Source organism: Rhinoraja longicauda, chromosome 7 (genome assembly GCF_053455715.1).
Source record: "Rhinoraja longicauda isolate Sanriku21f chromosome 7, sRhiLon1.1, whole genome shotgun sequence".
NCBI lineage: Eukaryota > Metazoa > Chordata > Chondrichthyes > Rajiformes > Arhynchobatidae > Rhinoraja > Rhinoraja longicauda.
Window position 1 is genome coordinate 32,345,076 of NC_135959.1, and position 72,089 is coordinate 32,417,164.

A 72,089-nucleotide genomic window follows, 5' to 3' on the forward strand; every position below is an offset into this window, starting at 1 on the left:
GTAGTTCATTTTGGTGGAAGTCTTTGATAGAAAATCAGATGTCTCAACCAAAATTTTCTTTCTTCTTTCAACAGCACATAAACCAATAATCTGGGCAATCACATTGCCATTTCCAGAGCAGATTGCGCACTAATTAACTGCTGTTTTTTCTATTTTACAGAGAAGTTTCATTGGAACATCCAAAAGTTGTGAAAAACACCAGATAAACACAGATCTTTCTGTCTGCCAGCATTCATATTGCCTAAATGGAGTTGGCCATGTGCAGGGAGCAAGCCCAATGAGGCAAGCAAAATTTCTGTGCTGCATGTTGAAATTAAAAAAAATAAGCAGACATAAAGACAAAGCAATACATTTGGGGATAAATATTTATTTTGGCCTTTGCCTAGCTTAAAATTGAACAGCATGTTCATTGGTCAATAGGGAAGTGGGAAAAGAATAATTGCCTGGCACATATAATGTGAAAGAAAGGCCACAAAAGAGTTGAATCTTTATTTGTCATATGCACTGATATAAACCAGAACAGTGCTGCATCTTTATAGCTAATTAGAGTCAACAACAATAACAACAATAAATATACAATAAATGACCACGATTTTCCTCAGTAAATCATACCATGAAACTGCAAAAAACCAATGTAGTGTGAAGTAAAAAAATATCCATCCATGTTAATACTTGGTGTAGCACCAATAGCACAACTAACTATGTCAAAAGCATGCGTGTAGGAAAATTAGTTTGGCACTTCCCTCACGCTATTCAGAAGACGATTCCCACAACAAAAACAGCAGACTGTGGTGTCGCGGGGCAGACCGTGGTGCTGCACTGATCCCCCTGGCAATAGGCCTGGCTCACCCACCATGGAGCCTGGAAACCTATCCTCAAGAGACAAACCAGCAAGCCCTGCCCAGCTCATCCCCAAGGGTCGGAGAGGTGAAGAAATTCAAGATGGTGGCAGTGGACACAAAGAACAAAGTGGACCAGTAAGTGGACCAGCTGCAGGAGGCAGTGCAGTGCACCTCAATGGTAGAGTAGGCTGCTTGCAACAGCCTGGAGGTTGGATCAGACACCGCTCCATGAGGCCGAGCGCGAGGACAGGCATGACCTGCACTGGCATAGAGCAGTGGAGCAGTAGTGCAGCAGCAGTGGAGGACACCAACAGCTATGCTCTGCTTGGCCATGTCGACATTGCAACAACACCAGGACAACAGGGCCCTGCAAAACCACCAGGTTAAGAACTCTGCACTTATAATAACTTAGACTTGAAAATAACGCCAAACCTGGCGACCTTTATATACTGTCTCAGTGTACTATTCCTATACACTTGTAGTGAATCTAAGATGTGGTTATGCATAGTAATGCATTTACTGAAATGTATCCACAAAATAATTTATCTATACCTCGGTAAACATGACAATAAAGTACCATTGAACTAATGAAGAAGAAATTAGACTTAGCTCAGTGGACAAGTCAAGGAAACAGGTGGACCAGCCAGAATACATAATAATTCTGGCAAGGATACTGTGTTGCCTCGGTATTAAGTGACTGAAAAATGTCAATAAAAAAACTCCCATTCCAATTGCATGAATTGTGCCAAGATCTCGTAAACATACACTTTTCTTTTGCACCCCTTTCTGTGGCATTCTTGCAGGATGAAATGTTGAATCAAAAACGTTTGCCATAACAGGTCTGACCCATTACATAGTCAGTGACTGCAAACCTGTAAAACACACAGGTTGCTGACATTTCTGCTATTGTTCATTTACTCCTTCAACTTTCAACCTTTTCTGCTGTGTAACAAGATCCTATTTTGTTGCTAGTTTACACTATAACAATGGGTATTTGGCAGCAGTGAATTCAGTTTACTTTTCCGGAGTACCTAACATTATTACATAATGCCCAATTCTCTGTAACAAAATGCCTTGCCTTCTTATACCAGCCAGTACATTATGACAATGTAAAAATTCATTTTCAGAATACCACTTTATCCACAATATGGTACTTAAACCTTTGAAACCTTTATACATATCCTGTAGGAGATAGAATTATTCAAAATAAAATATAAATTTTAGTTCACATTTTATTTTTAATCTGTAGATAAAGCAAGAAACTCAATAACATCCAGGTTTTCATTCCAAACAAAATAATAAAACTGCTTTATGTAGTGATGAGGAAAGATATTAATCTGCCGAAGCAGTATGTGTCCATCTAAAAGCCAGAACTGAAAGCTCTCAACTGTCTCAAATCATCTGGGAAATAACAAATGTGACACAGTGAATACATCAAGTCAGGATTCCAGGAAATAAATAGTAATGCAACACCAACTAATTGCACCATCATACAAATGCAACCTGTTCTGGCCACAGAATTAGCTGGAGTAGTTGTGAATTTCAGGAAAAAAATGGAAATTTTCCACCATGCTTGCTGTTAATTAGACTCAAAATCAGGGTACAACTGGAAAAAACAGAAATAAATAACACTCTTGTGTAAAGCAAATATAACAGTTGATGTACGTTGAACCAACAGAAATCGTTAACAGTTACCCAAATATATATTGTTCATTTGAGCGGTGGGTTGTTGAAATGATTTTCAAATAATAATATCTGTGAGTCACTCCTTCTGTTCTCATGCTCCTGGCATGAGAGTAAGCCTTCATGTCATTTTGTGAATTGGAGAATCTCTCGTCAATATTTGTTGGGGGGAAAAAATCGTTCAAAGATCACGAATGAGAACCAACTCTTTCACCACTACATCCTGAAAATGGTCAGACCTCTGTCAGGGGTAACAACTTTTTGATTAATGAACTCTTTTCCTGAATATCTTTTCATTGCAATAAAAAAAAATGTGCAATGTGTATAAATAATAAAGGAAACAAAAATGTGTTCATAAAAGAGTGGTCAAATTCTCATATGGTCCCAAAGCTTTTTCAGTCATTGTAATATTTTAGAAAAAAGGAATGGGTGACGTTTCGGGTCGACCCCTACTTCAGATGAAGGATCTTGACCCGAAACGTCATCCATTCCTTCTCTCCAGAGATACTGCCAGTCCAGCTGAGTTACTCCAGCTTTTTTGTCTATTGTCAGTTTAAAAGAACATCTGCAGTTCGTTCCTACACATTGGAATATTTTAGAAAAGTAGGCAATGCTAGAATGTAAGAAACATAGCATCCAGTTTTACACAGAACAAGATCCGCACAACAGCAATGTGATAAGGAGCAGATAATCTGCTTTACATTCCTTATGATATTCATTACAAGATAAATAGTTGCAGGGCACAGGAGATAATTTCTCTGAACTTTTTTTAATGATATAACACCAGAGGGCTTTTTACACCCACTCAAGGCTATATTGAGGGAAAGGCAGACGAAATGGCACGTAAAGTTAAAACTATTTAAGAGAGTGTTAGATAGACCTCTGGGGGCTAGTGGAATCAGGGGATATGGGGAGATGTTGGGCACAGGTTACTGATTGTGGATGATCAGCCATGATCACAATGAATGGTGGTGCTGGCTTGGAGGGCCGAATGGCCTCCTCCTGCACCTATTTCCTATGTTTCTATGTTTCTATTTATTGGAAAAAAAGAAAGGCATATAATTTTGTCAGCGGCATCCTGGATTACCCATTTTACAAGTTAAGCTTGTTCAAATATCCTCCCACTCACCCAAGCCTAAAATGTGTGCAAATAATTAACTATTTTTAAAAAAAATTGTCAGCTTCTACCACATCTGCTCTGAAGATAAGGCCTTCTGAGGTTCTGAAATGTCCTAAGACAGACACAAAATGCTGGGGTAACTCACCGGGACAGGTAGCATCTCTGGATAGAAGGAATGTGTGACGTTTTGTGTTGAGACCATTCTTCAGACTGAATCAGGGGAGAGGGAGATACAGAGATAAGGAAATATAAGGTGTGAAAACGAGACAAAGGAGATGGAGAATCAAGGAAAATGTTGAATAGATTATTGTTAGCTAAGAGAAGGTAACAGCAAAGCAAACAGAGATAAAATGTAAATGAAGGCAGTCAGACTAATCAGAGAACTGGGAAGGGGAAGGGATGGAGAGAGAGCGAAAGCAGGGGTTACTTGAATTTAGAGAAGTCAATATTCATACTGCTGGGGTTTCTGGCCAAGCAAAATATGAGGTGTTGTTCCTCCAATTTGCATTGGGCCTCACTCTGACCATGGAGGAGGCCCAGGGCAGAAAGATCAGTATGGGGATGGGAGGGGTAGTTAAAGTGTTTAGCAACTGGGAGATCAGGTAGGTGTAGATGGACTGAGCGGAGGTGTTCAGCGAAACGCTCGCCGAGCCTCCATCTTATGAAACGTCCTCCTTGTTCCTAAAATGTGGCTTCCCCTAATGATGCCATCATATGCATTTCCTCTCATTTTCGCATGTCTTTTCCCACCCCCTTCCCTCCTGCCCAGACAGAACAACAATAGAATTCCTTTGGCTCTCACTTCTCACCTCATCAGCCTCTGCATCTTCCATGTCCACCAGCTCTACCACTCGTCCACCAGTTCCACCACTGGTCGCATCTTCTCCACTTTCTGCATTCCACAGGAACCGCTCTCTTCATAATGAAAGAGGTCAGGCACATCAAGAGTGCTTATTTGTCATATGCTCTGATAAGAACTGGAACAATTAATTCTTACTTGCTGCAGCTTTAATGCGCATCAGATATAACACCTACAAAAATAAATATACAGTAATCTAAGTAATCGATTATCATGATAGATTATACAGACCATGCACAGCAACCATCATAGTTCACTGACCAGGTGGATTGGTGCCGAGGTAGGGTTGAAGTCTGAAGAAGGTTTGTGATCTGAAATGTCACCTATTCCTTTCTTCGAGAGATGCTGCCAGACCCGCTCAGTTACTCTAGCATTTTGCGTCTATCTTGGTGTTAGGGCTGTGCAGTGTGGTTGAAAAGTCTGATGGATGATGGGAAGTAGTTGTTTTTTTGAACCTGGGGATCACAGTTTTTAGGTTCCTGTACTTTCGTTCCAAAGGAAGCAGAGAGAAGTAAGCATGGCGTGGTTAGCATGGGCGTTTGATATTAGCTGCTGTCTTGAGGTAGCACTCCCTGTAGGTTAATGATGGGGAGGTCAGCACCCATCATGGAGAGGGCAATGCCCATTACTTTCTGCATTCTCCTTCAGACTAGCAAGCAGGGAGAAGGTAAACTGGGATGGAGGAGACAAAAAGTTACAAGGTGCAGCACCTGAGCAAGTTGAAGAGTGCATTCCTATCATGTCTGATGGGACAGGGCAGGACAGGGGTTGAGCTGAGAGCCACAATCCCATTCTTGCAATTAAAAGAAAATTTCAGTTGCAGTAGTAACTGCTTAATCAATTAAACATTAACACAATTTACAGGTAATGTCCCTTTAATTTACAGAGATTTCACTACTTTTGGCATGATGTACTGCTTGTGGATGTGTGCGCTAACACAGAAGAGAAATTTTGGTCTTTTGATTCCATTTTTTGTGGTTAAGCAAATAAAAAACTTTGAGCAACACGATGACTTCATTACCAGCATAACATGCAGCAAAAAATGACATTATGTTCGGCTGAGTCATGTCAGAAATGCTTGATCAATTTACTGAAGCCAGGATTCCACCAGATATATAAGCAAACACTGCAAAAACATGTCCCAAATGATGTGCTATGCATAATTAATGCCCCAAACCCTGTGTCATGCATAATTAATGTATTTAAAAAGCCATAAATGGATTTTCTATAATTTGGTTCCTAAGCAATTGACAAGAGAACAAGATGGGAGGTGAAAATAGTTTCATACAGTGGGTTGTTATGATCTAAATGCACAACTTGAAAGTTGGAGGCGCATTTTACATTGTCTTTCAAATGGAATTGAAAATAAAACAATTGCAAAGTTATACAGGAAAAGCAAAAGCAATCAAATGAACAACTCTTTTAAAGAGTCAACATCAGCAGAATGGGATAAATAACTTTCTTCTGTGCTGTTAGCCAATTCAGCACTGACCCTGGTTCAGAACTGGAATACCCCTGCTCCACAGCACTTAGCTATTAATTGGATAAAATTATTAAATCCTCAAAGGATCAGAAAGGATCAATTTTTAATTTAGCTAACAGTGAAATAGAAGGGTGATGTTCAGTCGTGGTAAAGCGTGCCTCTAACTTTCCGTTCACAGTGGTTAGACTGGTAGGTAACAAATATTAGAGTGGTTCTCACACAATGCTTTGGGTCTCTTCCACTGCAACATGGGAAAGGCAGGGATACAGCACAATGGCCTGGCTCACAGTTGCCTTTGTTGCGTGTTGCAGGGAGAGAGCAGTATGGGAGATAAATTATTCTTTGTACCATATACATTGGTGAAACTACACTGAAGAATAAACAAATTCATCATATTTGTGTCACTTTATTTGGTTTTCAAATTTCTATTTCATTTTTAAGAATTAATAATATTAATAATATACAGTAAGTGTCAGTGAGGGCCAATGTCTTAAAAAATATTTTTCTTGCTGAATAGCAGAATGTCATGAAGCAATTCGAGCTGTCAATACCGGCAGATATCACAGGTAAAGAGGTCGTATTTCACAGTATTATGAAACAGTGTCTATTGAAAATGTGATAGATATTGTTCAGGGGCAGCAGAATATACTTTCTGAGGTATTCACAAAATGCTGGAGTAACTCAGCAGGGGGGAGAGAGAGAGAGAGAGAGAGAGAGAGAGAGAGAGAGAGAGAGAGAGAGAGAGAGGAGAGAGAGAGAGAGAGAGAGAGAGAGAGAGAGAGAGAGAGAGAGGAGGGGGAGGGGGAGGGAGAGAGAGAGGGGGAGGGAGGGGGAGGGAGAGGGAGGGAGAGAGAGAGGGGGAGAGAGGGGGGAGAGAGGGGGGAGAGAGGGGGAGGGAGAGGGAGAGAGAGGGGGAGAGAGGGGGAGAGAGGGGGGAGAGAGGGGGGGGAGGGAGGGAGGGGGGGAGGGAGGGGGGGGAGGGAGGGGGGGAGAGAGGGGGGGAGAGAGTGGGGGAGAGAGAGGGGGGGAGGAGAGAGGGGGGGAGAGAGAGGGGGGGGAGAGAGAGGGGGGAGAGAGAGAGGGGGAGAGAGAGAGGGAGAGAGAGAGGGGGAGAGAGAGGGGGAGAGAGAGGGGAGAGAGAGGGGAGAGAGAGGGGGAGAGAGAGGGGGGAGAGAGAGGGGGAGAGAGAGGGGGAGAGAGAGGAGGAGAGAGAGGGGGAGAGAGATGGGGAGAGAGCAAGTGACCTCCTTATGTGAATTACTGAGGAGAAAATGACAGAGTTCCATTTAAAACAATCTATTTATACATGAAAATGTTTGTCCCTTAAAATAGAACTCTAATGCTATATAATCACTTCTCCTTGAACATGACAGTCTGATCGTGTCAGAATTGCCATTTATCTCTTTTACCTCTTGAACTCTTTCTGCAGCCTCTCAGCTTCCTTTAACTCTATCTGTTCCACTTGAAATATAAAGGCACATATCTACTTCACCAGTTGAGAAACATTATTTACAGAACAATATTAAATATGGTGCATTGTTATTTACAGCTCTATTCTATTTAACTGAATTTACACAAAGATTGGGCACTTTAGCTTGTGTGAAGATATATATTGTAATGGACAAGGGGCTTAATCTGTAGAAAACATGTAAAGGGGTGAAAACCTGACAAATATGCACACTGTGTTGCACAACGTGAAGGACAATGTCTGGGGAGTGAGGTTTAAACATGAAAATTACTTATTTAGTTTGAGTTTAATAGCTGAATATTAACTAAACATAGGCATGTGATGATCTCACTGAGCTCTGCCAACTCAGCAATGGAATTCTATTTAAAGCAGGGTGGCATTGCTAAAGGTTTGCAGAATTTCCAACCAAATGTGACAGCAGACACTCTATGATCGCAACTGCAGTCTTGAGTAAAAGCTTTTTTCACTTGAAACGCATTAAAAATTCACTAGTAAATTTTGGAAAATGTTTTCAGAGATTTGAATAAACTTTTATCAACGTTGTTATTCATTTTTGATGCAATTAGATCTGTTTATTTTTTTACTGCAGTTAATAGGACCAACCAAAATAATGGTCGGACTAAATAATGTTGGACCTATGGGAGAAGACAACAACATGGATCAGCATATTATGAGATACGTGTGGCTGAGATACTCTTGGTTAATGACAATTTGATTTTGGAGCCCATGAGGACCCTCCTACAGATTGTTTCCACCCCCATACCCACTCCAAACAACTCTGCTGCAGGGTCAGACATAGGGAAATTCTGAAGCAAGCAAGAATGTGATTAAGCAGGGTGGGAAGTTAAGATTTAGTCTTTAGACTTGAGACATTAGAGATACAGTGTGGAAATAGGCCTTTCAACCCACCAAATCCACGCTGACCAGCGATAACCCCTTACTCTAGCACTATCCTACACACTAGGGACAAATTACAATTAACAGAAGCTAATTAACCTACGAACCTGTATGTCTTTGGAGTGTGGGAGGAAACCGTAGCACCCGAAGGAAACCCACGCAGTCACAGGGAGAACGTACAAACCCACGCAGTCACAGGGAGAACGTACATACAGATAGCACCCATAATCAGGATCAAACCTGGGTATCTGGCATTGTAAGTCAGCACCTCTACTGCTGCATTGCTGCGCGGGTGTGCAAATGTGCAAAGGAAACAGGCGAGAAGGGATAGTATTGAACAGATCCCTTTCTATATTATGTCACAAAAAGCTGGAGTAACACTATCCCTTTCTATATTCCTTGTTACCATCTTCTTTCTCATGGAGCTGCCATACCTTCCTACCTGTAAAGAGTAAGAAATGAGCCGGTCAGGCTGATGGACCAAGACTAGGATATAGTTCCAGTTGTAAAAATTGCATTCTGTAAATACATGTTTGTACTCTCTGGATTGCTATGTTACATGTTCTATTCAGCTACCTAGTACTTATGAAAAGAAAAATATATTATTGCAAAGGCCTATTACATTATGTTTCTTCTATCCAAAACAGACTCTTTCAATTTGTTTGCAAAAGATTACGATGAAGCTTTGACATTAGTCAGCATCTCATATATCCTTTGCTGCTTCCCCAGTGGTATTCTGTAGTTTATAACATGCCCCAGGAAATCAGCTCCTGCGCCTAGCTGGGCAAGTCTTGCAGCCTCCACCAAAAATTTGCCACCATCAGTTTAGGTTCATGGCAACTATGTTGTATTCCAAGTAAGAACTCACCTATCTGTTTTACCATTGCACATATGTCTAAGTAACTCTGTTGGTAGGAGGTAGGAAGGAGACAGAAGCAATGGATCTAGAGAGTCTCCTTCTCTTACCCAGTTGTCTTCATTCTTGTTCCATACCATTAGAATAAAGGATGGGAGGAAGGAAGAGGGGTGATAAAAGACAACAATTAGAACTTTATCAGTGAAGGTTTTCAAAATTTTCATTATATACCTGTATATAATACATAGAAAAGTACAGCATAGGAACATGCACTTCTGCCCAGAATAATTCCTTCTAAATCAATGCCAAGATAAACTGTTCTCATCTATGTCCCTAAAATGTCCCTCAATTCTCAGCATATCCATTTGGCTATCTAAACACCGCTTAACTGCCACTATCATATCCACATCCACCACTACTCCTGGCAGCATGTTCCAGGCACCACTACCATCAGATGAACAAAGCCAACCTCACACATCTCTTTAACTTTGCCCCTCTTGTCTTCAAGCTATGCAGTCTAGTCTTTGACATTTCCACTTTGGAAAAAGAAATTCTGACTGTCTTCTCTATCTATACCTTTCACTATTTTATATACTCTATCAGGTTTCCCTGCAAACTCTGGTGTTCCAAAGAAAACAATCCAAGTCTTTCCAATCACTCCTTATAGTTAATACCCTGTAATCTATGCAACATTCTAGTATTCCTTTCCTGCACCCTCTCCAAATACCACACATTCTTCTTGTAATGGGGCAACCAGAATTGTATGCAATACTCCAAATGCAGCCTAAACAAATTCCAATAAAGCTGCATCATGATTTCCTGTCTCTGATACTCAAGTACCACTATATTATATATTGTTTGTCACTTGCAGCAGGATTTTGACCAGTTGGGCAGGTGGGTGGAGGAACAGTTAATGGAGTTTAATACAAATCAGTGCGAGGTGTTGCATTTTGGGAAATCAAGCAAGGGCAGAATCTTGCACGGTGAATGGTAGGACTCTGGCTTGTGTTGTGGAGCCTAGAAAAGAGTGTCACAGGTAGATAGTGTGGTCAAGAAGGCTTTTGGCACATTGGCCTTCATTAGTCAGAGTATAGAAGTTGGGATATTATGTTACAGCTGTACAAGACATTGGCAAAGCCACATTTTGACTACTGTGTCCAGTTTTGGTCACCCTGCTATAGGAAAGATGTTATTAAGTGGAAAGGGTGCAGAAAATATTTACTAGGATGTGGCCAGGACTCGAGGGCCTGAGCTATAGGAAACGGTTGAGCTGGCAAGGATTTTGTTCCTTGGAGAGCAGAAGGATGAGGGGTAATTTTGAGAGGTGTATAAGATCATGGGAGGAATAGATAGGGTAAATAGGCTGTATCACAGAGGAGGTAGTTGAGGCAGGTACCATCACAATGTTTAAGAAACATTTAGTCAGGTACATGTCGAAGGTATCACAAAATGCTGGAATACCTGAGCGGGTCAGGCAGCTTCTCTGGAGAGAAGGAATGGATGATGTTTCAGGTCAAGACCCTTCCTCAGATTGATATCGGGGGGGGGGGGGTGGGACAAAGAAAGGATATAGGTGGAGACAGGAAGACAGTGGGAGAACTGGGAAGGGGGAGGGGAAGAGCGGGACAGAGGAACTATCTAAAGTTAGAGAAGTCAATGTTCATACCGCTGGGCTGTAAGCTGCCCAAGCAAAATATGAGGTGCTGTTCCTCCAATTTGCAGTGGGCCTCACTATGACACTGGAGGAGGCCCAAAACAGAAAGGTCAGACTGGGAGTGGGAGGGGGAGTTGAAGTGCTGAGCCACCGGGAGATCAGGTTGCTTAAGGCGGACTGAGCGAAGGTGTTGAGCGAAACGATCGCCGAGCCTGCGTTTGGTCTCACCGATGTAGAGAGGTTGACATCTGGAATAGCGGATACAATAGATAAGGTTGGAGGAGCTGCAGGTGAACCTCTGCCTCACCTGGACAGACTGTTTGGGTCCTTTAGGATAGTTTTAGAGGGATATGCACCAAAAGCAGGCCGGTGGGAATAGTTTAGATGGAGCATGTTGGTCTGTGTGGGCAAGTTGACATCATGACTCTATGACTTGATGCCCTGTTTCCTTTCCTAGTTTGCAGTGCAAATTAAATCAAATGTAATGCCTGACATGTGCCTTTAAGGGCCCAAACTGAACCAGTTGTGTGCTTCATCTGTGCAAATGCTCTGCCTAATTATCATATCATATCATATCATATATCTACAGCCGGAAACAGGCCTTTTCGGCCCTCCAAGTCCGTGCCGCCCAGTGATCCCCGTACATTAACACTATCCTACACCCACTAGGGACAATTTTTACATTTACCCAGCCAATTAACCTACATACCTGTACGTCTTTGGAGTGTGGGAGGAAACCGAAGATCTCGGAGAAAACCCACGCAGGTCACGGGGAGAACGTACAAACTCCTTACAGTGCAGCACCCGTAGTCAGGATCGAACCTGTGTCTCCGGCGCTGCATTCGCTGTAAAGCAGCAACTCTACCGCTGCGCTACCGTGCTATGAATTAATATGCTAATTGAACAACTAAGTTATAATTCCTTCTAAATAAGGGAAGTCATCTCTCTGTGTATGCACTTTGTGCAGATTCAATGCCTATGTGTATTTGGTTTAAAAAAGGATTTTCTGACTGCAGTACATAAACATCAGTTTCTCTGTTTGAATTTACTTAATTACGTTTCCCCCTTCTGCAGTTAAAATCAACTCAACTTCTGAAAAACAAACATCATGGAAGTGTAGAAACATCTTTAATTATACGTATACATAATTTTTGTTTCATATAATAAAAGATTAACTGTTGTACAGCACTGTATTTAAAACCGTCAACACCAAAATCTTCCCTGTTCCTTGCAAGTAATTCAAGATACAATCAAAATCATATCTTCTCAGCCAGATCTCTTCACAGAAGGAACAAATATGAAAAAAAGTCTCCTGATATTTGTTTGTAAATGCAATTAATACAATCCAATAATCATGTGGTCAATATGAAAATTATTTTTACAGAACACACTCAAAGGGCCTGTTTGCATGTTATTTAATTCTATGACAAGATATGGGACACACTCAGATGAGAGCACAGGTTGATTTCAGAGATGGGAGTTGTTTATTTCCTATGCTTTAGAAATTGGATTAGAAATAAACCTTGTTTGTTTCTGCCTCAAGTGTAAGTCATGTATAAAATATTTTGGTCCTCTGTTTTGATCTGCCATTGAGATCATAAGTCCTCCATGGTACAGCATCTGATAAGTACTGTAATGTCCCCATCTGCAAAAGGACAATCCCTGCAATTCATTATTGGGGAAATAAGTGAAAATGAAATCAATGTGCCAGTGAGGAACATTAAAACATGAAAGGCATAGATAGAGTGGATGCGGAAAGGATGTTTCCACTGGTGGGTCTAGGATCAGAGGTCATAGCCTCAGAATTAAAGGGCGTTCTTTTAGAAAGGAGATAAGGAGGAACTTCTTTAGTCAAATGGTAGTTAATCTGTGGAACTCTGCCACAAGGGGCTGGGGAGGCCAAGTCAGTGGATATTTTTAAGGCAGAGATAGACAAATTTTTGATTAGAACGGGTGTCAAGAGTCATGGGGAGAAGGCAGGAAAATGGGATTAGTAGGCAGAGATCAGCTGTGATTGAATGACGGAGTGGACTCGATGGGCCAAATGGCCTAATTCTACTCCTATAACTTGTGAACTTGCGAACTTGTGAAACACATAACATCTCTGACTTGATCATCCGGACCATGCCCTCTTGTTGCTGCTACCATCGGGCAGGAAGCTACAGAAGCTTGGTATCTCACACACCAGGTTCAGGAACAGCTACTTTCCTATAACTATCAGGTGCTTGAATTGATCTGCACATTGCTAATCCTACCTTGGCAATGGAACAATACAGACCATCTCTTGTATTATGAAGGTAGACACAAAATGCTGGAGTAACTTAGCGGGTCAGGCAGCATCTCTGGAGTGAAGGAATGGGTGACATTTTTGTTTTCGAATTGTGTATTTTTGCACTAATGTCACTTTTTTGTTTCTTTTTACTACCTTTGATAATTCATGTTTTTGTGTGTTGTCTGAGTCTATGCGCCTGTGCTGCTGCTGCAAGCAAGAATTTCATTGTACCCTTAGGTCACTGTACTTGTGCATATATCAATAAACACAACTTGCATGTGTTTTGAAAGCCTTGTACCTTCTCTTGAGAAAGTTCTGCCTGTTAGGAATTTGCCAACCATTATATCAGTGGTTCACACAAAAGCAATTTAATTTGCTTGTTGTAATTTATGCATGGGATTATGTCCATAAAGCTACTTACTTAGCAACATAAATTAGATCAAGCAACCTTTACCTTTTGACTTACAGTAAGTTCAAAATCAAACCACGCAGCAAGCTGAAAATGGTCTGTCTTTTAAGGCTCCCCACTGGCACATTAATATTATTTTCATTGATTTCCCCAATATGGATTTACTGGGGTTGACCTTTTGCAGAGAGACAACTGATAAAAACCACAGTACCTATTAGATACTTTACCATGTGGCACTCATGATCTTAGTGGCTGTGACATGATCATAGCACAAGGCCCAACTGGGCTATCTCATTTATTGTATTGTATTACTGCGGTGAACAACTCCTCTTGTGCCCTTAATGCCTGCTCTCTACCTGGTTGCCTCCCTGGTGATTTCTTCCCCCAATTTTCCCCTTCCCTTTCTGTTCCCAATCATTCTGTTTCTCAGCCTTTGCATCATTGGCTCGCCCTCTCAAATATCTTTGGGCAGCACATGAATGAAATGGCAGCTGCAAGCTCAGGCTGTGGTTGCTGGTTGAGAGCTGTTAGGCTGATCCTGAGGAAAACAAAGGGAATGATATTGTTAAACAAGGTAGACACAAAATGCTGGAGTAACTCAGTGGGTCGGGCAGCATCTCGGGAGAGAAGGAATGGGTGACGTTTCGGGTCGAGACCCTTCTTCAGACTGATGTGAGGGGAGGGGGAGGGACAAAGATAGGATGTAGTAGGAGACAGGAAGACTAGTGAGAGAACTGGGAAGTGGGAGGGGAAAGAAAGGGACAGAGGAACTATCTGGTTATAGAAGTCAATGTTCATTCTGCTGGGGTGCAAACTGCCCAAGCAAAATATGAGATGCTGTTCCTCCAATTTGTGCTGGGCCTCACTATGGCAATGGAGGAGGCGCAGGACAGAATGGTCAGATTGTTCGACCCCATGCGGGTGCCCATAGCTATGCCTCGGAATTCGAGGAAGTGGGAGGAGTCAAAGGAGAAGTTGCTGAATGTAAGAACCAGCTCCGCTAGGTGGAGGAGAGTATTGGTAGATAGAGATTGGCTGGTTCTGTGGTCAAGGAAGAAACGGAGGACTTCAAGACCATCCTGATGGGGGATTGAAGTGTAGAGTGACGGGGCATCCATAGTAATGATGAGGGAGTGGGGGCCTGGAAACCGGAAATTATTGAGGAGACGGAGAGCATGTGAGGTGTCTTGGACAAAGATAGGGAGGGATTGGACCGGGGGGGATAGGATGGAGATGAGGTAGGTGGAAATTAATTCAATGGGACATGAACAGTCAGAAACAGTGGCTCTGCCAGGACAGTTCTGTTTGTTGGATTTTAGGGAGAAGGTAAAATCGGGCTATGTGGGGCTGGGGAACGATAAGGTTGGAGGCATTACAGGGCAGAGAGCCAGAATTGGTGAGACAATGTGATTCCTATTTATCCTGCCAAATCTAACTTCCAAATCTGCGTAATAAATAACACTGATAACTCTCTTGCATTTACGGAATGGAAAGTCAGTGGTTGATGGTGGTCCAGTTTATGCAGTGCATTCAGAAAGTATTCAGACCCCTTCACTTTTTCCACATTTTGCTATGTTACGGCCTTAATTTTAAAATAGATTAAATTCTTTTTTTTTAAATCATCAATCTACACACAATACCCCATAATAAAAAAGCAAAAACAGGTGTTTAGACATTTTTGCAAAGGAATAACTGAAATATTACATTTACATCTATTCAGACCCTTTACTCAGTACTTTGTTGAGGCATCTTTGGCAGCGATTACAGCCTCAAATCTTATTGGGTATGACACTACAAGCTTGGCACACCTGTATTTGGGTAATTTCTCCCATTCTGTATTTGGGTAATTTCTCCCATTCTTCTCTGCAGATCCTCTTATGCTCTGTCAGTTGGATGGGGAGCATTGATGCACAGCTATTTTCAGGTCCCTCCAGAGATGTTCAATTGGGTTCAAGTCCAGGCTCTGGCTGGGCCACTCAAGGACATTCACAGACTTGTCACGAAGCCACTCCTGCGTTGTCTTGGCTGTGTGCTTAGGGTCATTGTCCTGTTCGAAGGTGAACCTCTGCCCCAGTCTGAGGTCCAGAATGCTCTGGAGCAGGTTTTCATCAAGGATCTCTTTGTATTTTGCTTTGTTCATCTTTCCTTCGATCCTCACTAGTCTCCCAGTTCCTGCCGCTGAAAAACAACAATGAAACTGCCACCACCATGCTTCAAAGTAGGTATGGTATTGGGCAGGTGATGAATGGTGCCTGGTTTCCACCAGACGTGACGCTTGGCACTCAGGCCAAAGAGTTCAATCTTGGTTTCATCAGTTCCAAGAATATTGTTTCTCATGGTCCGAGCGTCATTTAGGTGCCTTTTGGCAAACTCCGAGCGGGCTGTCATGTGCCTTTTACTGAGGAGTGGCTTCCATCTGGCCACTCTACCATAAAGGACTGATTGGTGGAGTGCTGCAAATATAGTTGCCCTTCTGGAAGGTTCTCCCATTTTCACAGAGGAACTCTGAAGCTCTGTCAGAGTGACCATCGGGTTCTTGGTCACCTCCCTGACCAAGGCCCTTCTCCCCCGATTGCTCAGTTTGGCCAGGCGGCCAGCTCTATGAAGAGTCCTGTTGGTTCCAAAGTTCTTCCATTTAAGAATGACGGAGACCACTGTGCTTTTTGGGATCTGCAATGCTGCAGAAATTGTTTTATACCCTTTCCCCAGATTTGTGTCTCGACACAATTCTGTCTCGAAGATCTATGGACAATTCCTTTGTCTTCATGGCTTGGTTTTTGCTCTGACATGCACTGTCAACTGTGGGACCTTATATAGACAGGTGTGTGCCTTGCCAAATCATGTCCAATCAATTTAATTTACCACTGGTGGACTCCAATCAAGTTGTAATTGAGGCAGTGCAGCGTAGGTTCACGAGATTGATCCCTGGGATGGCGGGACTGTCATATGAGGAGAGATTGAAAAGACTGGGCTTGTATTCACTGGAGTTTAGAAGGATGAGAGGGAATCTTATAGAAACATATAAAATTATAAAAGGACTGGACAAGCTAGATGCAGGAAAAATGTTCCCAATGTTGAGCGAGTCCAGAACCAAGGGCCACAGTCTTAGAATAAAGAAGCCATTTAAAACTGAGGTGAGAAAAAACTTTTTCACCCAGAGAGTTGTGAATTTGTAGAATTCCCTGCCGCATAGGGCAGTGGAAGCCAAATCACTGGATGGATTTAAAAGAGAGTTAGATAGAGCTCTAGGGGCTAGTGGAATCAAGGGATATGGGGAGAAGGCAGGCACGGGTTATTGATTGGGGACAATCAGCCATGATCACAATGAATGGCGGTGCTGGCTCGTAGGGCCGAATGGCCTCCTCCTGCACCTATTTTCTATGTTTCTATGTTTCTAAGTTGTAGAAACATCGCAAGGATAATCAATGGAAACAAGATGAACCTAAGCTCAATTTTGAGAGTCATAGCAAAGGGTCTGAATACATATGTAAATGTGATATTTCAGTTATTTCTTTTTAATTATTTTGTAAAAATTTCTAAATACCTGTTTTCGCTTTTGTATTTATGGGGTTTTGTGTGTAGATTGATGATAAAAAAAAAGAATTTAATCCATTTAAAAATAAGGCTGTAACCTAGCAAAATGTGGAAAAAGTGAAGGGGTCTGAACACTTTCTGTATGCACTGTATCTCCCCAGAAGATTCAGGCCAGTTAATATGTCTGATGTTGAAAATGTGTTTGGTTGTGACAATTCAAATCATTCCCTGGGTCATATTGTGTGGTAGTGAATAATCCCCTTTGTTATTATTATTATTATTATTATTATTATTAACAATAACAATAATAACAATACACTATTATTATTCATAATATTATAGATAATATTATAGATAATAATAATAATAATAATAATAATAATAATAATAATAATAATAATAATAATAATAATAATAATAATAATAATAATAATAATAATAATAATAATAATAATAATAATAATAATAATAATAATAATAATAATAATAATAATAATAATAATAATAATAATACGTTTGAACACTTTCTGTATGCACTGTATCTCCCCAGAAGATTCAGGCCAGTTAATATGTCTGATGTTGAAAATGTGTTTGGTTGTGACAATTCAAATCATTCCCTGGGTCATATTGTGTGGTAGTGAATAATCCCCTTTGTTATTATTATTATTATTATTATTATTAACAATAACAATAATAACAATACACTATTATTATTCATAATATTATAGATAATATTATAGATAATAATAATAATAATAATAATAATAATACGTTTGTACGTTCTCCCCGTGACCTGCGTGGGTTTTCTCCGAGATCTTCGGTTTCCTCCCACACTCCAAAGACGTACAGGTATGTAGGTTAATTGACTGGGTAAATGTAAAAATTGTCCCTAGTGTGTGTAGGATAGTGTTAATGTGCGGGGATCGCTGGGCGGCGCGGACTTGGTGGGCCGAAAAGGCCTGTTTCCGCGCTGTATCTGAAATATGAAAAAATATGAAAAAATAATAATAATAATAATAATAACATGATGATGTGTTGCACAATTTGGTCCATTGTCAGTAAGTTGCTGTGCATGTTGGTTGTTGCCCAGAAAATGATTTTGCCTATTGATGATGAGCAATACAATACAATACAATACAATACAATACAATACAATACAATACAATATAATATAATATAATATAATACAATACAATACAATATCTTTTATTGTCATTGTACAAGTACAACGAGATTTTTGAATGTCGCTTCCATATCGATGCTATCAACTATATAAATAAATCAAGACAAAAATGAAAACAACAAAGGGGAGGGGCGGAAGGAAAAAAAAAGGGGAACAAGATAAAGTGCAAAAAAAGGTTAATGCAGGGGTCAGTTGTGCCAGATGACCCTGGGGGCAGAGACAGATCATGGCGGGCTCTCAGCAAGTCCGATTCAGAGCTGCTATAGCTCTAGGGATAAAGCTGTTTTTTTAGCGTTCTCAGGAAAAACAGCCTTTGCTGTGGTTTTTTGACTAGTGCAGTTGGTGGACCATGTGAGGTCCTCTGAAATATGTGTGCCCAGAACCTGAAGCTGGACACTCTCACCACTTTGTCCCCATTGATGAGGACTGGAGCGTATTCCTCATTCTGTGACCTTCTGAAGTTGATAATTAGCTCCTTGGTTTTTGATATGTTTAGGGACAGGTTGTTCTCTAAGCACCAGCTCGCCAGGTTCTGCACCTTCGCTCTGTAGGCTGATTCATCGCCGTTGGAGATCAGCCCGATCACCGTTGTGTCATCCGCAAATTTGACGATGGTGTTGGTGGCAAATGCAGGGACACAGTCGTGTGTGAAGAGGGAGTAGAGGATGGGGCTTAGTACACAACCCTGCGGTGTGCCGGTAGTGGACAGGTGGAGGCCCATTTTCACTGCCTGAGGGCGTTCCATCAGGAAATTCAGGATCCAATTGCATATAGGCGAGCTGAGGCCTAGCTGGTGGAGTTTGGAGGTGAGCTTGGTGGGGATGACTGTGTTGAAGGCAGAGCTATAGTCTATAAATAGCATCCTCACGTATGTGCCCTGTCTCTCCAGGTGAGTCAGGACGGTATGAAGAGCCAGAGAGATGGCGTCCTCTGTGGATCTATTTGCTCTGTATGCAAAATGATGTGGGTCTAGTGAGGCAGGGATGGTGGCTTTGATGTGGGAGAGGACTAACCTTTCAAAGCACTTCCTAATTATCAGTGTGAGGGCAACTGGACGGTAGTCGTTCAGGTTGCTGATGCTTGCTTTTTTTTTGGTGGTGCATTTTGAATTGAATTGCTATCATGGGATTGACAGCCTGTGAGATGAGCGAGGAGCCCTGTCAGAGAGAGTTTAAAACTGTGCTTCCACAAGCTCTGCCATCATCCAGTCCAGTTTTCCAGAAGTCAGGATGTTTTGGGTTAGGGCGATAGGGTCTCCACATCTGGATCAGATAAATAACCATGAATCTGTGCCAAGAAATCTGACCAGCAAAATCTGGCCCTTTATAAAAATTGTTTATTTACATGGTGTGTTCGTGAAGCAAAAAGATTTAATGTCTGCATTCTGACATCTTCAATTGTTTTAGTTAGATCAGCTGTGAAGGAAGGTCCCCTCTGAGGTATTGGGATATTGAAACTATAGGGCCACTTCCAAAAGTAAAAAAGGATGCCCTTCATTTTGGGTGGATGATAAATAGTCTTCCCTTTGTGTATAGGAATAGAGCTTCAGCATTTTTGTTAAATGGTTAGTTTGGACAGATGTATGTCTGATTTATCACCAGCTTCGTAAAAGTGCTGTTTTACACAGAGAAACATCCTTTCGACCTCGTTGATCAGTCAGATCTTCAATTTAAGTCTGTCTTGTGAAAGTGTCTGTCAGTATTACTTACAAGGTTTCTTCTTAAGATTCTCTTCAAATTCTTCAAGATTGTTCTTCAATCATTTTTTTTAAAAAATTTTTAGTATGCCCATTTGTTATCTGAAGCAGAGTAATTTTTCTCCTATTGAGGACAACCAAAGCAGATTCCTAACAAATGCATCATAAGATAGAGCATCTCCCATTCAACAGACTACTGATAGGACAGCAGATATCCTTCCTGCATACTTTGAGTTGTTTCTTAGCATGGTTAACATCTGCTATCAAAAAGTACTTAGGGTACAAAAAGTACTTATTCTAAATTCCAATATTAAAAGGAAGGATATTGGGAATGCAGTTCCCTATCCATCTATATTTTCCCTCCCCACCCCCACCTGCCTTCCTCCACCTCCCACGTCTATTCCTGCCTCCGGCTTCACTATTCGCAACTCTTCAATCATTTTGTCTCACACCTTCTATTTCTTCATCTCTGGCCTTTGTCCAAATATTTGCCTATCAAAATCCCATCTAGCCTGTGCCCATCCATTACCTCAACCGGGCTGAGGCCAGGCGACAACTCTCAGACACCTCCTCCTACTTATCCTTGGACCATGACCCCACAGACGAGCACCAGGCCTTAATATCACACACCATTTCTGATTTTATTACTTCCGGTACCCTGCCCCTAAAGCCTCCAACCTTATCATTCCACAGCACTGCAAGGCCCGATTTTATCTTCTCCCCAAAATCCACAAACAGAACTGTCCTGGCAGACCCATTGTTTCTGCTTGTTCATGTCCCACTGAATTAATTTCCACATACCTCGACTCCATCCTATCCCCCCTTGTCCAATCCCTCCCTTCCTATGTTCAAGACACTTCACATGCTCTTCGTCTTTTCAATGACTTCCATTTTCCAGCCCCCCACTCCCAAATCTTTACCATGCATGTCCAGTCACTCTACACCTCCATCCCCCACCCGGAAGGTCTTAAAGCCCTCCGTTTCTTCCTCGACCACAGAACCATCCAATTTCCATCCACTAAAACTCTCCTCAGCATACAAGAGCTGGTCCTTACCCTCAACAACTTCTTCTTCGACTCCTCCCACTACCTCCAAATCCAAGGCGTAGCTATGGGCACTCGCACGGGCCTCAGCTATGCCTGCCACTTTGTAGGGTACGTCGAACAATCACTGTTTCAGACGGACACTGTCCCTATCCCCGAACTCAACCTCCGCTACATTGATGACTGCATCGGTGCTGCCTCATGTACCCATGCAAACTCACTGACTTCATCCACTTCAAGACTAATTTCCATCCTGCACTCAAATTCACTCGGACCATCTCCGACATCTCCCTGCTGTTTCTGGATCTCACCGTCTCCATCACAGGAGACAGACAATTGACTGACATCTACTACCAACCTACTTACTCCCATAGCTACCTAGACTACACTTCTTCCCACCCTGCTTCCCTTAAAGACTCTATCCCCCTACTCCCAATTCTCCATCTACATCGCATCTGCGCCCAGGATGAGGTTTTCCATACTAGATCATTGGAGATGTCCTCATTCTTTAGGAAACGGGGGTTCCCCTCTTCCATTATAGATGAGGCTCTCACTAGGGTCTCCTCGATATCTCATAGCTCCACCCTTGCTCCTCATCCCCCTATTCGCAACAAGTCCCCTTTGTCCTCACCTTCCACCCCATCAGCCGTCGCATGAAAAGCCAGGTTAGGTTGGGACCTAAAAGCATTGCTGGAATCTGGCTTCCCGTTCTCCCGCTCTTCCTGTTCATATCCTGTTAATAATGTGTATTGTTTTTATATATTGAACTTTTTTTGTTTTTAATTATGGCATTTACAGAGCACTATGTTTACATATCTGTTAGGCAGCCGCAAGTAAGAATTTCATTATTCCCTTTCCAGACAAATAATAATAAAACACTCTTGACTCTTGACGTGACTCTTGACAAATGAAGCCTTAACATCCTGACTACGGGTGCTGTCCGTACAGAGTTTGTATGCACAGTGTTTGTAAGCATGGATTTTCTCAGGGACCCCCGGTTTCCTCCCACACTCCAAAGACATTGAGGTTTGCAGGCTAATTGGCTTTCTATAATTGTAAATTATCCCGAGTGTGTACAGGATAGTGTTCGTGTGTGGGGGTTGTGGTCGGCGCGGACGCGGTGGGCCAAAGGGCCTGTTTCCGTGCTGTATCTCTAAACTAAACTAAACTAAACTAAACTAATCAGAACTAAACTTAAACTAAACACTGAACATTTTTTTTTCAAATTAACAGCAGCCTTATTAAGAAGGACTTTGGCAATTGGTAAAGCCATGGGAATGAATCTCATGGTTATGATCAGGAGGAAAATTGGGGGTGGTGGATAATTGGGGAAACCAAGTAGTTTGGTTTGAGGGAGACTTTACTGTGAGGCTAGGAGAAGCAATATTGCCTTGACTGGCCCACAGAAAAATGAAATCCAATCTTTCCAGCTATTTTCGAGCATGTGCAGTATACTTTTGTAAAATAAAGAAGACCTACATTTCAGACAATTGCTTGCCTGAAACCTTTGTCTGCTTCTGTCTGCATGCCACTACCGTAACAAACTTACAAAAACTTCCTTATCAGGGGTACTTTGTGGCAATGTTTGCTGGATGTAATATGAGCTGGAGGATATTTGTAGGAAAGAACAAAATGCTGGAGTAACTCAGCGGGACAGGCAGCATTTGCTGCTCAGCACAGCTATAGGGAGGCTCCTCATGCTCAGGGGAAGACACTTCCGAAACATCTGTTTCCATGGAGACTGAGGCTTAACAGGCTAATGGACTTGCTTGCTTCTCCAAAGTCTAGGTGGTGATAGATTGCATGCACATTGCACTTCAGACACCCTTTCACAATCTAGAGGTGCTCCTCCATTACAAGGGTGATCGCTTCCTAAAATTTTCAATCTTGGGATTTGGATAAATCGATGCTTACTGTATGGCATGGACTGATGTGTCGCAGAGCCTGTTTCCGGGCTATATATCTCTACGACTCATTCATTCCTAATCAGTACACCTTGTCTCCCATATTTCATGGCAAGGCTGCCCCAAATGCTTAATGAAGTTTATCAGCTCCTTTCTTGGGATTTCATCCTGTCTGTGCATCATGAAGGGAAATGAATATACTTTTTGAAAGCCACAGCACAACAAGGAGTCATGTGGAGAAAGCAATGGTCCCTTCAAGTTCAGGTTTCTCTAACCAGACTCTCTAGATCTCATCAAAAAAAATTGAAAGTTCTGAGAATTTAACTTGAATCTTCTTGTCACTGGGATTCTAGAGACAACTACCACATTGTACAACACAGGACCACTAGCTATCCTTCATGAAGGGGAATTATAAAGGACCTAGCAGCTGTCACTCTGTGTCTTTTAAGGTTATTCCCTGTTATTCTCTTTTCTACTGCCGAAAAGCTGAGGCAAAGAATAAAAGAGACAATGTTAGTCAATGATCTCTGACGAGGCTTAGTAAAACTGTACGTTGTGTCTAATATAGCTAAGCATTTGTCGAGTCCCTGTCTTTTGTGTGTTGAAAGAGACCAGATTAGAGGAAGGTTTCATGAGGAGGGATACGCAGGACAGGTGACTGACAATCAGGTGAAAGGAAAATGGAAGCTAGAGGGTGCTGGTTGCAGAGGGAAAGCCCATACATTTGTATAGTCCTGGATGCTACAATGAAGAATATAATAAGGAAGCACAAACAAAAACATTAGTGAAGATACAGAGTTTAATGCTTGGTACATTTTCTAGATTGCTGACAAGTGATCGCAAGGCTCATGGAGATATCTCTCTACACCTATGCACAGAAATTGGGGCACATTATTTTAAGTCTGGAAATGGTACACATATCTCTGCTAGCTAGCATCAAAATTCTGATGTTACAGTGCCAAAAAGAGATTGTTGTATATAAGAATATGATATGCATATTGAATGACTTGGGCGAATGTATGCATGCGCGGGAAGACTCAAGATGGCGATAACATGACAACAGCACGTTTAAATACTATTGTGTTCCGAGTTTTATTCTGAGTCCGATTCCAGCACAAATACATAACAATTTGGCGACGAGGATGGGATTCCTCTAACAGGAATAGTATTGCGGTCAATTTGAAGTTTTGTTTTCACGACCGGACATGAAGTTAATGACGTGTTATGTATTTGGAAACTTCGCCGAAAATTTTGGATTGGAATCATGGAACGCATGATCGCTGAGTGCACGTCACTCCATCGATGCAACCTACCGTACTGTAGCCGTGCAGCGCAGCTCATCGAATCAGCCTATAGTCTGCAGAACATCAATCGTCTTCGCTTGCCAGTAACGTGCTAAGCCACAAGAACTATACGCGACATTGTCAGTGAATTGGCAGAGCAGGAGAATTATTGAGTTTCCAGTGCCGTGCAGCCCATGGCCCAAGTCCAGCCGCCGCCATCTTGTCACCAGCAACCGCCACCGACGACGAGTATCCGAGTATCCGAGAGCAGACCAGCGCAGGTGATAACGTTAGAACGACACATCGTTAAACGGTGCAGCCCTGATGTGGTCAACTACCCACTAGCCGAGCCGTAGGACTACCGTGTCGCCCAGCCAGTAACGTCGCGTAGCCTGAAAGTGAGATGGTGCCAGCAGTAGCATCAGCCAGCAAAGCCAGCCCAGGAGGCCCGCTCGAGAAGTCACCAATTCACCAGAGTCCAGAGACAGTTTGGTCTGCAGTCAAGTCGATCGGTGAATTCATCGCAGCATGATCTGGACTTAATGAACTCAGTTGGTATTGATCATTGATGAAAATAAATCGATGTGACATGTTTTGTGCATGCATGTATATGGCGTGAAATATGATTAGACTAACGTCAGAATTGAGAATATCTCAAAGAAGCTATTAGAACCAAGATTTGGTCCTAAGTTAGTAATCGATCTAATGGTTTTGATCGATTGTGCAGTGTTATATATGAATGAATGATATGCCAAGTAATTGGTCATATGCATATGAAGTGGTGACTGTATTGAGTTACATAGTATTGTTGTGTATCCGAGTATTAATGGTGTAACCATGACTAATCCAATCGTTGGGAATGTGCCCCAGTTACAATCTGGTTATACTTTTGAGGAATGGACTAAAGTCTTAGAGGCTTGGTTCATTTCAAAAGATATCACGTCAGAAGAGAAGAAAAGAGCATTGTTCTTTACAGGTTTAGGAAGCAAGGGTTAACACACCCTGCGTGCATTGCTGCAGCCAGCTAAGCTCGCAAGTGAAACGTATAAGGAATGTAAGGATGCTTTAATTGCTCATTTCTCACCAAAACCAACAGAAATAGCGCAAATATATCGATTCTATATCTGCACACAAGCAAATGAAACAATCCCTCAGTTCCTAACAAAGCTTTGGCAGTTAAGTGATGGGTGTAATTTCAAGAAACTGGAGAATATGCTGAGAGACAGATTGGTGGTATGGTGTGCAGATGTTAACATCCAGCGAAAACTGTTGGGTACACCAAAATTAACCTTTAAGAACACAGTCAATATTGTGACAGTGATGGAGGTTGCCAAACAAGATGTGGAGCAGATCGAGAAGATCGGAAGGCCTCAAGAGGATCCTACCTCCGTCAATCAGCTTCAAAGGAAGGCATCTGGATTACAGAAGACAAGGTATCAACCAAGAACACCCAAAGACAAGGGTCACTCCTCTAAGAAATGCTGGAGATGGGGTGGCAGCCACGAGCCAGCGACGTGCAAATTTTGAGAGGGTAGGTGCTTCAGGTGCTCGGGAATGGGCCACACTAAGAGTCAGTGTGAGGCTGTTAGAGCCTACCAGCGGAGGAGAGGACAATCTCAGAAAAAAGCAAACCACTTGGAGGAGGCAGCTTCGAATTCATCAGAGGAAACAATGGGCCACTTGGACGATGAATTGATCAACAAGTTGATGAACTCTGACCCGTATACAAAACACTTTGATAGTGAACGGCAGTGAGGTACAACTAGAAGTTGACACTGGAAGTCCATGGACTATCGTACCAGAAGAAGTCTTCAGCAAACTCGGTCAAGATCCTAGACTAGATACCAGTAGCATCAAGCTGAAATCCTACACTGGAGAAAAGGTTGACATCTACGGACAAGCAGCGGTACAGGTACAGCTTGAACCTAACAGTAAGCCAGAAACGCTTACCCTAGTGGTAGTAAAGAAAGATGCAAGCCTAATGGAAGAGACTGGTTAAGGAAGTACCCTGGATTGTTGTCAAATCTAGCCAGCCAGAACACGCCAGATCAAAGATTAAGTCCACCGAGTAGTATGCACAGTTTGCAAGATGCCATCGACATGTTTACAAACACGCCAAACTGTTTAATAGCAGCAACCATGGAGTACTGAAGGGATACCAAGCCAAGGTATTTCCATAAGATGAAAACAGTGGAGCACAGTTTTACAAGGCAGCTCCTGTTTCATATGCTGCTAGAAAGCAGATTGATGCCGCATTGGATGACTTGCTACAGGATGGCATTATCAAGCCTGTGAAGGCAGCAGATTTTGCATGCCCGATCATAACTGTTCCGAAACCAGATGGGAGAATGAGAGTCTGCGGCAACTACAAGCTCACAGCAAATAAGGTGCTGAAAGTTGAACAGTATCCCCTTCCAACTTTGGAGGATCTACTGCAGGAACTAGAAGGAACTAGATATTCCCATGTGCAAGCCATTCCTTGATGATATCATCATCAGTGGAAAGACTGACGAAGAGCACCTCAGGAACCTGGAAGCGGTCCTGTAAAGACTAGAGACCAATGGGTTACGTCTGAAGAAGGAGAAGCGTGCACTGATGCAAGAGTCAGTCGACTATCTCGGACATCGACTGAACAAGAATGGTCTTCGTCCTCTTCAAGACAAAGTTGATGCGGTGCGGGAAGCAAAGTGGCTTGTGAACCAAAGCCAACTCCAGGCATACCTCGGCTTACTGGGGTATTACAGGAAGTTTATACCCAACCTGTCACAACAGATTGCACCATTGATTCAGATGTTGAAGGCAGAGTACAGATCAGCAGATTCAAAGTACGGGAGAAGAAGCAGCAAGCCTGATCCCAAGTTCAAATGGGTAAAGGAACAAGAGCAGGCATTCCAGAGATCCAAGCGTCTTCTTCAGAGTGACAGTGTCCAGCCAAACCCATCCTGCTCCAAACGGATGCAAGCCCCTATGGCTCAGGTGCTGTGATAAGCCATGTTGAATCAGATGGACAAGAACGCCCGATAGCTTTCGCTTTAGGCACTCTCAAGCCCAGCGAAGTAAACTATGCACAATATGAAAAGGAAGGTTTATCCATAATCTTCGGACTGAAGAAGTTCCACAAGCAGTTACATGGAAGGTCTTTCACCATTGTGACTGATCACAAGCCTCTGATGGGACTCTTTGGAGACCACAAGCCTGCCAGCCCGATGGCCTTTGCTCGTGTATCAAGATGGCATATGATCCTATCTGCCGACAGTTACAAAATAATCCATCGAGAAGGTAAGAAACACCAGAATGCAGATGCGTTGTCGCGCTTGCCGATCCACGAAGAGAACTCCTCATGGAATCACCCGGAGCTCTCCGAGCTTGATGAAGCACCAGAGACACGCATAAACATGCTCACCGATCTGGACACATGCCCTGGTGATGCACAGGAAGCGAAGAGAGCCACCAAGAAGGACAGAGTTCTCTCCAAGGTGAAGAACCACATCATGGAACGGTGGCCAAGTGCAAGGAATCTTCCAAAATAATCTAATTGTAAGATGATTTTCATAATATTATTTGGAGACCAGTTATATTAACAATTATATACACATTGTGGTTTTACACATTGCACCTGGGATCACAGATCACGTTGTTTTTGTGAGTTACATTACATTTATTATACATAAGAGAAAAGAAATATTCTCACTAAAGAATATATTCACGACCGGTTTAAAGTTGTAAACTGAGGTTAATTGATTTAGTAGGCAACAAGAAGTCACTTGTACAAGCTAGGTTTTGGAAAATAAATTTCATTAGTTTTCGTGTCACAGAGTACGGATTTGTGTAAAAGATTATATTCAGTGAAGATGAAATTGTGTTGTTACATGCCTCTAAGTTAAAGGGGGAGGAGTGTTGTGTATAAGAATATGATATGCATATTGAATGACTTGCGTGATTGTACGCATGCGCGGGAAGACTCAAGATGGCGATAACATGACAACAGCACGTTTAAATACTTGTGTGTTCCGAGTTTTATTCTGAGTCCGATTCCAGCACAAATACACAACAAAGATGCTCTTTTCAAAATTGTTGTGCCTCTTTAGTGTCTCAGGATGATTCTTAACATGTCACAGTGGAGCAAACTGTGATGTTGAGTGAATAATGAACTGTGTTGTGGATGGAGCCAGATTATTGTTCTTGGGGCACTGTGGGATGTCAATCAGGAACTGATCATTACTGGCAGGGAGCTGGTTGCTTTGTTTTTCCAGCATCTGAATGGTGCCAGCTGAGAAAAGATTGGATACAATTGGAATCAGATTGCAATTCTACATGATCAAAGAGCTGACTACAGAGAGAACACTGCAGCTCTTTCATCTGTGAGTTCATAATAATCGCAGCCAAAAAACTAAGGTTATACAGTGATAACTTTTGTAAGTGGTGGTGAACACCCATGTTGATCTATTTTGGCAAAGGTGATTATGGATGGTTCAAGAAAGACTGAAATATTTGTCCAGAGACTCATAGCTTTTCCGACTGAATGCTGCAAGGAGTTAGTTGCCCTCATTGTCCATCGGAAGAAGGACCTGTTATTCTCATCTGATCAGATTTTGAGCTTAAGAGGAAATTCTTCATGTTTGCTGGGCTGCATTACTGAGTTATTTCAACCATAATGATATAATATATATGTTTGTGATATAGAACCATTAAATCAAAAAGCGTGTTTACTCCAAAATATCTTAAAATACATACCATTACCACAGTGGAGCTCAAATGCAAAAGCAGTTAAATTTCATGTCTGTGAAAAATAAGAGAGAGAGAATTTAAGACCTTGTATTTATGGGACATTTTCATGTCCTTTAGATGCCCTGATGATGTTGAAAGCTCATACATTATTTGAAGCACAGTCATGGTTTTACACATAGACATACGTGAGAGTTAATTAAAACAAAACAAGCACTCAGAATAAACAATAAGATTAATGTCACAAGTGACCAGTCATATTTGACCTCTGACCCTAAACAAACATTGTCATCATAACATATATAAATTTCACGTGATAAACTTCGATATATATAAGTCATATATACAGTGCAAAACAATATTCCTGTAATGCTTGCAGAATTAGAAGAGATGTATTCCACAATTTCTCACATTTTTGGTCACACACGTGACTAAGAATGGCCCAATAAATGGTTACTTTATTTTAGCATTGCTTTTGAAGTACGAGTATAGACTGAGGCATAAAAATGTTCTTCACAGATGCCATGGAATATTTTATGTCAATATGAACAGTCAAATTAGGCTTTTTATCATCTGAACCAAAAGATGCTTTTCTCCTTCAGTCTTGTACTGAAGTGAGAGGCCTAATGTTGCATTAGGTTATGAATATTTTGATTTAATGTACTATTTACTATAAAATCAAGCTAACACATTCTACATCCAGTTGACAGGAAAGGAACCCTAACAGGGATGACTATGGAACAGCAATGGCAGGTATTTCTGGGAATAATCCAGAAGATGCCGGATCATTTCATTCCAAAGAGGAAGAAAGATTCTAAGGGGAGTAAGAGGCAACCGTGGCTGACAAGGGAAGTCAAGGACAGTATAAAAATAAAAGGGAAGACATCTAACATAGCAAAGATGAGCTGGAAGCTAGAGGATTGGGAAACTTTTAAAGAACAACAGAAGGTAACTAAAAAGGCAAAATGGGGAGAAAAGATGAAGTACGAAGGTAAGCTAGCCAAGAATATAAAGGAAGATAGTAAAAGCTTCTTTAGGTATGTGAAGAGGGAAAAAATAGTTAAGACAAATGTGGGTCCCTTGAAGGCAGAAACAGGTGAATTTATTTCGGGGAACAAAGAAATGGCAGATGAGTTGAACAGGTACTTTGGTTCTGTCTTCACTAAGGAAGGCACAAGCAAACTCCCAGATGTACGAGGGGACAGAGGACCTAGGGTGACGGAGGAACTGAAGGAAATTCACATTAGTCAGGAAATGGTGTTGGGTAGACTGATGGGACTGAAGGTTGAAAAAACCCAGGGCCTGATGGTCTGCATCCCAGGATACTTAAGGGGGTGGTTCTAGAAATTGTGGACGCATTGGTGATCATTTTCCAAAGTTCTATAACTCTGGATCAGTTCCTGTGGATTGAAGGGTAGCTCCCACTTTTTAAGAAAGGAGGGAGAGAGAAAGCAGGGAATTATGGACCAGTTAGCCTGACATCAGTGGTGGGGAAGATGCTGGAGTCAATTATTAAAGATGTAATAATGGCACATTTGGATAGCAGTAACAGGATCAGTCCAAGACAGCATGGATTTAGAAAGGGGAAATCATGCTTGACTAATCTTCTGGAATTTTTTGAGGATGTAACAAGTAAAATGGACAAGGGAGAGCCAGTGGATGTAATGTACCTGAACTTTCAGAAAGCCTTTGATAAGGTCCCAAACAGGAGATTAGTGGGCAAAAGTAGAGCACCTGGTATTGGGGGTAGGGTATTGACATGGATAAAAAATTGGTTGGCAGACAGGAAATGAAGAGTAGGGAGTAACGGGTCCCTTTCAGAATGGCAGGCAGTAACTAGTGGGGTGCCGCAAAGCTCGGCGCTGGGACCGCTGCTATTTACAATATACATTCATGATTTAGATGAAGGAATTATAAGTAACATTAGCAAATTTGCAGATGACACAAAGCTGGGTGGAAGTGTGAACTGTGAAGAGGATGATCTGAGGATGCAGGGTGACTTGGACTGGTTGGGTGAGTTGGCAGATGCATGGCAGATGCAGTATAATGTGGATAAATGTGAGGTTATCCACTTTGGTGGCAAGAACAGGAAGGCAGATTATTATCTGAATGGTGTCAGGTTAGGAAAAAGGGAAGTACAATGAGACCTGGGTGGCCTTGTACATCAGTCACTGAAAGTAAGCATGCATGTACAGCAAGCAATGAAGAAAGCTAATGGCATGTTGGCCTTCATAACGAGAGGAGTTGAGTATAGGAGCAATTATGTCCTTCTACAGTTGTACAGGGCCCTGGTGAGACCACACCTGGAGTATTGTGTGCAGTTTTGATCTCCTAATTTGAGGAACGACATTCTTGCTATTGAGGGAGTACAACGTAGGTTCACAATGTTAATTCCCGGGATGGCGGAACTGTCATATGATGAAAGAATGGAGCGACTGTGCTTGTATTCACTGGAATTTAGAAAGATGAGAGTGGATCTTATAAAAACATAAAATTATTCAGGGATTGGACCCGCTAGATGCAGGAAACATGTTCACGATGTTGGGGGAGTCCAAAACCAGGGGCCACAGAATAAGGAGTATGCAATTTAGAACTGAGATGAGGAAAACCTTTTCACCCAGAGAGTTGTGAATTTATGGAATTCTGTGCCTCCAAAGGCAGTGGAGGCCAATTCACTGAATGCATTTGAAAGAGAGTTAGTTGTAGCTATTAGGACTAGCAGAATCAAGGGATATGGGGAGAAGGCAAAGAACGGGGTACTGATTGTGGATGATGAGCCATGATCACATTGAATGGTGGTGCTAGCACGAAGGGCCGAATGGCCTATTCCTGCACCTATTGTCTATGTATCTATGTATCTATGTATCTATGTGCCAGAGCTTATCTTAAAGTGTTTTCTGCTGATGTTGAAGGTCTAAAATAACACAGTAGCATTCATGTCCCTTACACGAGGGGTGAAAGAACATATCTTTCTGGTGCAGTCGTATTGGTAAGGTTGCCAATTTAACTCATTCATATTGGCTGCTGATTTTCACCCTTTCTGTCATATTCCCTGTACCAGCTTACTTTCACCTCTTCCTCACAGAGTTTAAATGCAACAATTTAAGACAGTAAATTCTCTTCACTCTGCCTTTATAGTCTAGGAAAACATATTGAAGATGACTATAAACAGAAGAAGAATAATGCCATCCATTAAACTACCCAAATAAAACCCTGAAACAATAAAAAAGATGTATTAAATCCATAAAAGGCAAAATATGCTAAAAACAACAGGATTTTATTTTTCAGGTTTTTATATGCCTGATGTAAAGCTTGACACTATGGCCATCTAAAATAAGTCAAATACATTTATAATTTGACTATCAAACTGACTGAAGTAAAGGCTGTAGGGTCACAAAATTAATGTAAATACTTCAACCATTCCAAGAGTTAATTACCACTCAGGAAATATCAAGGAGCAAATAATCAAAGACACACTGTCAAATAATCATTGTGTGTTATTTTGTTTCAGATTAGAGAAATTGTTCTTTCCCTTCTACTTTTCGGTTGCTATTTGGGGGATTGCACTGTTGGGTTATTTCCTGTGTCCCTGGCAGCTTTCGTAATTTCTAGTTAGCCACTAACATAGGCTTATGATCAAATGATTGCAGACTGGTATGCTGACAGTAATGGGATAAGCAAGAAAATTGGGACCAGTGGATTGTGGCATTTTCTAATTTGTTGGATTCAAATCGTTTGAAGAAACTTGATGGATAGAAACTCATGTATTGATTCATTAAATTGGATTATAGTGACATTGATTTGGAAATTTGCCTTCTATCACATGCACCAATTAAACAATATGTGTTAACATTGTAACTTCAATTAAAGGAAATTTCTGAAGTTGAATTTAACACACATATAAATGAAGGCAAATTCCTCAAGGAATGCAGTGCACCATCTGACTACTAAGTTATTTATAAGATGCTCAAAAGTTGTGAGGTCCAGTATAGTGGAAAAGATATCCGAAGAAAGCCACAGTTTAAAGCCTCTGCAACATTTTGAACTCAGTTTATTTGCTTATAAATTCTGTGCTTGCTTCAAAAGAAAGCTCTTATTAAAAAAAAATCCTTGTCATAAACTCAAAATCTCATTGGTGTTTTTATGTGCTAAAATAAAAGAAACTGTGAAAGAACAAACTGAATTGTATCACCCAAAAATCTGATAACACTCTGTGAAAGGCAGCTTATCAACTCTACAAAATTATCTAGCAGCATTGTACTGTTTTATTATCTTGCCATATTTTTTTACTTTACTGATGTGCAAAATCCTTTATATGGTTCCACAGTGAATTTTCTTTTGCAGTCATCATAATTCCCTAACATTTACGTTTGTGTTCTTATTGATCCATTGTCTCAATCCAACATATCTCACATTTCTTTCTTCGCCACGCATTCAACGATTCTACTTGCTATAAAAACAGGAAATCTCAGAAGGTCAGGCAGCACCCGTGGAAAGACAAAGGGTCAACATTTCAGTTAAAAGACCCTTCATCAGAACCAAGAAAACAACCACTGTTCTATATTCTATGTAGATCAATGTAGCAGAAAAGGTTGAGAAATACAATAGTTGAAGCAAAGGTCTGTAATAAGGTGAAATAAGGTAGATGTTGCTATGGAAGTGACTTTTTGTCAACATGCTATTTAAGATAAATAGAAATCATTGATGGTGAACAAGGCAAAAGGGACAGAACTTCAAACAGAGGGGAATTATCAAGGCTGGCTCATCTTGAGAAGTAACAGTAAATTCAAATTGTATCTCTGATTTAATATGCCCCTTTGCCAGTTCACCATCAGAAGCTGAGCCAGTCAAAATATCAGAGAATGTAGAATTCGCTTTCAGTAAGAATTCTGATTTATAACTTTTCTCCTCTTTTGAATGAAAGTCAAATATTTTGCTCTTTTGACTTGGATTCACCCTGCCTGCCAAAAGATTCCCCTGTCTCTTGCTTACTGAGAGAAACAAGAGCAAGCGTGTCTGGGCAGAAAACATTGCTATAAAATGTCAACTTTACTTTGAATGTTTGCTGATCAAAGTTTTGCAGAACTATGGATATTTGGCACAAGTCGTAGGCAATCAGAATTTCCATCAGCATAGCGAAAAGATTACTCAGTTATCGCATTGCCCAAGCTTTGATTCTTCCATTTACTTTAGATGTGTATCCTTCAGAACTGTAACTGGGAAGATACGGATAATGGTGCTGCTGAATCTTCTTGTGTTTAGGCCGTATTGGAAAAGTATGATAAGTGGCAGTCAATTTGGATTACTGCTAAAAGACAAAATAAAGGAATTAAAAGGCAAATCACTATTGCAGTCACAGTTTTTGTGAAATTTGAAACAAAATGTCTTTTTAAATATTTTTTAATTAAATGGTTAATTCCATGAATACACTAAAAAAACGTTCCCGTTGAGAATGGCAAAGAGAAATTAAAAACATTATTTTTCTTTAACTTCTCCACCACATTGAACTCTGTATTTATTATAAAAGTCATATCAAAAATACATTTTTTCAACTTTCTCACACCTTACAATCTGTAGTTTCATTATATCACTTACGTTCAAAATTGGCAGGAACTTGAAATGTTACCATCAAGGTTTAATTGATGTTAGGTTGTCTTTGGCCTATCCATTGTTACTGATTCAAGAGAAGAGTGTCAAGAGTGTTTTATTGTCATATGTCCTGAAACGAAACAATGAAATTCTTACTTGCAGCAGCACAGCAGGTATGTAACATAATGTTCCGTAAATACTATAATAAACAACAGTAAGGAAATTACGGAAAAAAAACCTTATAAAAACAAACAAATAGTGCACAGACAGAAACAATGCCTCCCAAGTCTATGTAGTTCAGAACTTAGTTGGAGGTTGTAGTGTTTAATAACCGGATGTTTGTTGGGAAGAAGCTGCTCCTGAACCTGGATGTTACAGTTTTCAGGCACATTTACCTTCTTCCCGATGGCAGGTGAAATGAGCAGCCAGGGTTATTTGGCTACAATATGAGGCAGCGACCCAAGTAGATCCCTTTGATGGTGGGGAGGTCAGTACTCTTGATAGACTGGGCAGTGTACACCACATTTTGCAATTTTCTTTTTTCCTGGGTGTTCAGGTTTCTGAACTAGGTGGTGATGCAAGCACTCAATATGCTCTCTACTGGATACCTGTAGAAATTCAAGAGAGTATTCATTGACATACTGAATCTCCTCAATCTTCTAAGGAAGTAGAGGCGTTGATGGGCTTTATTTATGATTTTATCTATGTGCAGGGTCCTGAACAGAAGCTCAGAGATATGCACGCCCAGGAATTTGAAAAATTCACATGAATAATAGGTTCTATCAGTTATGTTTATGTTAATTCATCAATATCTTATACAAAAAATACATATTATTTAACTTTTGTTATTAAAATCAAACATTTATTCAATCGTCTGCAAGGGCGATTACATAATCCAACATCTGTTCCTGTAATTATTGCCTTGATGCCAGCTTTTCTCTTTTATGCAACATTCTGCATAACTTAATCAGCAAAATTGCTTATCTACATCAATGGAATTTCTCTCGATAAATCTTGAACATAACAAAGGTTTTTTACTGGCATCTGTTCATTGCATAAGTGATCAGAATACACTATTTCTACATTCAATTGCCATTCTCAGTAAAAGATTTGAGAAGCTATAAAAATGGAGTATTACTGATCAAATGATTGATAGGTTTACAATTAACTACTTGGTACTGGCCCTGTACAATGTCGGCATATTTCCTGTAAATTCGATTATACTCACTTTTGAAACATTTAAACAGTGGTGACACAAATAACTGCACAAATAATCTGGAGCAACAATCAAAGTGCTGGAGGAACTCAGTAATCAAGCAGCCTCTTCTCTGGGTGTCATTAACATTTCTTTGTACAGACCTGGCAATGACCCCATCACTCAGCATTTCCTGGCACAGATGGCAACTCTTGTAGATACAAACACAAACAGAGGATATTGTGTTGCCAATGTCTTTCTCATTCTGTAGGTTTTACCATGATCCAGTTAGGCATCTGGCACACAAGAATAGCTTGAAGCTAAAGCAAAACTGCACTAGGGACAATCATGCTGCCCTTATTGATCAGAGAGATGCTACTCATCAGCAGAAGGATGACCTAGGAGTGAAGCATGTGCAGATAGCTGCCCTCTGTGAGGACAAGGTTGCAATCCTTGAGCAACTTGTTATTCTCTGGAATAAAGGAATTCTGCATGTGAGCATGTAGCTCCAACCTGCTACGAGCGGTTTGTACTTTTGTACAAGTAATGGGATGGCATGCGGTGGTGGGCAGAAAGGAACTGCAGATGCTGGTTTAAACTGAAGATGGATACAAAAAGCTGGAGTACCTCAGCGGGACAGGCAGCGTCTCTGGAGAGAAGAATGAGTGATGTTTTGGGTCGAGACCCTTCTTCAGACTCATGCAGTGGAGGTTTGTTCCTTCACTGAACATGTGTCTTTGTCAAGGCAGATTACTGCTCAGCTATTGCAGATGTATTCGTCCAAATTAAAGTGCTGAAGACTTAATACCTAAGATATTGGAGATCTAAAGATTATAATGATTTTCAAGGAGTCTGGGTGCCGGTTGAACATTGTGCCACTGTCCTTGTGGAGGTCACCTGGTGATTAAGGAATTTGGTGCTCCCCTTAAAATTCACCTCCTATTGTGTCCTCTGCAGCCACAGACGCACCTGTGATCTGCAACCATTTTTTTAGCATTCTCTTACAATTGGTCTTAGCCAGTTGTCTGCAGCTACCCCATCTAAGCCAAAAACTCTACTTGGGTCATCAAATAACTCATTGACTTTAGGAGGAAGTCAGGAAATCACTGCCAGTTTTCATTGGTGGATCAAATTTCTGAGCATTAACTTCCTGGTGAACTGTCATGGATCCAGCACATGAATAGAATCGCAAAGAAGGCACACCAGCAACTTTACTTTTTTAGACTTTTACAGAGTCTCAAATACTCTAACACACTTCTGCAGTTGTACTGTAGAAAATATCCTAACTGGTTACACCAATTCCAGCGCATAGGAACACAAGATGCTGCAGAGAGCAGTCGACTCAGTCCAGTCCATAATGGGCTCTTCTCTCCCCACTGAGAAAGCATTGACATGAGGTGATGAACTATTAACAAGGATTCTAATGTCCTGGGCCATACCCTCTTCTTGCTTCTACCATCAGGCAGCGGATACAGAAGCCTGAAGTTCCATGCAGCCTCGAATGCCATACTACAACTTAGTGCTACAACACAAAAAGCCGCCAAATTGAGAAAGACATGTAATACATAGACATCCTGTTCATCATCTGATGAATTCTTTCACTTTTCTACAGTAAAAATAATGTTCAACGTAACATTTAAAGACATTTTTAATTGTAGTGTTTAACATATTTTAATGTAAAGTGTTAAGTCACATGTGTGTGAAGGCTGCTGGCATTGCTGCATCTTCTATGATACATTCAATATCGACAAAGGCTGCAAACCACATTAACTTCATGTCAACGTTCTTAGGAAAATCCTTGATTGCCAGCAATAAAGAGGGATGCTTTTATTCTAAAAACTATTACCTCACTGTAGTAATGTAATTGTGAAATAATTTACCTTGATTCCATTGCTCTGGTGCTATTCTGGCAGTGATCAAGCGTTAACGCTCCAGCGATAAATTAGTTCCGACAACAGCAATTTTCTTTCTTGCCTGGTCTATTCATATCATACTTCTGATGAACATGTCTGAGGGAGGGATTCCAAGTAGTGGCAAGGTTTACGAGAAGTAAATTGAGTTGTGCGTTTACAGTGAATTGAAACATCTCGTCATTCAGCACCCACTACTTTTTCTAGGTGATTTCCATTATGAATGGGATTAGCAAAAGAGGAATCAGTGAAAAAGGAATAGTCTAAAACAATTACTTGTGCAGGAAACTGTGGCAGTATAATGATCACAACATTCGTGAACTGTGTGAAATACGATGGTTAATATTTAATTCAATCTGGACCATGTGGATCTTGAGAGAATCAATTGGTTTGAAAATTTGTTTACACAGAGTCCCAGAATCAAAATTATCCAACTGTCTTGTGTACTGGTAATGAAACCATATAATACTTACTTGCTGCTGTTTAACAGGACCATTAATACAATAAAGCACAAATAAAAATATAATAATCATTAATTCAATAAACTAATAGTAATACTGGGTCACCATAATAGTGCACAATTGAAGTCTATAGTGCAATCATAAACACAGTCCATAGAGGATTGTAGTTCCTGAGGTAGTGGTTAGTGTTGTATATTGTTCAAGAGCCTGATGATTGCTAGAAAGAAGCTGCTGCTAAACATGATGGTGATGGTATTCAGGCATCAGCACCTTCTTCCTGTTGGTAGTAACAAACTGAGAGTGTGGCCAAGCATGATGTGGGTATTTGATGATATTTGCTGTCTTTTTGAGATAGTGTCCCCTATAGATCCCTTCAATGGTGGTGTCAGTACCTGTGATGGACCAGGCAATATCTCTCACTCTCTATAGCCTCTTTCATTCCTGGGCATACAAGTTACCAAACGAGGCTATTATGCAACCAGTCAGTATGCTCTCAACTGGAGAAGTTTATTAGACTCTATGGTTACATATCGAATCTCCTCAATTTTCTTAGGAAGTAGAGGTGTTGATGAGTTTACTTTGTGATTGTGTCAATGTGCTGGATCCAGGACAGATCTTCAGAAATATGCACACCCAGGAACTGGAAGCTGTTGATTCTCTCCACTGATATCCCAGGTTCATAGATCCCCGGCTTTCCATTCCTGAAGTCAACAATCAGCTGGTTGGGCTTCCTGATTTTGAGAGCAAATTTGTTGTTCTGGCATCATTTAATCAGATTATTAAACTCCCTCCTGTACTCTGACTCACTGTTTAGTTTAGTTTAATTTTAGTTTAGTTCAGTTTAGAGATACATCATGAAAACAGCCCCTTCGGCCCACCTAGTCTGCGCCGACCAATGATCCCCTTTCAGTCTGAAGAAAGGTCGCGACCCGAGAATCACCCATCCTTTTTCACCAGTGATGTTGCCTGAGTTACTCCAGCACTTTGTGTCTATCTTCCATATATACCCGCATCTGCAGTTCCTTACTACACATACTAATCTTGACCTGTTCTGCTACTGGCAAAATTTCACCACATTCTGGTGCATTTAACAAAAACGTTCAGTTGGTTATATATCATTGCTGAATAAGTGTGCACATTATTATCTTGAAATTATAACTTTCAACGCACACCCCTATCCCTTGCCAACCAATCTGCCATTGGGAAAAAAGGTATGTTTTCAGTACATATGACAATTAAACACTCTTGACTCACTTGACTATTGCTAATCTGATCAGATTATTATGATGTTGATTAAATTTTTACAATCAAATCAGAGTTAAAAGTGATAATTTAGAAATCCAAGTTACGATCACTGCAAAAATTTGATTTTATTGTGAAATCACTGTTTCGATTAAATTACCCCCAGAGAACATTGGAGAAATATATGTTATTCTTCTTTCGATGTTATTTTAAAATGCATGTTGCATAATGAGTTATTGAGGAGGGTGAGTAGTGTGAAGTAAGGTGTGTTGTTTCCTCTCTATCTTACAGTCATAGTCAAAGTAGTAGTCATGCTGTATGACTGGAGAATATTGTCTCCACTTTTGCCACAGCGGACTGGTAAATAAGCAGAGCTCGAGTTATATTGACCCTTGGCATCATTTGCTGTCAAGAGTCAAGAGACTTTTATTGTCATATGTTCCAGATTGAACAATTATATTCTTACTTGCAGCAGCACAACAGAATATGTAAACATACACTATAAACAATAGTGTGTGTAAACGATTCAGTGTGTGTATATATATACACACACACACACACACACACACACATAAGCATACGTGCACATAAAAAACAAACAAACAATAATAGTGCAATAATAACAAAAATAGTCTAAACAGTTCAGAGCTTATTTGAGGTTGTAGCGTCCATGTTTCATACTTTTGTGGTTTCCATTATAACCTTCATTATTATTTTCAGAATAAAAGATACAATTCCCCCACCTCGCCTCTTTGTAAAGGACGATCAGACATAATCAACTTGCACAGTTCATGGACCCTTATTTGCATTTTACCAGACACATGCTGATCTTCCAATACATTACACATTTGTATTGCAGGAGTCAGGAATCCTGGCTGCTCATTTGCATTTGACAAGGCAAACATGATAACTACATCAAAACTAGCTTTCCCAAAAGAACTCAAAATTTCAAAATTAATGCATCAAAAGTCTTGAACACCATCTTTTATCCTACTGTTAAAAAACATCCTGGTGAGCAAGTGCAATGCATAAGATTGTTCTCCAAATGTTCCATTCTCCCAAAATACCAATTTCAAATTCTCAATTTAAGTACACCCTAATCAACAATTTTCCTGATAGGCAATTTTGCTCTGAAATGTAGGAATCTCATATCCGCAATAGAGACACTCACATTCCTTACATCTCAAATGGATTCCACGTGGCCAATGTGGAATCCAGACATTATACTCTCTCCCAAATCAATTCCAAAGGAAAGAAATTTAAAAAAAACACAAACTAAGGCTGAGGTAAAAATAAAAACAAAATCCATGCATGCAATTTCAAAATTTGAATAAGTAATTTATTTCCACATTGTAAAACTTCAAACACATAATTCAAAGAAAAAAAAAAAAAGAAAGGTGGATTTGTGGGGATGCCTACGCATTCAGACATTCACAGCACCTCTTCAAGAGACACAACCTCTTCAAAGATAAGAGATTTTACAAATTCATTTCACATAAAATAGTAGAATCTTTTACTTGGTTGCATCCCATTTATCTGACTCCTGGGATTAATAAAATGTTCTCCTAATACCGATTTAGCAAATGAACACACCAGCATTTTGTGAATAAACACCTTTTCATTCAGTCACTCACCTCATGCATTCTCACTCTCTCTCTTTCTCTCCCTCTCTTTCTCACTCTCTCACTCACTCTCTCCCTTTCTCCTACAAAGCAAAGTGAACTCACTGACACATGCCAAGCAGCCAATTCTGTGTGAGTCCTGTCTTTAACTTATAACATATTCTCTTTCTGTGACCCTCCAGTGATTTACGTAATTTTTCCTCCATTTCTCGCAATGCGTTCTGCCAGAAGGTAATTTCTTGTCTAAGGTCTGTGCACTATTTTGCAGCTCTGCCTTTCCTGCCTTGATCTGGACATAACACTAGAGCCTCCCTTTTCCACAAATCCTCTCGGCAGCCTCCACCATTAATTCTGTTCCTCTTCTGTCTTGGTTTGGTGATATCATTTTTAGCCAGTTTTTTTTCTGACTTTATGACAATTAGCCATAGCAACCCTCAGTGGATGATTTTGAGGAGTATACATAGAGTAGATTGCAGCGAGCCATTCACCCATATCAGAGATAGACAAAAACTAGAGGACATAGATAGGAAGTGGGAAGGCAATTAGAGGGCATATGTAGACGACGTTCACCCGAGAGCTTGGTTAAAGATCAGTCACTGACAGCATTTAACAAGTGTTGACATGAACATTTGAATCGTGTAGTCCTTAAGGCTATTGACGAGGTACTCGGTGTTGGGATGAATATGGAAGGGAATCCACCTATCGGTGTGGATGAGATGGGCTGGATGAGCTGTTTCCACGCTCTACAATTCTATGGTTCCATGATATTTAGTTTAGTTTAGTTTAGAGGTACAGCATGGAAACAGGCCCTTCGACCCACTGAGTCCACACCGACCAGCTACACTAGCACTATCCTACACATAAGGGACATTTTACAATTTTTACCAAAACCAATTAATCTACAAACCTGTATGTCTTTGAAGTGTGGGAAGAAACTGGAGCACCTGGAGAAAATCCACGCAGTCATGGGGAGAACATATAAACTCCATACAGACAGCACCCATGGTCAGGATCAAACCTGGGTCTCTGGCACTGTAAGGCTGCAATACTACCGCTACGCCACCGTGCCGCCCTGAACTACCAGCTCTGTTGGATATTCTTTGTGCGAAAATGCAACTGACATCCTGAAATGCTTTAGCAGGCCATGCAATGTCTGACTTGTCAGTGATGCCCCAATCACAGGAATGAATTAAATTAAAACCATTAAAAAAAATAAAGTGTTCTTATGTAATAATTTGTTTTCAAACGCAGTTGTGCGTCTTTAATTATCTGGCAGTAAAGCTTGCACAGCATTCATAGCTGGTAGTTTAGGTGACTGACAAGGCGTGGACAAGGATATCAAAGCATTTTAACTTTCAACTGTCTCAGCGATGTAGCATCAGCATGTGCTTTGCTTGTGGTATTGATGCTATAGAAAGCTCAATGGTACCAGACATGTGTTGCTATGGTTACAATTACTACTTGCTGATGCTGCAATGAGAACAGTTTGCATTTTTTTCACCCAACTGTAGCCCAAAGGAATGTAGAACGTGCTCACAAGAAGATAATTCTGCTTCTGCTGTTATCCCCATTGTGTGGTACAAATTTTGTGTCATAATTATACGATTCAATAATAATTAGAATTTGGTATCACTTACAGCTAATATTTGCAACAAGAAAGCTATTCAGTAATAAATCTCCACACACAGTAAATCGCAATTAATTAGGCATTAGTTTAATTTTAAAAATCCATTTTAGTAGACCACTAATCAATAATTGCACAATGTTTTCTCTCGAGCATTATGAATTTTATATTTCCAAGTATTTACTACTGTAATTTCAATCCAATTGCTTGGTGTACAGTTTTGTCACATTTTGCATCGATCAGCTTCTTATAATAAGTCTGCGTGTTCACATTTTTGCTGGATCTTTTTTTTTTCTCTCAGGGAAACTGCCAAGCTGATTTGACACTGATTTCACCAGTTACCTAGGAAATCATTTACACCAACATTTCTGGAGTAATTTAAACGTATTAATGACTGGAATAAGGATTTAAATACATTTTCCCTTTCTTAAATAAAAAAAACAAAATAAAATCAGTAATTAAACATTTTTTGCCTTTTGATGCGTTCACGACAATTTTGTTTGGATATCTCAATTTCTCTAACTAGTCTTCCCCTTAGAACTTTAAACTTTTACTCAGTGTGTGACTTTGCAGCTGAATTTGAATTATTTATCTGAGCATGTACAAGATATCAAGGTTTCCCAGAATTCAGCAATAACAAAGATTGGCTAACTGAGAAAATACCTTCTATTTCAAACAGTATCTCACTTTAATATTGTTTGTTTTGAAGGAGTTATTTATTTTCATTCAGCTAAAACTGATAGTTTTTAAGCAGCAAGTGACCAAATGGGAGTACTGGTGGAAAGTAGTTAAGACAAATACGTTTCAAAGGAGGGAGAGGCAGGGAGAGGTTAATGAACATGGTGAAACTAATGAAATAAATTAGTATTTATTTCAATCCAATGAGTGCTATAGGTAAAGCGGAAGAACTTAGAGCCTGTATCAGTATATAGAAGTATGAGATTGTGGCCATTACTGAGACTTTGTTGCAAAGGGGACAGGAATCGTGGCTCCAGATTTTAGGGTTTCAATATTTCAGACGTGGTAGAGAGGAAACTGCATGAGATGGAAGAGTTCTCACATCGGAAATGATGCCAGGATTGCAGTACCCACACTGGCACATGCAGTAGGGGGAACTCATGTATATATTTCACATATATTACAGAGGTAAGAAAGCCCAGGACCGCATGGAGATGCTGTCCCTCGCCATCAGGGTGCATGTGCAGTGGTGCTGGCGTTGTCGGGTTTGTTCCGCAGCTCAGTCCTTGATTTTGAAGGAAGACGCAAGGCAATGTCAGGCTTCTCCCTGCAGCTTTTGTGCTGGAGGAGGAGGTGCTGGCAGTCTCTGGATTATCCTGGCGGCTCAATCTTTGCCTCTGTGTATGGGCGCACTCCCTTGTTGTCTGTGAGCAGGAAGAGACACTGGTGTCTTAAGGGCCTGTCCCACTTAGGCGATTTTTTTGGCGACTGCGGGCGACTGTCAAGTTCGTAGCAGATCGCCAAACTTTCTTTTACACGACGACAATGACCATGACAAGCCAAGTCAGGTCAAGATTACAGCGTCTTCTGAAACATAGCGAAAATTCCCACCCTGTCAATGCTTCTCCGGAGTCTTGGTTTTCGCTGAAATCACTGACAAGTCTGTAAGTACTTTAGAGTTTTGAACTATAACACCTTGTATGGGTTACTTAAAAACCAAGCTTCACTATAACAAGGAATAAACTGGATTTACTTACAGTTTACTAATAGCTGTATTTTTAAAAAATAATAAAAAGTGGTTAAGTGGATTTTTGTGAAAAGTGTGTGGGCATTCTTTGAAAATGTAAGGGAGATGTATATCTGGTTTCTGGGTTGCATATCTGGGTTTGGAGCTCACTTTAAATGTAACGGCTGAGGCCAAAAACATCGCAAAAATTCCCACGCTGTCAATGCTTCTCCGGCGTCCTAATTTTCGCTGAAATCACTGACAAGTCGGTAAGTACTTGAGAGTTTTGAACTATAACACCTTGTATGGGTTACTTAAAAACCAAGCTTCACTGTAACAAGGAATAAACCGGATTTACTTCCAGTTTACTAATAGCTGTAATAAAGAAATTAATTTAAAAAGTGGTTCAGTGGATTTTTGTGAAAAGTGTGTGGGCATTCTTTGAAAATGTAAGGGAGATGCATATTTGGTTTCTGGGTTGAATATCTGGGTTTGGAGCTCACTTTAAATGTAATGGCTGAGGCCAAAAATATCACGAAAATTCCCACGCTTACCTGACTGTCAAACTGTCGCCTCCAATCTACCTGTCAAATGTCCTGACGGTAAATAAATTTGTTAAACACAAGCATTTTATGGTATTTTGAAATGACTTTACTTATTTTAATATCATGTGCTTCTAAATGCATCTTAAGACAACCTATCAAAGCTGGGGACAGCATGCAACAGCGACCGCAATAAGCTATGATACCTGGCGACAAGCCAGCTGTCGCCGAGAAATTTCAAACCGTTTGATTTCTCAGCGACGCGCTAAGATCCACTACGATCCACTACGATCTTTGGAAGACTCCTCACGATCATGCCCGCGACACCCCGGCGAACTGTCGGCGACAGCCTTGTCACCGGCAGTTGCCTTAAAATCGCCTAAGTGGGACAGGCCCTTTAGGCTTCCCTGACCACTCACAGCGTCAGTAGTGGTGCTGGCTGTCTATGGCTACTTCCTGGTCATTCAGTCTCACAGTGGCACCAGTGGTCTCAGTTTTATCCCAGTAGCTAGTCTTTAGAGAACCTGCAACAGAGGACAACAGCCAGCCTGGAGGATCCCCACTTTCAATCCCTTTCCCCCTCCCCCCCTTCCCCCATTACCTCCTTCCCCATCTCCTTGCTCTGGCTTCCCCTTTTCCCTCTCTCACTCTCTCCCTTCTGGCTTGAATGCCTGGGTTTTAACTTCTAAGAATCTTATGAAAAAGGATAAGTATGGATATTGGGGAAAGGCAGATTGCAAAATTATTAGAGAGGAACAAGGGAGAGCAAATTGGGAGCAGCTGTTATTCGCTAAGTTCACATCAGACATGTGAGAGTTGTTCAAGACCAGTGTTCTAGGAAGGAAGTGGAATAAGGATGATAAGGTAAGGGAACCTTGGATGACTAGAGGGATTGTAAATTTGATCACAAAGGAGAAAAAGAAAAAGGATTAAAAAGGAGAAAATCATACCGGGCCTTTGAGGGGAGATATAGAAAAAAGGGCAAGATTTGTAAAGCAGACCTATTATGAACCAGGTCCAAAAGCAACTAGACTCCTGGCCAGACACCTGCATAAATAGCAGGCCTCTAATATAATACATAAAATAAGAGATCCTCAATCCAATCAATTATCACATGAGCCAGATGAGATAGAAAGAATATTAGAAGGGTACTATAAGAAACTCTATTCCAAACCACTATTCCAAACTCTATTCTTCGTTTTATATGCTGAACCCTTAGCGCAAGCAATACGACAGAGAGAAGACCTGCAGGGGATCAGCTGACGAAAAATAATGAGAAGTTTTCTTAACTCACTCGACCTGCCATCTATTGGTGAGATACAGAATAATACCATTATGTCACAATTTACTATTAAGGAGCTGGAAGCTGCAATCAGTAGACTTAAGGCTAGTAAATCACAGGCAGCGATGGGTTTCCACCAGAATGGTACAAGGCCTTTAAGAAGGAGCTAACATCTCTGTTCCTGTCTTGCTTTAACTGGACCCTTAAAGAGGGCAAGGATCCCCCATCATGGAAGGAAGCAATTATTACTATTTTACGTAAGGAAGGCAAAGACAAAGAGCAATGTAAAAAATTCAGGCAAATCTCAACGTTAAATGTAGACTACAAGCTATTTACCTCAATCATTTGCAAAAGACTAGAGACTTTTGTACCGGATCTGATTAATGAAGACCAAACTGGATTTATTAGAGGGTGCCAAACACAGGACAATATTAGAAGAACCCCCCATATTGTGAATAATGCTAAAAAAAAACGTTATGAATACGGTCCTGGTTAGTTTGGATGCAGAAAAAGTGTTTGATAGTGTTAGTTGGGTATTTTTATTTGAAGTACAAAAGAGATTTGGTTTCAATGAAAATGCAATTTGGTATATTAAAACAATTTATCATGAGCCAACAGTTAGGATTAAGGTAAATGGAAACCTGTCTAAAAGGATCCAGTTAGAGAGAGGCTCAAGACAAGAATGATGTCTTTCTCCTACTCTCTTCGTTTTATATGCTGAACCCTTAGCGCAAGCAATACGACAGAGAGAAGACCTGCAGGGGATCAAAATAGGGGGGAAAGAACATATCATTGGACTTTTCGCTGATGATGTAATTATTTTTCTTGAACAACCAGATATATATTTCCCAGATCTAATGAACCTACTTGAAACATATGGACACGACTCAAGGTATAAATTGAACATAACAAAAACACAAATTCTTTCATTTAATTATTCTCCATCCCAACAAATCAGAGATGCATATAATCTGAAATGGAATTCTAAAACGATGCAGTATCTTGGTGTAACTATAACCAAAACACTTTCCAACTTATTATAACAAAATTGAAGAAATTATCAAAAAGGATGTTGAAAGGTCTACCCTTCCTCTAGACTTCAATGCCAGAATACAAACGGTTAAAATGAATATCTTATCTAAGCTACTATATTTATTCCAATCTCTCCCAATTAATGTTCTCCAAGACAAATTCATAGCCCGTGATAAGATGATCTCTGGATTCATTTGGAATAACAAAAAACCAAGACTAAAACTAACAATACTTCAACTGCCGAAAAGCAAGGGGGGAATGGCTTTACCAAATCTGAGGGAATATCTTTATGCAGCTCAACTCAGACCTCTGGCTTGTTGGGGTAGACCTGGTTATGAGTCTCGATGGAAAGAAATGGAGATACAGGGTTACCAGACCCAGATCTTAGTGGGAGACAAATATCTGAGAGGGGCTTTAAGACATGCTATGGATCCAATAGTAGCATTTATGCTAGAAATATGGAATGTTATAGACAATAGACAATAGACAATAGGTGCAGGAGTAGGCCATTCAGCCCTTCGAGCCAGCACCGCCATTCAATGCGATCATGGCTGATCACTCTCAATCAGTACCCCGTTGCTGCCTTCTCCCCATACCCTCTCACTCCGCTATCCTTAAGAGCTCTATCCAGCTCTCTCTTGAAAGCATCCAACGAACTGGCCTCCACTGCCTTCTGAGGCAGAGAATTCCACACCTTCACCACTCTCTGACTGAAAAAGTTCTTCCTCATCTCCATTCTAAATGGCCTACCCCTTATTCTTAAACTGTGGCCCCTTGTTCTGGACTCCCCCAACATTGGGAACATGTTTCCTGCCTCTAATGTGTCCAATCCCCTAATTATCGTATATGTTTCAATAAGATCCCCCCTCATCCTTCTAAATTCCAGTGTATACGACAGTCCCGCCATTCCGGGAATTAACCTAGTGAACCTACGCTGCACGCCCTCCATAGCAAGAATATCCTTCCTCAAATTTGGAGACCAAAACTGCACACAGTACTCCAGGTGCGGTCTCACCAGGGCCCGGTACAACTGTAGAAGGACCTCTTTGCTCCTATACCCAACTCCTCTTGTTATGAAGGCCAACATTCCATTGGCTTTCTTCACTGCCTGCTGTACCTGCATGCTTCCTTTCATTGACTGATGCACTAGGACACCCTGATCTCGTTGAACTCCCCCTCCTTCTAACTTGACACCATTCAGATAATAATCTGCCTTTCTATTCTTACTTCCAAAGTGAATAACCTCACACTTATCTACATTAAACTGCATCTGCCATGTATCCGCCCACTCACACAACCTGTCCAAGTCACCCTGCAGCCTTATTGCATCTTCCTCACAATTCACACTACCCCCCAGCTTAGTATCATCTGCAAATTTGCTAATGGTACTTTTAATCCCTTCGTCTAAGTCATTAATGTTATAGTGGAAAAATATAAATTAAAAAGAGGGGTTCACGCATTGAAGTGGTTCGCATATGACTCAAAGTTTAAGCCGGGGGGGGGATGATTCAAGATTCAAAGAATGGGCACAAAAAGGCATAACTGCCATGTGTATGGTTTCAGAAAATGGTGAGTTTATGAGCTTCCAAGATTTAAAGGCAAAGTCTCGAAAAGATTTTTTTAGATACTTGCAATTAAGAGACTACTTTACAAAAGAAGTAAGGTCGGAACTAGATGAAACTTCAAATAATGTGATTGAGGTGGTTGTGGATGCATCCAAGCAGAAGGGGTCTCAGATCATCTCTGCTTTCTACCAAGCTCTGGGAGGAAGCAGGGGGGAATCAACGCTCTACATAAAAACAAAATGGGAAGCAGAGTTAAAGATTCAAATAACAGAAGAAGAATGGTATCAAATGTGTGAGACACAATGTACATCCACAAACTCACTAGCATGGAGAGAATTCTGCTGGAAGAATTTAACTCGCTTTTTTATAACACCCAAATAAAAAGCAGGCAACTTGCTGCACAACAACACTGTTGGTGGCTGTGCAGGAGTATGGAGGCTGACCACTCCCACATTTTCTGGAACTGTGCAAAGATAAGGCCAGACTGGAAAAATGTTAATGCAGTTTTGGTCACCCAATTATGGGAAGGGTTTGAAGGCTTGGGAGAGGGGCAGTGGAGGTTTACCAGAATGCTGCCTGGATTAGAGGTTATTCGCAATAAAGAGAGGTTGCACAAACTTGAATTGTTTTCTCTGGAACATTGGAGGTTGAGGGAAGACCTAATAGAAGTAATATAAAGTTATGAGAAGCCTAGACAATCAAAATATATTTCCCTGGGTGGAAATGTCAGAGATTAATGGGCATAACTTTAAGGCCAAGGGCAGAAAGCATAATGAAGATCTGCAGCATTGGTATTTTACACAGAGAGTGGCAGGTGCCTGAAGCCTGGTGCCAGGGATACTGGTGAATGTAGGTACAATAGTGGCAGTTAAGAGGCATAGAGATATTTGGGGAATGTAGAGAAATGTTTCATGTGCAGGCAAATGTGATTAGTTTAATTTAGCATCATGTCGGCCACAGATATTATGGGCTGAAGGGCCTGTTCCTATGCTGTACTGTTCTATTTTCAGTGTGTCTATGTGTGTATGTGAGGAAAGAAAAATTGAAAGAAATCACTAATTAAATATCTATTGCTAGCCTTTTTATTGCGATAATTAAAAAAAACATTAGTCTGGAAGAGAGAGGATTCCTGACTTTCACAGGGTTGATCTCAATCTCCCAGGAATATCAGAAAGGTATCCTGAGGGCCCATGTAAGAAATATCAAAACTATTCCTTTGGGGTTTCTGCCATTCTTTCATTGAAGCTATAAAGTGCAAATCCTCCTTAAAGATCTGCACACATATATTTTGCAGATTAATTTAAAAAAGACTGAATTTTGAAGCATTTTATTTATATTGACAGGTATAAAATTTAGTATAAGACTGTGTACTATAAATAAGCATCATATATATCTTTTGTAAGATGTTTACTTTTGTTATTATTCTACTTTCATCAAGTAAATTTGCTTGATGCACATTGGGCACAATAATGGATATAATGCTTTATCACTGCCAGGGTGTGTTGTGGGGTCTTGTGGAGACATCCAAGAGTGAAAAGGAGGAACTGTTGAGAATCGCCCATTTATAAAGTCATAAGGTATTAAGGAATAGTAGAATTAGACCATTCGGCCCATCAAGTCAATTCTGCCATTCAATCATGGCTGATCTATCTCTCCCTCCTAACCCCATTTGCCTGCCTTCTCCACCTGTACTAATCAAGAACCTATCTATCTCTGTCTTAAAAATATCCATTGACTACCTCCTCAGCCTTCTGTGGCAAAGAATTGTACAGATTCACCACCCTCTGACTAATGAAATGTCTCCACATTCTTTTCATAAAAGAACGTCCTTTGATTCTGAGGCTGTGACCTCTCATCTTAGACTCTCTCACTCATGGAAACATCCTCTCCACATCCATTCTATCCAAGCCTTTCACTATTCTGTATTTATTTATTCATCATGCTACCAATAATGTTGCCTGGATTGCAAGGCAATGATGAACATTATGCAAATTTATGGAACCAACAATCAAACCAAGCTTGGATATGTTAAAAACAATCCAGGAATAAAATAGGTAAAGTATCAGAATTTTCACACTAAGTTTTATTGAGTGTTTGACGAATGGTCTCAATGTAAGGCCATGGTTCAGCCTACTGACAAGTGGTAGATAGGTGTCTTGATGATGACTTAAGGGAAACTGGAGAACAACATTGGAGGGTTAGGGTTAGGTAATCGGACTTTACTGGAATTTATCTTGCACTAAACAATATTCCCTTTATCCTGTATCTGTACACTATGGCTTAGACAATAGACAATAGACATAGGTGCAGGAGGAGGCCATTCGGCCCTTCGAGCCAGCACCGCCATTCAATGTGATCATGGCTGATCATTCAATCAGTACCCCGTTCCTGCCTTCTCCCCATGCCCCCTGACTCCGCTATCCTTAAGAGCTCTATCCAGCTCTCTCTTGAATGCATTCAGAGAATTGGCCTCCACTGCCTTCTGAGGCAGAGAATTCCACAGATTCACAACTCTCTGACTGAAAAAGTTTTTCCTCATCTCAGTTCTAAATGGCCTACCCCTTATTCTTAAACTGTGGCCCCTTGTTCTGGACTCCCCCAACATTGGGAACATGTTTCCTGCCTCTAACGTGTCCAACCCCTTAATAATCTTATACGTTTCGATAAGATCTCCTCTCATCCTTCTAAATTCCAGTGTATACAAGCCTAGTCGCTCCAGTCTTTCAACATATGACAGTCCCGCCATTCCGGGAATTAACCTAGTAAACCTACGCTGCACGCCCTCAATAGCAAGAATCTGCAAGAATAGCAAGAATTGATCATAATCATAATCATAATCTGCTGATTGGCTAGCACACAACAAAAAAAGCTTTTTATTGTACTTTGGTACAATCCTAACCCACCATTGAAAGGAACAGTCAGGTTTTATCATACTGTCGCATCTTATTCTGAATATAATGATCAAAAATTTGGAAGAAGGCATAGGGAGTTGGATTATCCAGTGGCCATATCATTCAACAACTGGCAAACCATTCAAGCTTGCCAATTTCCTGTCTGCAGACCATATTGTTTCTCCCAGCATGGGTCCCGATTCAATCTTCCAACATTATAACATTTGCTTTTGGGCAAATTCCTACCAGACCTGTAGCCAGTAGATTGTTCTGCTGTCCAAGAACATGATCTCAAGTGGCCGCGAGCAGGATTGGCAAGTCTGGGATGAGCGGACATAGTTTGATGTTACTATGAAGGGAAGTTAATGCTGAGTTCCATGGGAAGTCCAGAGTTGCAAGATATTTGCCCGACCTTGAATGCAAATCCTTTTAGTAGAAAAGCAAGCTGGTGCGAGTAGTTACCAGTGTTACTGCCATCATTGCTTTATACATTGTAAAAAAAAATAATTGGATGTAGATTATAATAAGGGTAAATATTGTAGCTATGGGAATAGAGGGAAAAGCATAATGGTTCATTACCGATAACTGGAAAAGGCAGCTGTCCCATGCTATTGTTTGCTCTTTCTACTTCCTTTGTCCTGATCCAATTCCATTCCACATCACAAATAACTGAGACTAGTTGGCGAGGCACCAAGGGCCAGACCAGTAAAAGATTCAGGAAAGTAAGCTTATTTTGGTGAGTAATTTAACTAATTAATAAATGAATGAATGATACGTTATTGCCACATGTGACATGTTACAGTGAGATTCTTTATTTTGCATACACGGGTATGCAAAGGGTCGCCACAAAGGTACAAAATATTCCATCTTTGTTCTCGGCAGTCCCCCCACGCCAGGTCCCTCTTTGTTCTCTCGGCGGTCCCCCCACGCCAGGTCCCTCTTTGTTCTCTCGGCGGTCCCCCCACGCCAGGTCCCTACTTTGTTCTCGGCGGCAATACAGCATCCACCGTGGGCCTGTCCAACCTCTGGTGCGGATCTGTCTCGTCTGATTTCCAGCACCTTCCGCCGGCTCCCATCCTCGACATATAAACCGAAGAGGTGCAAGATGTATACTCTGCTCTGTTTTCCTAATCCCTCCATGCCCCCACCAGCTCATTACCATCCACCTACTCAATGCTTCCTATTCCCTTGCCTCACTTAGCCCAAACAACAAAAGAAATTAGATTTGCAATCTTTGGAGTTCAGAAGAATGATGGTGATATTCTTGAAACATACAAGATCTTTTCGGGATGTAGCAAGGTAGATGTCAAGATGTTTCCTCTGGTGGCAGCATCTTGAAGAAGGAGTTATAATTTAGCTTAGTTTAGTTTAGTTTATTGTCATGTGTAACAAGGTGCAGTGAAAAGCTTTTTAGTTGTGTGCTATCCAATCAGTGGAAAGGCTATACATGATCACGATCAAGACATCCACAGTGTACAGATGCAGGATAAAGGGAATGACATTTAGTGCAAGATAAGGGTTAGTAAAGTATGATTAAAGATAGTTCAAAGGTCCCCAATGGGGTAGATGAGAGATTAGAACTGCTCTCTGATTGGTGGAAGGATGTTACAATTTCCTGATAACAGCTGGGAAGAAATCTGGAGGTATGAGCTTTCACACTTCTGTACCTCTTGACTGATGGGAGAATGGACAAGAGGGTTAAGACTGGTCTTTGATTATGCTTGTGGCCTTGCCGAGGCAGTGTGAAGTGTAGATGGAGGCAGTGGAAGGGAAATTACTTTGCATGATGGTCTGGGCTGCATCCACAATTCTTTGCAATTTCTTGTAGTCTTGGATGGACCTGTTCCCAAACCGTGCTGTACTGCATCCCGAAAAAATGCTTTCTACGGCGCATCTGTAGAAATTGGTGAATGTTGTTGGAGACATGCCAAACTTCCGAAGCCTTCGAAGAAAGTAGAAGCGTTGGTGTATTTTCACAGTTATTGTTTCAATATGACTGGTCCAGTTGCATGTGATATTTACCCCTAGGTACTTGAAGCTTTCAACCATCTCTACTTTGGTGCCGTCAATGTATACCGGAGTATTCTTAAAGTCGTTCACAAACTCGTTTGTCTTGTTGACATTGAGGACAAGGTGTTCTCTTGGTACCAGGTTATGTGGTTCCCAATCTTGTTCCTGTAATCTGTCTCATCATTATTTGATATCTGGCCTACTACGGTGGTGTCGTCTGCAAATTTATAAATTGAGTTGGATGTCCGCTGTTGATGAGGATCCGAGTGGAATCTGAGGGAGGTGGCACTGTCACAGTATCTAAAGAGTTAATTGTGGATTATGGCACAGAAGAGGCCAGGGATAGATCAGCCATGATCATATTGAATGGCAGATCTGATTATAGGTGAAGATAGATACAGAAAGCTGGAGTAACTAAGTAGGCCAGGCAGCATCTCTGGAGCTAAGAGTAGGTGATGTTTTGGGTTGAGACCCTTCTTGAGACTGAAAGTCAGGGGATTTCTATATCTCTTATTTCCTTTTCCCCCGACCCTCAGTCTGAAGAAGGGACATGACCCGAAACGTCAACTAAATCCTTTCCTCCAGAGATGTTGCCTGACCCACTGAGTTACTTCAACTTTTTGTGCCTATCTTTGGCTTAAACCAGCATCTGCAATTCTTTCCTACACTGATGAAAGGTGTAATGCTTTACTCCTGTTCTGCTTTTCTTATTTTATACTTCAGTCTGCTGGAATCAGGTGTGAGACCGATTCTGCCAGTGCACAAATTAAAGACTCCACTGATTTAACACTCTCCTTGTTCCGAGTTCACAATTCCAAGCTGAAATGTTGATGTTAATCAGAAATATTCTGATTATTTTAAATTCTGAAATGATAGGTTTCCGCTACTGTAAAGTAGTAAGTGTGTTGATTCAGTTGGTTCACACTGTCCTTATGGGGATGTTTTCTATTTTCTGCATGATGCTGAGACACAAACAGGAGCTGACAGTTATTAGCAAAATATGCTAATGCAGAGCATTAAATCTATTTTATAATTGGTATCATCACCGGGTAATTTATAGAATTATTATAATTCATTTGCTATGTATTTGTGTCCAGCAATTGATATTAATACTTCTAAAAATGCTGAACAATGATCTTGTACACTATTGGTATATATAACTTTTAACTAGTCAGCAACATCCCCTTTATTAGCATATGAATTGTGCTGAAGTAACAAATTTATTTGATTCAATCCTTCACTAGATTGACCAGCAACTGTGATTGCAATGAGCTACCAATGTCATTTATCAGTTCAGAAAGAAACAATGCAGCACCTGTCCAGCTAATATTGTCAAAAAGCAGACTGTTTTTTTTTTAATGATCTATGACTACATTTTAAAATACAGGTTACATGTCAGCGATTTTACAATCCAACTATCAGTAGGAAGGTAAGAAGTGCATCTCAGAAAATATTCCAGCCTAGCTCATTAATTCTCAAACCACAGATATCAAATCACAGAACCATATCTTTCTCCCGGGCACTCTGTCACTCTCTGATCTAAACATCGACTGCAGAACTTAGCAAGAGCTTGATTTCTTCTTACAGTGAGAGAGAGTTTGTTATTTTCCTCATATCTATCTTGCCGAGAGGAAATCAATGAGTCGGGGATTGGGGGACAGGTCCTTGGGGGAAGAAAATAATCTGAGAGTTCCCACGGATCCTAGTTCAGAACACACTGTGAAGCCTGAAATCAGTCATATGTCTCAGAGGGATTTGGCTGAGAGAGATTTCCCCACTGCAAGTTGCTGCATTGCAAGCTTACACAAGGTGCAGTTCAAAATTCCATGCTGGTATGATGAACAAAGGCTGGCTGATGCCTCAAATCAGTGCAGTGTATCTCACTGATGTTCCCGCTTACCATGTATTCTTGCTCAGACGTTGTGGCCCTGCAACTGACAGTAAACTCATTATTTATATCTGTACTGGTTATGCAGTGAAACCACAATAGTGTCAAACCCATGAACCAGTAGGTGTCATGAAATTATTGCATCATATGGGAGGCGCATTCCCAATCTCGTTGTACCCCTGTACAATGACAATAAAGATATATTGTATTGTATTGTATTGTATTGTATTGTGTAAGAGCTTTTTTTTAAATGTGGAAAATTGTTCCAGTCCTTGGAATATTAGGATGGATCTAATTAAACAGTACCTTTATCCTCTCTCGCTCTCCCTCTCAGTCTCTCTCTGTCCATCTGACTCTCTCTCTCTCTCTCTCTCTCTCTCTCTCTCTCTCTCTCTCTCTCTCTCTCTCTCTCTCTCTCTCTCTCTCTCTCTCTCTCTCTCTCTCTCTCTCTCTCTCTCTCTCTCTCTCTCTCTCTCTCTCTCTCTCTCTCTCTCTCTCTCTTTTTCTCTCTCTCTTTTTCTCTCTCTCTTTTTCTCTCTCTCTTTCTCTTTCTCTCTCTCTCTTTCTCTTTCTCTTTCTCTTTCTCTTTCTCTCTCTCTCCTTTCTGTCTCCACTATCACTCTCTCTCTCTCTTTCTCTGCCATACCCAACTGCAGCAGTCAATGCCAGTGATTTGAGAGAAACTGCAAGAAAACGATTTGAAAAAAAACAAGACAATAAATGAGCAATACTAGGCCTTCAAGGCAAAGACAGTTCACGTACAACCAAATATATTCCCATAAGGAGAGCATTGATGCAATTCCAAGCTGGAGCTCCCTGATTACAAAAGAAATCGAGATTTGAACAAAATAAAATGAGGTTTACGACAAAAGTCAGATACAGAGACAGCACAATTATGCAAAATATGAAGTGCAGAGAGAAATTAGAGAGCAAGGACTAGAGAATGTTGGAGAAAGAAAAATCCGGTTAATGTATGAAAGACTTTTGGGTTTCTTTTTAAGCATTTTAAGCAAAGCCACCAGCATAATCAAGGACCAGTCTCACCACGGTCACCCGCTCTTCTCCTCTCTCTCGTCTGGCAAGGGGTACAGAAGCTTGAAAATGCATACTTCCTGATTCAGGGACACTTTCTTCCCAACTGTTATCAGGCAACTGAAACATCCTCCCACCAACTAGAGAACAGTCCTGACCTCCTATCTAACCCATTGGAGACCTTTGAACTATCTTTAATAGGACTTCACTGAACTTTTTCTTGCACTAATCATTATATCCTTTATCCTGGATCTGTACACTGTGATTATAATCATGTATAGTCTTTTTGCTGACTGGATAGCATGCAACACAAAAGCTTTTCACTGTACCTCGGTACATGTGACAATTACATACTAAAACAAAATGCCACATCACATACATTGAAAAATAGAATGAGAATTAATTAATGGGATATGGAAAATGATAGGGGGCAGATAATTGTGATGAATAGTTGTATGTAGTGAATGTGAAAGGCCTGGATAGAGTGGATGTGGAGAGGATGTTTCCACTAGTGGGAGACTCTTGGACCAGAGGTCACAGCCTCAGAATTAAAGGATGTTCCTTTGGGAGGAGATAGGAACATAGAAACATAGAAAATAGGTGCAGGTGTAGGAGCCATTTGTGTTTGCGCTGGCTGTTTTAGCATATTATATTATTTTGTCTAGAGATCTTGCTGTATTATTTTGGACACTTGGGGGCTGTCATGAGATGAATACATATATGAGCATAATGGATTGGGAGAAGCCAGAATTAAGGAGTATATCTGGAGAAGCAGAGGCAGGAGGGGTCAGACACAGGGAGTAAGGTGAGATACAGTTCTTACCAGACCTGCGACGACGAGAGCTGAAAGCTTGGAGAGATACAGACCTGTTTGTATTACTACTTCAATAAACGACTAATAAAACTGAAAATATATTTGGAAAATCTCTGTTGCTTTACGTTAAGTTCACTCCCACTCCCTGTGAAGTAATGGCAAGCAGAAAGGACCATATTGGAAAGGACTGAAGTTACATCTAAAGTAAGGACTACCCTCTAGGAATGATTAAAAGTGAGAGTTGGCTCTGTGAATGAGAATGGACCTTGTGAATTGACTGGACAGAACAAGGACTGTTTTATTTCACAAGCCTTGAAGCCAAATTCCACAGACTGGACAGAGTCGCTACCTGCACTAATCTGACTAACGGAGATTGGAAACTTCGAATATCAGTTTGTTTTGAATTCTTGTGCTAGATACAAATTTACGTCTACACATCTTAAAGGGATAGGGTACAAGTATGTCTGTGGTTAGATCTGATGTTCAGCCACAAACTGGCGATATCGGAAAGGATTCCGTAAAGGAAATAGGTTTTCTGCATCATGTTCCTCTTCAACATTCTCTGCTGTCATGAAATAGTTTGCCACCCTAAAAGACCAGCATGAGATTGAGGAAGAAGAGGAACAACAGAAGAGAAGACAATTGAAAATAAAAGAAGAACAACTGAGAAGAAAGAAAGACAAGAAGAACAATTAAAAGGCTGGGAATTGTTCTTTGAAAAGATCAGGAGACAAGTGAAGATCCACTCTTTGGGAACATCCAGGAAGCTAAGCCAGTTGCAACTGTCAGAAGCTCTACTTTTACTAAGGCAAGAGATAGGCAGCAACTACGAGGAAGCAGTTTTTGCAACAACTGCAAAACCTGCAGAAACACAGGTGCAAGAAAATCTGACAACAAAGGGAATGAAAAGAGACATACCTATCTCCAAGCCACAAGCCCTGTTCCTGTTTTTTCCCCATATCCCTTGATTCTGTTAGCCCTAAGAACTAAATATATCTCTCTCTTGAAAACATCCAGTGAATTGTGTGCAGATAATTCCACAGATTCACAACTCTATGGGTCAAATAGCTTTTCCTCATCTCAGTCCTAAATGTTCCTTATACCAGTCCATTTGATATGTTTCTATAAGATCCACTCTCATCCTTCTAAATTCCAGTGAATACAAGCCCAATCGACCCATTCTTTCATCATATGTCAGTCCCGCCATCCCGGGAATTAACATGGTGAACCTACACTGCACTCCCTCAATAGCAAGAATGTCCTTCCTCAAATTAGGAGACCAAAACTGCACACAATACTCCCGGTGTGGTCTCACCTGGGCCCTGTACAACTACAGTAAGACCTCCTTGTTCCTATATTCAAATCCTCTTGCTATGAAGGCCAACATGCTGTTTGGTTTCTTCAGTGCCTGCTGTACCCGCATGCTTACTTTCAGTGATAGATGTACAAGGACACCCAGGTCTTGTGCACCTCCCGTTTTCCTAATCTAAGACCATTCAGATAATAATCTGCCTTCCTGTTCTTGCCACCAAAGTGGATAACCTCACATTTATCCACATTATACTGCATCTGCCGTGCATCTGCCCACTCGCCCAACCTATCCAAGTCACTCTGCATCCTCATAGAATCTTCCTCGCAGCTCACACGACCACCCAGCTTTGTGTCATCCGCAAACTTAGAGATGTTACATTTAATTTCCTCGTCTAAATCGTTAATATATATTGTAAATAACTGGGGTCTCAGCACTGAGCCTTGCGGCACCCCACTAGTCACTGCCTACCATTCTGAAAAGGACCAGTTAATTCCTACACTTTGCTTCCTGTCTGCTAACCAGTTCTCTATCCATGTCAATACCCTATCCCCATTGCCATGTGCTCCAATTTTGCACACTAATCTGTTGTGTGGGACTTTGTCAAAGGCTTTTTGAAAGTCCAGATACACCACTTTATATCCTCAAAAAACTCTAGAAGATTAGTCAAGCATGATTTCCCCTTCATAAATCCATGCTGACTTTGACCGATCCTGTCACTGCTTTCCAAATGCACTGCTAAAGCATCTTTTTCACAAAATGCTGGAGTGACTCAGCAGGTCAGGGAGCATCTCAGGAGAGAAGGAATGGGTGATGTTTCGGGTCGAGACCCTTCTTCAGACTTCTTTAATAATCGATTCAAGCATCTTCCCCAGTACCGATGTAAGGCTGGTTATAATTCCCCATTTTCTCTCTCCCTCCTTTCTTAAAATGTGGGGTTACATTAGCTACCCTCCAGTCCACAGGAACTGATCCGATGAGGAAAAATGTATTTAGTCAGAGGGTGGTGAATCTGTGGAATTCTTTGTCACAGAAGGCTGAGGATGCCAGGCCAGTGGGTATTTTAAAGGCAGAATAGATAGATTCTTGATTAGTATGGGTATCAGGGGTCATGGGGTGAAGGCACGAGAATGGGTTTAGGAGGGAGAGGTAGATTAGCCATGATTGAATGAAGGAGTAGACTTGATGGGCTTAATGGCCTAATTCTGCTCCGATCACTTCGTGATGGGAGCAGAATTTCACCTTCGGATAGTTGAAATAACATCAGTTTGAGAAGGACCTAAGGGTGAATATTAAAGAAATGTTGATAGTTTCAGGCAAACCTGATACAGAGAGTTTATCCTAAAATAAAGGGGCTTACATTTATAACTTAGTGTAAAAGATTTAGGGTAAAAAGGATAATGAATTTTATAGTGAGTAGGGAAGCTGTCAGAAGAATTCCCAGAGTTAGTTGTTGAAACTTAACAGTTAATAATAGGTTATAAAAATGAAAAATACTGGAAACACTCAGCAAGACAGGAATCACCTGTCAAGAGAAAAACAGAGTTAATGGTGCAGACTAATGATCATTTATCATCCTGAAACATTGGCTCTGCTTGCTTTTCCTATCTGACACATTAAATAATTCACGCACGTTCTGATTTTATTTCAGATTGAAAACATCTGCAGAATTTTGTGCATTCGATAGTTCAATTTGGTGATTGATGGAGAGTAGAACAAATACAATACAATACAATATATCTTTATTGTCATTGTACAGGGGTACAACAAGATTGGGAATGCAACTTCCATTCGATGCAATAAATTAATTAGCTAATCAACAGAAATTTAGACAACCCAGAGAAACAAAATTAGAAACAGTTAAAATAGTATAAAGTGCAAATAGGTCTGTGCCGGGTCGCTATGCGACGTGACCATCCGAAGGAGACAGTTCATGGGGGGGCACTCAGCAGGACCAGTTCAGAGCAGCTATAGCTCTGGGGATGAAGCTGTTCCTAAGTCTGGAAGTGCAGACGTAGAAGGCCTTGTAACGTCTGCCGGATGGTAAAAGTTCGAACAGACTATTGCAAGGGTGTGAGGAGTCTTTATGAATGCTGGTGGCTTTCCTGAGGCATCGTGTATTGTAGATGCCCTCCAAGGCTGGAAGCTGCGTCCCGATAATCTTCTGAGCTCTGTAGACTACCCACTGACGAGCTCTCCTCTCCGTCTCCATGCAGCTGAGATACCACACAAAGATGCCATGAATTAGGATGTTCTCTGTGGTGCAGCGGTAGAAGGTCGTCAGCAGCTGTTGGGGCAGACCAGTCTTTTTCAGTGTTCTTAGGAAAAACAGTTGTTGCTGTGCCTTCTTGACCAGCGCAGCGGTGTTAGTGGACCATGTGAGATCCTCCAAAATGTGTGTGCCCAGAAACCTGAAGCTGGACACTCTCTCTACACTGTCCCCGTTGATAAAGATCGGGGCATATTCCCCATTATTTGACCTCCTGAAGTTGATGATCAGCTCCTTGGTCTTAGAGGTGGTTAGGGACAGGTTGTTATCTGAGCACCAGTCCGCCAGGTTCTGCACCTCCGCTCTGTAGTGTGCTTCACCACCGTTGGTGATCAGCCCGATCACCGTTGTGTCGTCTGCAAACTTAACAATAGTGTTGGTGGCGAATGCAGGAACACAGTCGTGTGTGAAGAGGGAGTAGAGCATGGGGCTCAATACACAGCGCTGTGGTGTGCCGGTACTCAGGGTGATAGTGGAGGACAGGTGCGAGCCCAGTCTCACTGTCAGCGGTCCCTCCCTCAGGAAATTCAGGATCCAGTCGCATAACGATGAGCTGAGGCCTAGCTGATGGAATTTGGTGTTGAGCTTGGTGGGGATGACCGTGTTGAAGGCAGAGCTATAGTCTATGAATAGCATCCTCACGTATGTGCCCTGTCTCTCCAGGTGAGTCAGGACAGTGTGAAGAGCCAGAGAGATGGCGTCTTCTGTGGATCTGTTTGTCCTGTATGAAAATTGGTGCAGTGAGGCAGGGATGCTGGATTTGATGTGTGAGAGGACTAGCCTTTCAAAGCACTTCATGATTATTGGTGTTCGGGCAACCGGACGGTAGTCGTTCAGGTTGTTGATTTTATGTTTTTTTCGGCACCGGCACTATGGTAGCCGACTTCAGGCACTTGTGGACCGTAGCCAGAGATAACGACAGGTTAAAGACCTCAGCCAGCTGTTCAGCACAGTCCCTAAGTACCCTTCCTTGAACTCCGTCCGGATACTGGTACTACCGAGAGGCAGGGTTTAGCTACTGAATGAGTATCAATGTCATAGTATCATAAAAATGTATGGCTATACATCTCTGCCCGGCAAGCTCATGTAGGCCATCATATTGCTGCTGGCCAAAATTGGATTTCAAGTTAATCTCACCCTTAGATTTTTATATGATAGTGCTACTTATTATATGTGGTTAAAATATCTGCCACCTTAATGTAGTGAATTCCAGATCCCCTAAACATTTGAATGAAATAGCTCCTACTCAATTCTCTACTATATCAATTAATTTAAATCCATATACTCTAGCCGATGCTCTCCTCCAATGGAAATAGGTAATTTCTGTTTATTCCCCCCTCTCATAACTTTATACATCTTAATTAGAATCATAGAGTCATGGAGTGATACAGTGTGAAAACAGGCCCTTCGGTCTAACTTACCCACACCGGCCAACATGTTCCGCCTGCCCGCATTTGGTCCATATCCCTCCAAACCTGTCCAATCCATGCACCTGTCTAATTGTTTCTTAAATGTTGGGATAGAGACGCTGCCTCAACTACCTCCTCTGGCAGCTTGTCCATACATCTACCAACCGCTGTGTGAAAAGGTTACCCCTCAAATTCCTATTAAATCCTTCACCTTAAACCTTTGTCCTCTGATTCTCGATTCACCTATTGTGGGCAAGAGACTCTGTGCATCTACCCGATCTATTCCTCTCATGATATTATACATCTATACAAGATCACCTCTCGTCCTCCTGCGCTCCAAGAGCATGAGGCCCAGCCTACTCAACCTCTCCCTATAGCTCAGACCCTCTAGTCCAGGCAACCTCAATGTCAAAAGGCGCTAGTTATTTACTTCAGAAGACAGTGTGGTGTACATGCCTATCTAAACATGAATGGTGCTGAAGTGGAGATGGTCAAGAACTTTAAGTTTCTTGGCGTAAATATCATCAACAATTTATTCTGGTCTAATCAATGCCTGTACTTCCTCAGATGACTAAGGAAGTTCAGCCTCCCCCTAGCGACTCTTACCAACTTCTACAAATGCAAAAGGAACAAAAGAGTGGCACTGTGGTGCAGCTGGTAAAGCTGTTATCTCACAGTGCCAAAGAACCAGGTTCAATCCTGCCCTCGGTTGCTGTCTGTGTGGAGTTTGCACATTCTACCTGTGAGCACTAAGGGTTTCTTCTGGCTGCTCTGACTTCCTTCCAAATCACTGGGTTTGTAGGTTAATTGGCCTCTCTAAATTATACCTAATGGGTAGGGAGTGGATGAGAATGTGAAATAACATAGAACTTGTGAGAACAGCTGATTGGTGGTCTCCGTGGACTTGGTGAGCCTCTTTTACCCTGCTGTATCTCGAAACTAAAAGCTTGAAAACACATACACCAGATTTAGAAACAGCTTCATCCCCAGTGGTATTCAACTATTGAATGGTCCTCCCATAAGCTAGAGTGTTGTCCTGATCTCCCAACCTATCTCATTGTGGACCTTGCATTTAAAAAAAATTGCACTTTCTCCATAACTCAAACGCAAAACAATGTAACTATATATTCTGTACCCTGGTGTTTTACCCACGACCTTGCATCTGCAAATCGTCAATGTTATCTTTGAATCATGCTTTGCCACTGAGCATATCAGTCACTATTTCCGATCTTAAAGGAAGGGGAGAAATAAAAAAAGGTTCCAAATAAAAACAAAAAAGGGAAGTGATGAGAACAACAATCATCTAGACAAAATGAGGGATGGAGAATCAGAGAGAGAAACAACATCATCTGGGGATAAAAAGTGTGAGTAAGACAGAACATGCACTCACATCGAAAAGGTGAAGTAGGTTTATACTCCGCTGCAATAATTATGAACCAGCACCATTGGAGCAGTAAAATATCATAAAATCCAATAATAACCTAGCAGGTTAGATTTCAATTGATATGATCCCCTTCAGTTACCTTCAACTCTGATGATCAATGCATAATTGATTGGACCAATTACCTCTCCTTTACCTGTATACTGCTGTTTTAAAAGGAAAAAAAATTAAAAAGACATTAAATTGGTTGGGCAGAATTTGTGAAATGTTCTACACTTGTTCCATTGCCTGATCTTTTGCTGTGAGCATTCAATAAACGGATGGCAACAAAGGCAATCTGATATTCAATCCTTGGCTGTTGCAAACAGCAGATTCAGCTGTTATTTCACAACCGATTGCACTTACAGGGAACTGCTTCCTAACTCATTGAATACACTCACACAGGGACCACTAGTCTATAATATCCTGATCATACCATTTGGTAGATCTTAAAAATTGATTCAAATCGTGATCAAAATGCATTTTAATCAAAAAAAGACTTTTTGATTTTAGGATAAATTTTACTGCTCCAATGGTGCTGGCTCAAATACTCCTTAATATTGATGAAGAAGAATGAAAAATAACACACTTTGATTTCTTGATGGAAGAACAACTGAATCTAAATTTAATTGATGAAAAATATTCATTGTTCAAACTGGATCTTGATTTTGTTCAAATTTGATCTAGATCTTGAGAAAAAGACAAAATGGTTTTAATGGTGTTCAATGGAAGCATAGACTTCGGAACTATAGAAATGCAAGAGTCCTTTGAAAAGCACAAAATGAGATGGCAACTTCTTGGTCCTTATGTATTTTGCAGAATTTTAAAAGCTTGTAAGGTCATACTCCAGGAAAAAGATTTCAGGTGAACAGTGCTACTGCTTCTTCTCTGCAAATCTCCCAAAGCTGGTTGGCTCTTTTGTAATGGGGAATATTCCTATCAGTTCTTATAAGGTAGATAATGGCTGAGTTGAAGCCATTGCTGGAGAATTCTCGGGATTGAACATGGAACGTAAAACATGGAACATGACAGCAAAGGAAAGGGCTCTTTGGTCCACAATGTGTATGCCAAGGTACACTAATCTTTTCTACCTGCACGTAATCCAAATTCCTCAATTCTCTGCATATCCATGTGCCTATCCAAAAGCCTCAGAAACACCACTATCGTATCTGCTTCCACCACCACCCCAAGCATCCACCATCATCTTTGTAAAAAAACTGCCCCACACATCTCTTTTAAACTTTGTCTCGCAAATCTTAAAGCTATGTTCATAGGGATCATAGGAAGAAGGTCACTTGCTTCAATTCCACTGTTTCAACATTAAAAAAATCCATGCCTGAATGGTATCTGAACCATTTAACACTCAAAAGCCTTGGGATGCTTCCACAACAAGAATGTATCAAATTCAAATTTAACATTTCTAATTAACTCAGCATCCACAATATTCATGGGATCCATTATTCTTTGTGTGAGAAATTGCTTTGTAAGGACCATATAAGCTTTTGTTTATGTTCTGCTTTTGTTTGCTTTTGTTCTGAATGTCCCTGCCAAATGCTGCAGACATTGTGTATATTTCTCTTTCACTCTTTTCATCATAAGATATCCTTGATTATATCATGTCTTAACTTTTTGAAATTAATGAAATCTTTGTGTAAAAGTTCTTATAGTTTAACTTTTTAAGCTTTGAGCAAAAGTTGAAAATGCCAGAAACAGGTCAAACAACACCTCAAGGAAGAAAGTCTAGTCAAAATTTCAGGGCATGAGCCTCATTTGATCTTTATCAGAGAACTAACTCAGATGTTGCTTGTACTGCTAAATGCCTATCAGCATGTCTTGGTTTTTTTTTAATGTATATTTCTTTTAGATCCTTGCTTCATAATAATAATAATAATATTCATTTATTGTCATTGCAACGAGTACAACGAAATTTAAAAATAGCCATCCTGACGGTGCGTAAAAACATATATGCAATAAATGCAAAAACAAATAAATACAATTATATTAAGTACAAAAGGAAATCTTTCCTGAGATTTAATAAAGGACTGAAGAATTATATCCATATTTTTGATTTCCAATATCCTTGAGATAAGATCCAGTGGTAATCACATCATTTATTTTTTTTGTTTCTGCTTATGCAAGAGCCTTTAATGATTACTGCATCTGCATCATTTGTGTCATCTTAATGATAAGAAACATAGAAACATGGAAAATAGGTGCTGGAGGGGACCATTCGGCCCTTCGAGCCAGCACCGCCATTCATTGTGTTCATGGCTGATTATCCACAATCAGTAACCCGTGCCTGCCTTCTCCCCATATCCCTTGATTCCGCTAGCCCCTAGGGCTCTACCTAACTCTCCTTTAAATTGATCCAGTGAATTGGCCTCTACTGCCTTCTATGGCAGAGAATACCATAAATCCACAACTCACTAGTGCCCAGGAACAATTATATCACCCTGTGAAAGTATTCCAATTGTTTTTTTCTTTGATCCATCAATAATAAATTCTTGGTGTAAGGCCCATACCAGTGACTTGAGAACAAACATCTAAGGTGAGGGGAGTCTCCTGCAATGTTGCTAATGTTATCTTTTGGATATAGTTTTATGCTGTGGCACTATTGGCTTTCATAGGTGGAAATAAATGATGCCAAGGCACTATTTTAAAGGATGAGAATTATCCTCATTGGCTTGGCCAACCTTAATACCTCAAACAATCTCTATAAGTAAAAAACAAATCTGTCTATTTGGCCATTATCAAATTATTGTTCATGGAATCTAGTGGTGCAGCAATTTCTACCTTATATGAGTGACAATGCTTCAACAATATTTAATTATGTAAAAAGCTTTGAGATGTTCTAAGAGGGACATGGAAAGTGCCTTTAGAAATTTTGGTACTTGACTCCTTTTACTTAAGCTTGAAGTGTTAAACCACAGTTGACAAAGGCGATGGAGTAAACTCTGTTGTTTCAGTCACATCCTGAATTATATTTTTCACTGGCCTGAACATAATCATTTGAAATGACTCGATGCTGGCAGCAGAAACCTAACAGTAATCTGAGATTATTATAATAAAAAGATGGGGTATTTTGTTTATAACTGAAACTGTATGCTAAACAATTTAATAGTGGGGTAGCACGATGGAGCAGTGGTAGCCTTCCAGTGCCAGGAACCCGGGATCCTGACTACAAGAACTGTCTGTACAGAGTTTGTACGTTCTCCCCGTGACCATGTGGGTTTTCCCCAGGTACTCCCGTTTCCTCTCCCACTCCAAAGACATACAGGTTTGTAGGTTAAATGGCTTCTGAAAAAAAATAAATGTTGTCCCTAGGATAGTGCTAGTGTACGGGGGGTCATTGGTCGCCATGGACTCAGTGGGCCGAAGGGCCTGTTTCCGTGCTGTATCTCTAAACTAAACTAAACTAAACTTAGTATAAATTTGAATAATTTAATTTTGAACCTCAACTAACTAGAGCTACATTTATCAAAATAAGGTTTATTTCTTTTATACCAATACAACCTTCTAAAACTACCAAGAAATTTAAGAATTTTCTATCTGCTAACAAAACTCTAATCACAACTCACTGCAAGTTAGTGACCCAGGAAATATTCTCTGTTCAGAATTTGCTGAGGAGAGATGTAGAAATCTGCACACTTTGACAGAGAACAGTTTCACAGATTTTTTTAATGGTTCTGGCTGGACATTACCTGAGATTGCCTCGCTGCATTTCCTGGAGTTGTACATTGGAAAACATTTAGACAAAAGTTATCTGGCCTGCAACATCTACATCAATAACTACATCAAGGCCGCTTCCTGCACCCATGCAGAACTCATGTATTTGATTAACATCACCACTAACCTCCACTGTGCCCTCAAATTTACTTGGACTATCTCTGATACATCTTTCTACTTTCCTGACCTCTCTGTCACCATCATAGTGGACATACTATTTGACTGATGTCTACTATAAACCTACCAACTCCAACAATTATCTGGACCTCACATCCTCCTACGCTGTCACTTGCAAAGATGCTATTCTCTACTCTCAATTTCTCTGTCTCCACCACATCTGCTCCCAGGATGAGGCTTTCCATTCTAAGTATCCGAGATGTCTTCTTTCTTTAGTAAACGTGGTTTAACGCCATTCTGTCAAAGATGGATCCATCTCTTATGACTCCTCTTTCTTCATAGCCGGGGACTTCAACCATGCAGACCTAAAGTCAGTTCTCCCGAAACTTGAACAACACATAAGATGTGCTACCAGGGGGAAAAACACACTAGACAAGGTTTACTCAAATATTAAGAAGGGTTTCAGGTCAGCACCACTACCACACCTGGGGCAGTCAGATCACCTGTCCATATTCCTAACTCCAGCATACACCCCACTCAGGAGGAAAGCTCCAGTCACCATAAAGACTGTTAAGACATGGCCTGAAGGAGCTTCCTCGCAGCTGCAGGATTGCTTCGAAAGGACCAACTGGGATATTTTTGAGGATCAGGACTTGGAGGAGTACACATCAACTGTACTTTGCTACATCAAAAACTGTGTTGACAATGTCACCGTCGACAAACGCATCCGGTTGTATCCCAATCAAAAACCCTGGATGACAAAGGATGTCAGGTCTCTCCTCAAGGACCGTAACACCGCCTTCAGGTCTAGTGATAGAGCTCTATACAGTGCTGCTAGAACCAACCTGAAGAGAGGCATCAAAGATGCCAAAGCGTCCTACAAGAGGAAGATTGAGGACCACTTTTCCAACAATGACCCACGGCGGGTATGGCAAGGCATCCAGCACATCACCAACTACAAGACCAGCAACCACACGACTGCCGACGGCGACGCCTCGCTGGCAGAGGAACTTAACTGTTTCTTTGCTCGTTTCGAGGTGAAAGCTACAGTGGCAGACATAACACCCTCTCCAGCACCTGACAGCAACACCTTCACTGTGCAGGAGTATGATGTTAAGCGCGTGCTCAGAGCAGTGAATCCCAGGAAAGCTGCAGGCCCCGATGGTGTGACGGGCAGAGTGCTGAGGGAATGTGCAGACCAATTATCTGAGGTCTTCACACTCACACCGGTCATCACAAAGTGCTTCGAGAGACTGGTCCTGTAGCACATCAAAGCCAGCCTCCCACCCACCTTCGACCCACACCAGTTTGCCTACAGAGCAAATAGGTCTACAGGGGATGCCATCGACACTGCTCTTCACACTGCACTGACCCACCTTGAACACCAGGGGAGCTATGTGAGGATGCTCTTCCTCGACTTCAGCTCTGCCTTTAACACGGTCATCCCGAGCAGACTGGTCACCAAACTTTCCGACCTTGGATTTTCCCAAACCATCTGCCAATGGATCAAGGACTTCCTGACCAACCGCCCCCAGACCGTCAAAATAGGCCCTCACCTCTCCTCCACCATTACACTGAGCACCGGCTCACCACAGGGCTGTGTGTTGAGCCCCATCCTTTACTCCCTCTACACTCACGACTGCGCCCCCACCCATCCCACCAACACCATCATCAAGTTCGCGGATGACACGACTGTGGTTGGACTCATCTCAGAAGGAGATGAGACAGCCTATAGGGATGAAATCCAAAGGCTGGCAGCATGGTGTTCAGTGAACAATCTGGTCCTGAACTCCTCCAAAACAAAGGAACTTATAATTGACTTTAGAAAAACCAGTGGAGATTACGACCCACTCTACATCAATGGGGTCTGTGTGGAAAGGGTACCAGCTTTCAGGTTCCTGGGTACGCACATCGCAGAGGATCTTACCTGGTCTACCAACACCATCACCACAGTAAAGAAGGCACAGCAGAGACTCCACTTCCTGAGGATCCTCAGGAAAACCAACCTGCAGGAGAAGCTCATGTTGTCCTTCTATCGCTGCTCCATCGAGAGTGTGCTGGCATACTGTATAACCACATGGTATGCCAGCTGCTCAGAAAAGGACAGGAAGGCCCTTCAGAGGGTCATCACGACGGCCCAGAAGATCATCGGCTGCTCACTGCCCTCCCTGGAGCACCTGTTCAGCCTACGCTGCCTCAGTAGAGCAGGCAAAATAATAAAAGATCCATCCCACCCCGGCCACCGTCTGTTTGTTCATCTGCCCTCTGGTCGACGTTTCAGGTCGATCAAATCCCGAACAAACAGACTTAAGAACAGTTTTTACCCCAGGGCCATACGAGAACTGAACACTACCTTTGCACTAGGCAACACCGTTAAAAAATCTTGTACTTAATATAATTGTATTTAATTGTATTTATGTATTTATTTGTTTTTGCATTTATTGCATATATGTTTGTACGCACCGTCAGGATTGGCTATTTTTTAATTTTGTTGTACTCGTTGCAATGACAATAAATGAATATTATTATTATTATTATTATTATTCCATCATTCTGCTCTTATTCCCCCTTCCCCCAGACCAAACAAGGATAGAGTTCCCCTGGTCCTCACCTTTCACCCCACAAGCCTTTGCATCCACACATCATCCTCCAACATTTCTGTCATCTCCAACATGATCCTATCACCAGTCACGTCTTCCCATCTCCACCCCTTGCTGTCATCCTCAGCGACTATTCCCTCCCCAACTCCTTGGTTCACTCATCTCTTCCCAGCCAATGTCCGTCTGGTACTTCCCCCTGCAGTCACAGGAGATATAATACCTGTCCCTTTACCTCCTCCAGGGATCTCAGCAGTCCTTCCAGAAGAGACAGAGGTTTACGTGTATCTCCTCTAACCTCATCTACTGCATTTGGTATTCCATTAGGGTCCATAATGAACATTCAGTATTACCATTGTGGCCCATAATGCAACCAGTCAGAAAACATACCACAGTACATTGGTTGAAGTATGTTAGAGTATTCAGTGACATGTCAATCTCTTTAAGCATCTAAAAAAGTATAGACACCAGTTATGGCATCCAGTTATTACATATCTTTGGAGAGTAAACGCAGAACCTCTTTCACAATATTCCTTCTTTGTTGGTTAGTTGCCATCGATCTCTGTTCCAATGATTCTAAAGATAACTCACTTTTTCTTAGGGAGTTCTTTGGATTGACAATTTTTGTCAGTGTCAGTTGAGCAATACAATCTTACTTTAGCACATAGATTTAACTTAACATCTGTCTGGACCACAAAGAGTAAATCTTACCAATCTAATGAAATTCTTACTTGCAGCAGCACAACAGAAAATGTAAAGCTAGTACACTGTGAACAATATAATAAATAGAAAAAAAAGGTTTGCTCTGTGTCACATAGTCACATACACATATATATATGTATATCATACACACACATCCATCCATACACACACACACACACACACACACAAACACACATATATATATATACATATATACACACGTGCACACACATATGTATACATAAAAAAACAAACAAACAATAATAGTGCAATAACAATAATAGTCCATGTAGTTCAGATGTTACTTGGAGGTTATATAATTTAATAGCCTAATGGCTGTAGGGAAGAAGCTGTTCAATCAACCTGGATGTTACTGTTTTCAGACCCCTGTACTTTCTTCCTGATGGCAGGGGTGAAATGAGTGGAGTGGATCTCTGAAGATGCTGGCTGCCTTTTTGAGGCAGCATCTCTGGTAAATCCCTTTGATGGTGGGGAGGTCAGAATAAATGATGGACTGCACTGTGTTCACAACTTTTTTCAGTCTTCTTCAAATATGTTAATATATAATATATGCCGTAACATACCTGTTGATTTTTATAGTTAACTGCACCTTAACTAGCCATTTTACTTCTTTCTGTAACTCAACTGCCTGTGGTTTCAAGTAGCTCAGCTTGTTGTCATGTGTTTCCTTTCTTCTTTTCTCTAAGGTCTAACGTTTAACAATACCTTTATCAATTTCATCATCGCAGCGTCTGTCTCCTCCAACCTCTCATCTTTTTCTAGCAGCGTTCTCCTTATGCTTTCCCATTAACTGTTGTGTCTTTTGCCAGAGTGTGAACAAGCACATGGGTTTTATCATTTTTCATTTTTCCTTGGTTATAGTTCCTTTTGTTCATCAGCCTCATTAACAGGATAGGTTACAGCTGCAATGATAGTTTACCAATTCCTCTGTCAACAGTAAACTGTCAATCAAGTACAGATATATTCTATATTCTCTCTCCCCCAAGCATTGTGTACCAAGATAGTAGATAGTTTTCACTTACACTCGTTCTCTGAATTAAATATGACCTTATCCTAGTGGAATAAAACTCACAATCCAGACATTTTAAGAAGTTTATTAAGTACATAGTACACAGTATAAAATAACATAAATATATGCATTGCAAATTATATAAAGCAATGGTAAAATAAACTATCATATATTATATGATATGGGTCATTGAAGGTCTTAGGCTTGGATATGGCC